This window comes from Callorhinus ursinus, unplaced genomic scaffold (genome assembly GCF_003265705.2).
Source record: "Callorhinus ursinus isolate GAN/ISIS: 27379988/994484 unplaced genomic scaffold, GSC_fseal_2.0 scaffold54, whole genome shotgun sequence".
NCBI lineage: Eukaryota > Metazoa > Chordata > Mammalia > Carnivora > Otariidae > Callorhinus > Callorhinus ursinus.
In genome coordinates, this window is record NW_027397116.1 from 5,300,333 (window position 1) to 5,372,421 (window position 72,089).

The following is a 72,089-nucleotide window of genomic DNA, read 5'->3' on the forward strand; positions in this document are numbered from 1 at the left end:
AATAAGTCAGTCCTTTACTAAATGTGCTTCTTCTCTGAGCCCTGGCCCAGGGGAGCAGTGATGAAGCAGTAGGATGAGGGTGATCTTGGGCCTGGAGGCCTTGAGTCACTGCTAAAGATTTTCTTCCATGTGCTAATGCCCCACAGATCCAGGCAAGATTTAGAAAAGGCTAGAAATACAGAGCTCTCTTCATTGAAGAAAACATCTTTACTTATTTTGCCCTTGGCAGCAAAACAAGTATATTTAACAGCTACATAATTTATTATCAACTTTGAGATTAAGGACACCTGTAAACATCTCTTTTGCTTCTTCTTTGAATTAGCCAAGCGCAAATCAAGGACCTTGCCAAACAAGGCAATGGAAAAAAAAATCTACTGGAAAATAATAAGGTTATGGATGAATCAAATTAAAACCATCCCATTGTCCTCCTAAATGATTTAGAAAATGAAATAAAATAGTTACCTCTGTTTCGAGCCATGACAAGCTCTCAGAAAATTCAGAAGGCAAAATGCCAAAACCTTCATCAGTCACTAGGGGAAGCAGTGAGTGCTGGAGGAAAATTCAGAATCCCTGGGGCCCTGGAGAGAAGCAGAGAATCGTGCACAGGGAGGTGAAGAAGAATGTGACATCTTCTACCCATCCCCCTGACTCCAGGAAGAGCCAAATTCTCAAAAGAAACAGAGTTCCCAACTGTTACTGGCCAAGACACAATCACCCTGGCAATCTCTACCATGGGAAGAGAGCTCTTTCCAAGATCAGGGACAGTGAAGGAGATATTTTTGACGGGGAACTGTAGGCTCATTTTCTCCTGGGTGGCTACCCGCCTTGCGTTGAACTGGACAAACTGATATTTTAATGTTCGGTCTAGTGAAAACATAAAAATAGGTCATGTAAATGTTATTTTTTAATATAGTTTTTTAAATGTTCCCATTTCATAGCTAGGCTCTGTGAGGTTAGACCTCAACATTTCTAAAACTTTGATGATGCGAGGTAAGGACAAAAGGGCTATTCAAAAATTGCCAGGAAAATTTCTCCCCCTTTGGCTGTGAAGGTAGAAACAGGCATCCTCTGTAGGGCAGCCTCTTTAGCTGCTTCAGGGAGCCCTCTTGGTCAATTAAGTTCTCATTATTCTTGGTATTACCACTGGGCTTCGATAAAGTAATCCAGATGCAAGTTTTCCCTCTGACGATGTGTTTTGTTTAATAATGTGCCGTGGGGGGATGGGGTTCTATAGAAAATTCACCCCACAGTCCTAGCTGGAGGTCTGGTATTTCGGTGGAGCACATCTGGGAACCCTAGTCCCCAAAATGGTATTAAGCAGATCTGAGGAGAGGAGCCGAACTGGAAGTCAGTGTTGAGAGAGAGGTGGACAGATGAGAAGTTTGAACAGGCCCAGAGAGCTAGCTGTCTCAAGGATCAAACAAAGTAAGTCAAAGAAAATAGAAGCAATCTCTGACAGCTTTGGATATTTGACATTGTGGTTTCTGTGGACTTTATCCTTTTTAATTGAATTAGATTTTCATCTGAGGCAATTTGTGGAAAAATGGTAATATCTACTCAAATTCAGATGCTGCCATCTCAGAATGATAATTGAAGGCCAATGGAATGTTCAAAGGTAGCACTTGGGAAACCCTTAGGATTTCTTTTGTGTCTAATTGGAATTCCATCTAAAAGCTGTAGCTTCTTTAGAAAGGATTCCTTAAGAAATTGAGAATTCTTTCCATAGGCTCTCATAGATTTCAGGCAACATAGTTTATTATGAATAGTAACAATTTTGTTCTCTTATCCTAATATCTATTTATAACTCACCTAATGGTTATTAACCTAGAATAATACTCAACTTATTTCAAAGCTTTGTAGCAAACAGACTTTCATTAAATCATAAAATTCCCTCCCCAGCTGTCACCTCCATCTGCTGGGGAGAACACAGTTGCAGTTTCAGAACACCCTGAATATTCCTTTAAGACTGTGGATTATCTTTTTGCTTTCAATCTTTGATTGTACACTTCATGAAAACTACTCATATTGCCTGACAAAATTTGGGCCTACTTACTGACTTCGCTCCCAAAGAAAAATGTTAAAATTTCCTCAGATGCTTCTTCCAAAGCCGAATAGTGCCGATGGCAAAGAGTGGCAGATTGGGAATCTGACAGGCCTGCGTTCTAATCTCAGGTCTGCCATTGACCAGGTATGGACCTTGGCGACTCCAGGGACATCTCTGGGCCTCAGTTTCTACATCTGAGAGCAAAGATGACGGTACCAATCTCATAGGCTCATTGAGCAGAACAAATGTGAAAGCTGGTGTCGTCATTACATAGCCAATGCCTGGCACCGAGTCAGTCCTACTGCCCAAGAAATTTGTTTATTAATTCATTTGGGATCCTCCATCAGGATATCCTGCCGGTCAGTACTTTGCATTCAGTGTTTCAGCCATAAAATGCCCACCACGATCTCCTCAGCTTTCTGGTCTCTGAAGGACATAACCACAGATTTTTGGATGTTGTTGGTAGGTCTTGCTTTCCTGTTTGGCCTTCCATGTTTGAGCAGTTCGTGCCTGACCTCTGTTTCCACCCCGAATTCTATGTGGGATCTGGCCGGGGCGGTGAAACAGGAGGACTGGCTCAAGGCACAGAAACAGCAGCTGTGGTTTGATGAAAATCAGGGGAAGGAAAACGCATGCTCCCTCTGCTACCCTTTAGCTGCTTGAGCTTCGGGTTTTCCACTGAAACACAGAAATAGCAACACATACATCTAAGGTTGTTAAGGATAAAATTCACATGAAAGTACAAAATGCTATGAAGATGTAGGTGTTTATTATAACCTACATGCAATACCCTTATTTATGAACCGTAGCAGCACTTTGCTGTTTCTGTTGTATAATAATAATGTAATTTTGTAATAATATGTTCCACATTTAGCTTATTATATGTCAGACTCAGAAATCTGTTTGTCACATGTGCCCACAGTCAATTATTCTCTGTGCTGATGCAGTCCCCTTCATTCCGTCCCCATTCACCACATGTGGACAAATTGGTCTCAATAGTGTAGTGTGCAATTATCTCCCCCCAAACTCCTACCACAACTCACAAGGCAAGACTGGCTACACTGCTTCCTACTTTACTGCCTTTGTTTTTCTTCCCTTGGACCACATCTTCTAGTCCTTGTTTATCATTCCAGTTGCCCAGCACAACAATGTTTTAAGTACTCCTTTCAATTTCTCTAAGTCATTTGTTGCCTCTACGTTAAGAGGAGCCCTATTCTGACTTCTCATGGTTGGAGTCATCACTCGAACAAGGAGTCCTGCTTAACCTCGGAGTCAGTCCAATCCCAGTGCATCTGGTTTTCCTACATTTGCCCTTGTTCATATCCCTTAATTTGCATGCTTCGATGCCTCTTCAGAGGTGGGCATGGTTGACATTCCTCATTAGATTATACATAGGTCACCTGACACCGAGAGAGGTCCATCTCCAAATGTAACTGAACCACTGAGCTGCTCTCCTCCTATCAGAGAGGACAGTAAGTCTTTGTCAGGAAAAATTGTGAAAGGCTTTGAAATGGACCAAAATGATTATGGAGTACCTTTACAACAGAAAACTAGGTATTGCCTAATGTTCTCCCCCAGGTTATAGGATTCTATCAAGTCTGCACTTGTCATTGTCTTTGAGCTATTTTTTAAGGCTGTAAGTTTTAGAATACTGATATTAATGCACATTAAGTTTATTTGTGGAAATACAAGCGAGTTTTATCCTGTGGAGGTGAAACTGATATAACTTTGTCCGGTGTCATAAGCCAATTTTGCATGTACTACACTAATTCATTGCAGCATACCTGATTACCTAAATATGTGTCTGCTCCTCGGATTCTCCCTTGGGCAAGTTTTTAAACACCTTACTAGCTTCCTCATTAATTAACTAGCTACATAAAATCTCCTACACTTGTTCATTTTATGTTTGTATGGAAGTCAGGACTTACCTTTTTTTCACAAGTAAATTATTATTTAATAACTTTATTTAGTCATTGGCCCTATGAGTAATCATAGGACTTCCAACTCTTCCTCAGAGAGTGCACCCTAGACTCATCAAAGTCTCTTTACGTGGCCCTCAAGTTTTGTACTCAGTTGGCTTACCTCTAAAGGAGGCATGAGAAAGCCCCATAGGCGGACCTTCCTTTCCTTCTCTCTTTTTAATTTTTTTTTATTAGAGTGTAGTTGACACACAATTTTACATTAGTCTGAGGTGCACAACATAGTGAGGCAACATCTCTACACATTCTGCTGTGCTTAGCACAATGTAGCTCCCACCTGTCACCACACAACACTATCACAACACCATCGACCATATTCCTTGTGTGGTGCCTTTCATTCTCGTGACTTCTTCCTTCCATAACTGGAAGCCGGTACCTCCCACTCCTCTTCCCCCATTCGGTCTCTCTTCCCACCCCCACCCCCCCAGCAACCCTCAGATTTTTCTCTGTATTTCTAGGTCTGATCATGGTTTTTGTACCTTATACAGCCACAAAAAGGATGAGATCTTGCCTTTGCAACAACACGGATGGACCTAGGTGGTATTATGCTAAGGGAAATAAATCAGACTGAGAAAGACAGATACTGCATGATTTCACTTGTATGTGAAATCTAAAAAAACAACAACAACAACAAAAACAAATGAATAAGCAAACAAACAAGCAGAATCAGTCCTCTGCCTTCCTGAGTCCATCTCCACCGAGCTAAACTCTCAAGTGGTCATCTTTAAGTTTTCATTTTTGTCGGCTCAGAATATCCAGATAAGCACACTTACGGTTTCTCCCAGTCTCTTATTATCAGTATTCATATTTTAGATGGATTAATTGATACATCTAGAAAAGCCCAGAGCATCCGATTTTATGAGAAGGAGTCAGAGACTGGACAAAGATGAGGGCGAGAATTCCAGTGAGAGTAGCAGCTGGGGGAGGAGGAAAACAGAGAGGACTGGCCTGGAGGGTGCACTGGATCCTGGCCACTGGAGATGGACATGGAGGATGGATAGGGAGGACTTCTATTTTCCCCCCTGGCTTTCCAGATCGTATGTAAGACCTGGGTGAGTAGAAACTAAGGGCTGGAACATAATAAGTGCTCAGTAAATATGTGTTAATAAATGAATGAGCAAAAGAATGGAAGCAATGAATTAAAGAAAACAGATCGTGGGACAACAGGGAAGATCAATGTCTTGGGTAATCCAAGGGCTGATGCTAGCCCTTCAGTCTGAGCATTTCTTGGCTCTACCACTTCCTGGCTCTGTAACTTGAACAAGTCATTCTTGTGAGCATTCATGACTTTGCCGGGAGATGGGTGTCCTGGAGAAGTGGAGTGTCATTAGACGCTATGCAATGACTAGATCCTGACGTGGGTGATGGTGGTAGGGGGAGAATCATGAGGGGCTGAGGTGTAAGAAAGAAGTTGGGAGAGCCAGAGTATCATTCATTATGCATGAGTAAAGATTCTTTGGAAGGTTTGCACAGTTGAGCAGCCCAACTGATTGAATTAACAAAGGGTACTTGAACAGGGTAGAAGTTGTTCCTGGAGTAAAAAGTTCTTTTTGAGATAGGCACTCACTATTTCCCACCTATTCTTGCAATCTTAAAAAATGTTTCTGCCCGTACTTGGCTGAGGCTTTAATCAGTCTGAATACTTTCACCTGACATCCCCCACCTTTTATAGTATTGGCATCAAATTAGTTAAATTAATAAGTATAATTTCATCACTTACAACTCTCCTACATGTATGCCATGATTTAATTGAATGGAGCTTCTTACTGTTCTCAAACCTGCCTTGCATTTTCCCCACTCCCTTGCTTTTATTCAGGTTGTGCCTTTGCCTAGAATGTCTTCTCACACTTTCTGACCTTTTCAATTATAGAACCTCTGTATGTATAGAACCAATGTATAGAACATATACATACTCTTCAGCTGTAATGCAAACCTTTTCTATAAAGTCTGCCATTAGATCAGTCCCCAAAATACACCATCGTCCACCTTTCCATTTCTGGATCTGATACAGCTTATGATGTTTATCTCCATGTATTACTTTTTGCCATTATGTACTTAGGGATCCTCCTCTCTCAAATACATGCTAGGTATTTGGCGGCCAGGACTCTCTTACCTCTCTATTCCTTAAAGTGCTGAGACCATTTTCTTCTGCATAGGAGACTTTCAATAAAACTATCTTGAATTAATGAATGAATACATGAACAAATGGACATATCCATACCATTGGCTGTTGTCATTATCTCCACCAGATGTTGAGGAGCAAATTTAGACTTACTAGAATTTCACAGATTGAAACAAACTTCAAAGTCCCTCTCTGAGGAAATTTATGCTCAAGATCCAGACTCACTTGGTCCTGGGAGTTTAGCCATCTAGAGCTTCTTTAACTTTTCCATTTTTCTTTGTTTTACTGCTGCTAGTAAACATGCAAATCTTCAAAGACCTTGCATAGGGTCTTCAACAGATGTGCTGTTGAAAGGAGCATGCTCCCCATTATTGACCTTTACCAGCAAGGCTGCCGTACAGAGAATGTTCCAAATACATTGCACGCTCTGGTAACACCAGCCCCACATGTTCTGCACTGATGGATGCTGGTTTATAAAGTGCTATAAGGAATTTTGGAGGGATAATATTAGAACGTTAAGGGCGAATTTTGTTTTTCAGGCTACATGATGAATTAATGGGCTTATTTATTGGGAAGGTTATTTCTTTTCAATAAGGTTACTTTAACGGATATGGTTATTTGAAATAAAGACAATAAGCTCTTTACAGCTCCCTCTCAAAATAAAGCTTCCTTGCTGGGTTCCTTTTAGGCATAGTTGTACTAGATCTTAGAGAAATAGTTATGTCCCCTGGACTTCCAGGAACTGTGTCCTACCATGCTAACACCAGGCTGATAGAGTGGAGAAACCCTCTCCTAATTGCCTCCCATCAGGGCTCCCACTCACAACTGGACCACACCTTCCATTTCATTAGACCCTCTTTTCTCACTGGCCTACAGTTGAAATCATCTACACCGCAAGGGAACCATTTGCTGGTATGTTTATTTGGTCTGCTTGGAATGGTAGCCAGAGCCACACTACCTCATTAGCGGCTACATTTGTCAGAGCTGCCACCTTAGGAGAATACAACTCACAAAGAAGTTTGGAAATGCAGGTGACATCAATGGCTGCCAAAGCCCACTTAGAAAAGCCATCAACCTTCTTCTGCAGGAGTCTGACCTCCACGGCAGCCTCTCTTGGCTACCTTCTCCCTTCCTTGTTCCAACCGGGCAAATGTGTTAGCCCTCTGGTTTTTCGGGGGCCCAGGCCATGCAAGAAATACCCAAGGAGTGGGCTGCTGCAAGCTGTCTTCCTGATTTAGAAGACTCAGGGGGGAAACAAAAGCTACCTATAAAGGCCTTTTAATTTTTAACATAAGCTTCAGTTTGAGTTGTAAAATGTATCTCGTTGGTCATCTCGGTCTGAAGTGCTTTCCATTCCCTAAATCCATCAGCGTGTAAGCGCCACAGCCGCCGAGCCTCTGGCACCTGCAGGGCACCCTCAAGACAGACACTGAGCATGGACGGTTTCATAGGCAAGGACCCTAATGGCAAAAATCTCAAGATTTGTTTTTCAAATAAATGCATGTGAAGTGAAAACAAAACAAACAAATAAAACAACCTTCCAATGTCAATGAGCCAGAGACCATTTCAATGGTGAAAAAGGAGCCTTATGAGAAATTATCATCCAGTCTCTGATTTAGAAATGTAAAGAGAAACAAATTGGCCCAGAAAAAACAAGAGAGAGGACACTCTTTAATGAGTGTCATACCTGTGTTCCAATCAAGGCCTCATTGAAGCCGAAATGTTTGTTTCTAATGAAGAAGCATTTCTTAATTTAGAGGCTAATCCTCAGAGATTGCTTTGGAGGCCAGAACATTTCTTGGGTTTAGGTGGCGTGTCTGCTCACGTTGCTGTCAGTCTCGGAGGGTTCGTAAGATCAAGGGAGGCTAGGACTGGATTAGAGCAGAGCTGAACTCTGAACAACATTCTGCGGTGACATTGCTCCAAGGTCCTCAATCTCTACTTCATGCTGCAGTTGTCACTTGGGTTGGCAGTGGGATCACGGGTTGATGGAGGAACAGAGCAGGTGCTGAGATCTGGTCTCTGTAGAGACGGGCGTCCCGCCATGGCTGTCAGCACACAGGAGGGAGCAAGGAGGAGCACCCTCCCCTGGGCAGGGCATAGCGTGTCAGGACACCCACCCCACACAGCCTTCCCTGGCAGCACACAGGATCCTCAGGGTAGTTTCCAATCATTTCTGACTAAAAGGTCACTATGCTCTTTTCCTTCTACTCGACCCAAATACAAATGGCTGCTTCTCTCACATCCAAAGGCCCATGAGGAGAAGCTTTGTGGGGGGAAAAAATCAATATTATTCAGAGTTTTTTTTCCATTTAAACAATTTTATATATAAAAAGTCAGGAGACATTGTGGAGTCAAATAAAAAACTTAGCTGAATGTCAGTGACACAACAGGATACTTCAAAGACTTTTCCATCTTACTCAGTAGACTTTAGACCTGGATGCAAATCTAGGTTTCGCAGCTGGCTAAGTTCCAGCTTTGTATTGCTAGATGTCAAATAAGCACATATCAGCATTTCTAAACTCGTCACTGCATTCTTAGTACCGATCTATATTTATATCTTTAATAAGTGAAAGATGGAGTAAACCACATGCCATGAAAATGCATTATTAAGTCCTTTTTAGTTGGAGGCCATGCAGCAAGGTGGAGAAAGGCAGTGATAAATCACAAGGAAATGGGGAGGATGGTCTCTGCTCTGCCCCAGCAGCCAGGTCACCACGAGCAAGTCTTTTAAGCCCCTTTGGCCTCAGTTTTTTCATCTATAAAATGGGTTTACTGCCCTGTTTACCTCAGAGGTCAAAAAAGAGAAGATCTAGTTAAAAACACATTTTACATCCTATGTGGAATTCTATAATTCTATAATAACGTATGGGTATGCATCGTTCATACCCAGAATCCCTCAGAAGAAAAAAAATGGTTTGGTGGAATATTGGTTTCATAATGGATCCTGATGATTTCTATAGCAGAAGAATAGACACAGAACCGTTCATTGGTGAACTCTTCAGACACATTTGTAGACATCCAATCTCTAGGTGATAAGCTTTTAGTGAGGTTATCATAGTGATTTGCCTAAAGGCAAAATCCCCCTCTCCTGGGAAGTCCTCTTTTTTCCTTCCAATCGGCCTCAGCCCCACAAAGGATCCCCTCTGGGCTGGCCATCCCTCAAGAGGCCATCCCTCAAGAGGCACAGGTGAGGTGCTTCCTCAATGTCCCCCTTATACACCCTGCTACAGGCACAGTGATTGGCATTCCTGTGGACTAGCTTGTGGAAGCCTAAAGTCAAATCTAAGAGTCCTTGAAGGATTCTATTTTGTCATGGAAATGCAAACAAAAATTTTTCCTTTTGACTCCATATATATCATGATTTTTTAAAACAAAACTTTCCAAATTTCAAAGTAATTTTTGAGCAATATTGACTTTTTTCAACAAAACGAATCACATTTATGCTGTAACTACCTCCTCCTTTGCCCCCTCCCCATACTCCTCATAACTCGAGATTATCTTTCTTAAGAATTAATTCCCAAAATTATATCTCCTTGGGGACCTAGCAGTTCAATAAAAATCTTTAAGGCCAAAGTTCTAGAAAGTGGTACAGTTAGAGAAGGGAGCCGCCTGTGTAGCGAAAGCCCTGTCGATGACCCCAAACTTCCTCCAGCCACCTGATCAGGATCCCTAGGCAGCTCGGCTCACATACTCAGTCTTACCACCTTCTTGGGGGGATAAGCAGCTGTCCCTTTTCTCCCGGCTATGAGGAAGTGGGTAACCCAGAACATGGCATTCTGTCTCTGACCTGTGGCCATTCGGTGAGAGGCCTTTCAGTTGCTGGTCCAGCCCTGCTCACAGGTGAGGTTCATCAATGGAACCCCGGCATGGCACAACTAATTCCTCTCTTCCCCAGATGTAGAGTCATCAGATGTGCTATTGGGCCGCAGAGGGCAAGATGGAAAGTCCTAGGGGCTCAATCTTGCCCAGAGCCATAAAAGAAAAGGATAGCCCAGTATCCAGCTGATGAGGGCTCACTTGTAGCGTCCTCACATACAAAAACGACACACGTGCAGAGTGAAGACAGGCCTCCATCTCCCCCTGTGCTATTGCAGACGGTGTGTGCCTGCACAATCCATCTCCGGGGCATGTGTGAGGGAGGTGGGGCAGAGTGGGTAATGGGAAACATAAAATATACAGCTGAAACAGAGAGTTGCAATTGCAAATGGCCCTTAACCAACACCAGGCCTCATCTGCTGTTAGTGTTTGAAGTCTGTAGACAGAGGCCTGTGCCATTCCCCTCCAATTTCTCACGCTGGAGCTCATCAGCAGTGGAATGCAGAGAGATGAAGCCTCTGGCTAGGGTCTGCTGTCAGGAACCAAAACCAGGTCCATGGGGGTGGGGCCACGCATGTCCTGGATGACCCAGCTGTCTTCCAGGGGTGAGAGATTCACAAGGTGATTGGCAGTGATGTCCACTCAGGGAAGGGCTGTGACAGGCCTCTCTATCAGAGAGAGGAAATGCAACTCAGGCTGTGAAGAGGGAAAACAAAGATCTAGAACAGCAGCTTCTCAGAGATGTCCTCAGAGCTCCAGACTTCGGAAGGGAAGGGGAGTTATTTGGGTCCCACTAAGATAAATACATTAACTTGGCATTTGATGGTACATTCTTGGCTTCCCCTGGGGTACTGTCTTGGGAAGGGCTGATTAGTTTGAACGCTGTCTTCTGTGGATCAGGTCACATCCCTTCCTTTGCCTTTCTGCATTATCAGAACATCAGGAGTTCCAATTGTTTTACAACTAAAATCTCAAGTCACTTAAAATTATTGGTAATTAATGTTATAGCTTGGATTAAGCCCTTGAGCTGTACCAGTCTGCCAAACCACGGATGTTCCTCAGTCTCTTCTGCATGAACTCTGAGTGTCTCTGGATATACCTTTTTTTTTAATATTTTTTAAATTTTATTTTATTATGTTAGTCACCATACATCATTAGTTTTTGATGTGGTGATTCACGATTCATTGTTTTTATATAACACCCAGGGCTCCATGCAGTACGTGCCCTCCTTAACACCCATCACCAGTCTAACCCATCCCCCCACCCCACCCCGAAACCCTCAGTTTGTTCCTCAGAGTCCATAGTCTCTCATGGTTCGTCTCCCCCTCCGATTTCCCCCCCTTCATTTTTCCCTTCCTTCTCCTAATGTCCTCCATACTATTCCTTATGTTCCACAAATAAGTGAAACCATATGATAATTGCCTTTCTCTGCTTGACTTATTTCACTTAGCATAATCTCCTCCAGTCCCATCCATGTTGATGTAAAAGTTGGGTATTCATCCTTTCTGATGGCTGAGTAATATTCCATTGTATATATGGACCACATCTTCTTTATCCATTCATCTGTCGAAGGGCATCTCGGTTCTTTCCACATTTTGGCTATTGCGGACATTACTGCTATGAACATTGGGGTGCATGTGGCCCTTCTTTTAACTACATCTGTTGGTACAGCCACTTTGGAAAACAGTGTGGAGGTGCCTCAAAAAATTAAAAAAGAGCTACCCTATGACCCAGCAATTGCACTCCTAGGTATTTACCCCAAAGACACAGATGTACTGGATATACATTTTTTATTCATTTTTCAAGAACTTTCTAGTCCCTAGTGCAATGACAAGACATATTCTATTTTTTTGATGTGTTAATTATAGATTTATAGGTGATTCTTCCATGTCCAGAATCAGGAAAATAAATCACTGGGCAAATCCAGCAAAAATGTATGTCATATTCCAAACTCCTAGCCCTTATTTAACTAACTGAATTACCTAATGAAATCGGGAGACTCAAATTTTCTTTCTTTTTTAAGATTTTATATGTTTATTTGAGAGAGAGAGAGAGCATGAGCAGCAGGTAGCAGCAGAGATAGAGGGAGAAGCAGGATCCCTACTGAGCAGGGAGCACAACTCAGGGCTGGATCCCAGGATCCTTGGGATCATGACCTGAGCCAAAGGCAGACCCTTAACTGGCTGAGCCACCCAGGAGCCCTGAGACTCTAATTTTCATTTACTATTTCCCTCATTCAGTAACTATTTATTGAGACCAACTCTGTGTCGGTTCTGCTCTAGCTAAAGACTAAAGGCCTGCTTAAAGGCATATTTATGGAGAATGGTGTGTTTTTTACAAGCAGAACCTCAGCTCATTTGCTATAAGCAGTTCTCAACAAAGAATTTCAGAATTTATATGTCCTTGCTAACTACTCACCTCCTGAAAAAAAAATCTGTTTAACAATAATCTACTTGTTTTTAGGCACTCCACTTATAACATATATTAAGGATTTCTGGTCCAGACAAGATGGTATAGACTTCTTTCTCTCTGCTCCTTCACACTAAGTACAATCAGAAGCCTTGGAAATCATTCAAGGGCAACCAAAAGAGAACCAGGAAAAGTAGAAAGAAGAAGACAAAATGGTAAGAGACCCCAGCATTGGAGGAACAACACAGTGGCATTGCCTCTTGCAAACTCCCACCCCACAGAAAAAGGTGACCCACACCTCATGTCTCCTGACCCCCAATCTAGCAACAGAAGGTGGCTCAGGTGGATTTATTTCCCCCTTTATTGAATGACAGACCTGCCAACAGCAAAAGGGTCTCACTGACAGCAAGTAGTCAGGGAGGTGCTTCTCTTCTTCACCAGGATGGGACTTTCCACTGACCCAGGGATGTCAGGCAGTCAACCTGGAAGCTCATTGAGGGAGACTTCACCACAACAAGCCCCTGATTTGGGAAACACTGTATTCCCTGCTGGACCTCAGAATTTTCTCCCTACCAAGGGACACTAGGGAGCCAGGGCTACCTACAAAGGGAATTCAGTTACAATAAGTAGCCAGCCTGCCTTTGTCTCCACAGGCCTGAGACTTCCCTCTCATATCTAGAGACATCAGGTAGCCAGGAAGCACCATGAAGAGGGCTCCTCAGCATTACAGATCACCTACACCAGGATGTCTCTTCCTCTCAATGGGCCAGACACCGCTTTCTCTACCTAGACTTAGGCAGCCTGGAAAACTTCTTAAATTTCCTGAGCAGCAACCACTGGGAGTTTCAGCTGACCAGATACACCAAGCAGACCAAATTAGCATGGCAAATTTCTTTTCTTTTTTTTAAAATTTTATTATGTTATGTTAATCACCATACATTACATCATTAGTTTTTGATGTAGTGTTCCATGATTCATTGTTTGCATATTAACACCCAGTGCTCCATTCAATACGTGCCCTCTTTAATAACCATCACCAGGCCAACCCATCCCCCACCCCCCTCCCCTCTAGAACGCTCAGTTTGTTTCTCAGAGTCCATAGTCTCTCATGGTTCATCTCCCCTCTGATTTCCCCCCCTTCATTTTTCCCTTCCTACTATCTTCTTTTTTTTTAACATATAATCTATCATTTGTTTCAGAGGTACAGGTCTGTGATTCAACAGTCTTACACAATTCACAGCGCTCACCATAGCATATACCCTCCCCACTGTCTATCACCCAGCCACCACATCCTTCCCACTCCAGCGACCCTCAGTTTGTTTCCTGAGATTAAGAATTCCTCATATCAATGAGGTCATATGATACATGTCTTTCTCTGATTGACTTATTTCGCTCAGCATAATACCCTCCAGTTCCATCCACTTCGTGGCAAATGGCAAGATTTCATTCCTTTTGATGGCTGCATAATATTCCATTGTGTATATATACCACATCTTCTTTATCCATTCATCTGTCAATGGACATCTTGGCTCTTTCCACAGTTTGGCTATTGTGGACATTGCTGCTATAAACATCGGGGTACACGTACCCCTTTGGATCACTACATTTGTATCTTTGTGGTAAATAACCAGTAATGCAATTGCTGGGTCATATGGTAGCTCTATTTTCAACTTTTTGAGGAACCTCCATACGGTTTTCCAGAGTGGCTGTAAGCATGGCAAATTTCTGAAGATAAACTTGCCATAGGAACCACAGCCCATGAAAGTAGGTCAGGATCTGCACATTTAACCTAAACAGGGGAGTTGCATCCTAAAATAAAAGATTTAAATGGGATCCAGACTTTCCTAACAATAATTAAAAAGTCCAGGATACAATAGAAAATCACCTATTTTAACAAGAACCAGGAAAATCACAATTTGAATGGCAAAACACAATCAAATGATGGCCACACCAGGATGACAGAAATGTTAGAATTATCTAACAAGGATTCAAAAATAGCCATTCTAAAAAGCCTTCAGTATACATTACAAATTCTTCTGAAACAAATGGGAAAAAAAATACAGAAAATCTCATGAAAGAAATAGAAGTTATTTTAAAAGAACTAAATGGAAATTATAGAACTGAAAAACAAAATAACAGAAATTTTAAAAACTTGCTGGTTAGTACAGTTGAGATAACAAAGGACAGAATTGGTGAATTGGAATACAGATCAATAGAACTTACCTAATCTGAGCAATAGAGAGAAAACAGATTGGGAAAAAATGAACAGTGCCCCAGGAACCTATGCAACAATACCAAAAGAACCAAATATCACAGAAGGAGAGGAGAAACAGACTAGGGCAGAAAGAGTATTTGAAGAAACAACATCCCAAATGTGATAAAAGACATGCATCTATTGACTCAAGAATCTAGGCAAACTCAAAATAGGATAAAATCAAAGAAATCCGCCCCAAGACACATCATAATTAAACTTCCAAAAACAAAAGACAAAGAAAATAGTCTTGAGAGCATTCAGAGAGAAATAATGTATTACTTATAGAGAAAAAAGTTCAAATGACAACAAACTTCTCATCTGAAACCATAGAAACTATTCTTGAAGTGGTGAAGGAAAAGAACTGTCAGTCACAAATTCTCTATCCAAGGAAACTATCCTTCTGAAATGAACAAGGAATAAAGCATTCTCAGGGGACAGAAACTAAAAGAATTTGTTACTAGCAGACCTACCCTTAGAGAATGGCTAAAGGAAGTTTAAGAGAAAGAAGGAAATCTTAGAGCAGCCAGAAGGAAGGAAGAACAATAGAAAGAGCAGAAATATGGGTATATACAATAGACAATCCTTTTCATCTTGAGTTTTATGAGGCATATTTGATTGAAAAATTGTAACACCTGATACTCAAGGCAATGATATTTAAAAATAGTAAAGATAAAGGACATAAATGGAATTAAGGCCCACACCTCAGTCGAAGTAGAAAAATGTTGTTTTTCAGTAGGCTGTGACAAGTCACATATGTGTATTGTAATACCCATAGCACTAAAAGAACTAGAGATATAGAAACACAAAAATGCTATAAACAATTAAGATGGAATCCTAGAAAATGTTCGAGTAACCAACAGGAAGGTGAGAAAAGAAAAATAGAAGAATAAGCAATAGAGGAAACAAAAAAGACACAAATAATAAAATGGCAGACTAAAGCTTGAACATATAAATACTTACTCTAAATGTAGAACATATAAATAGGTCAATTAAAAGGCAGAGACTGGCAGCGTGAATTAAGAAAAGACATGTATGCAGCCCCACTATGTGTGGTTTACAAGAAACTGAACCCTTCTCAAATTATCTTATAAGGTTAGTCTCATAAAAATGCTTAAAACAGGTAAAAACAGAAGAAAGAAAGAAAAAGAAAGAAAAAAGAAAAGAAAAGAAAGAAAGCAAATAAGCTATAGATTATCTCTCATGAACTTAAAAGGAAAGGCCTCAACAAAATATTAGCAAATCTAATCCAACAATATATTTTTTAAATTGCACAAGGAATCATAAAATATGTGGTCTTTTTTAAGACTGGCATCTTTTACTTATTGGTAGATTAGTGGTTACCTAGGCTGGGGGTTGGTGGGGGAAAGGAGCAACTGCTAATGTATGCAGGGTTTCCTTTTGGGATGATGAAAAGATTTGAAACTTAGATTGTGGTGATAGTTTCACAATTCTATTAATATATTAAAACCCACTGAACTGTACATTTTAAGTGGATAATTTTTTTGGTATGGAATTATACATTAATATAAATATTTTTTAAAATTATGCACTGTGACCAAATAGGATTTATTCCAGGCATCATGGGCTAGTTTAATATTAAAAAGTCAAACAATGTAACTCACCATATCATCAGACTAAAGAATAAAAGTCATATGATAGTATCAATTGACATAGAAAAGGCATTTTACAAAATCCAATACCCATTCATGATGAAACTGTCAACAAGTTAGGAATAAAAGGAAATTACCTCAACATGGTAATGTTGAGAGCATTACAAAAATCCTACAGCCAACAACATACTTAATGATGAAAGACTGAATGTATTCCCCCTAAGATGGGGAACAAGTCAAGAATGTCTACTCTTTTCACTTTTATTCAACATAATACTGGAAGGGCTAACCACTGCAATAAGGTAAGAAGAGAAAATAAAATACATATTGGAAAGAAATACGTATATACATAAAGTATATATTGGAAAGAAAGAAATAACACTATCTCTATTTACATATGTTATAATTGCCTATGCAGAAAATCTCAGGAGGGACGCCTGGGTGGCACAGTTGGTTAAGCGTCAGCTCAGGTCGTGATCTCAGGGTCATGAAATCAAGCCCCATGTTGGGCTCTGGGCTCAGTGCAGAGTCTGCTTAAGATACTCTCTCCCTCTGCCCTCCCCTACTTTCTCTCTCAAATAAATAAATCAATCTTAGGGAAAAAAAAGAAAAGAAAATCCCAGGAATTTACAGACAAGAACCTCTAGAACTAATAAGTAAGCTCATGAAGGTCACTGGATATAAGAGCAACACACAAAACTTAATTGCATTTCTATATATTAACCATGAACATGCAAAAAACAAAATTAAAAAAAAAAACCACCATTTGCAACTGCTCCAAAGAAAATCAGCTGCTTAAGTATAAACTTAACAAAACATGCACAGGATTTACATGCTGAAAATTGCAAAAGGCTGATGAAAAAAATAAAAAAGGAGTTAAATGAGTGGAAAGACATGCTGTGTTTATGGACTGGAAGCCTCAATATAGTGAAGATATCAATTCTACCTAAGTTGATATAGAGATTTAATATAGATTTAATGTAACTCCTATTAAAATCTCAGAAATTTTATTTGAAAATATAGACAGGCACAGGCCTTAGAATGGCAAAAAGAATCTCGAAAAAGAATAAAGTGTGAGAAGTCACTCTGCCCAATAGTAAGGCCTATTCTATAGCTACAGTAATTAAGGTCATGTGACACTGGCAAAGGAATAGACAGGTAGATCTACAGAACAGAAAGGAGAACCCAGAAACTGACTTATACACATCTGCCCAATTGATTTTGACAAATGTGCAAAAGCAGTGAAATGGAGGAAAGATAAACTTTTCAACAAGTGGTATACATAGTGCTAGAATTATTGGCATCCACAGGTTAAACACACACACACACACACACACACAACTTCAAACCAAACCTCACACCTTATACAAAAATTAACTCAAAATAGTTCACAGACTTCAATGTAAAATGTAAAACTGTAAGCTTTTTGCAGGATCTAAGGCTAAGGCAAAAATTACTTCAACTTGAATTAGACTTGACACCAAATGGATAAACTGGACCTCAAATTCAAAACTTTTGCTCTGTGAAAGACCCTTTTGAGAATAGGAAAAATGCAAATGATAGATTAGGATAAAATATTTGCAAACTACATATCTGCCAAAGGAGTAGTACCTAGAATATATAATGAATTCTCAAAACCTAACAGTCAAAAGCCAAACAAAATGAAAATCAAATTAGGAAGTGGGAGAAAAACATGAACAGACATCTCAGTAGAGAAGATACAGAGATGCGAAATAAGCACAAGAGATAATCTACATCATTATCTATCAAGGATCTGAAGATTAAAACTACAATAAGCTATCATGTCATATGCATTAGAATGACTAAAATAAAAATAAGAACAACAGAAAACACTGTGAGGATGTGGAGACACTAGATAACTCATACATTGCTAGTGGGAAACACCCATTCTTGGCAGTTTCTCATAAAACTAAACATACAATCACCATACATCCAGGCAGTTGTATATTTATGCACCTGTCTCAGAGAAATAAAAACTTATAGTCATACAAAACCTGTACACAAATGTTCACAGCAGCTTTATACAAAGTGGCCTAAAACTATAAACAACCCACATGTCCTTCAATGGATGGATGGCTAAGCAAACCTGGACACCCCCCTGCCATGGGACACTACTCAACAATAAAAAAACATGAACTACTGATACATATAAGAACTTGGATGAGTCTTAGGGGATTATGCTGAGTAAAAAAAGTTAATCCTAAAAGGTGACATATCTTATGTTTCCATTTATATAACATTTGTGGGAAGGGGAAAAAAAAAAGAGAAGTGGAGAACAGTGTAGTGGTGGCTAGGGTAAGTAGAGAGGTGGGAGACTTCTGGCTATAAAAAGTCAACATGAAGGACCCTTGTGGTCATGGAACTATTCTGTATCTTTATTGTGGTGGTTGATACACCAACGTGTGCATGTGATAAAATTGTTTAGAACTAAGAACACACACACACACACACATACACACACACACCACAAATGAACACCAGTAAAATTGTGGAAATTTGAAGAAAGAAGTATAAAAAAACATTCTTAGTTCATGGGCCATACAAAAACATGTATGGGGAAGTTTGTTGGAGGGAAGTGAGATGTTTTGTGTCTCCACTGGAACATAAATAAGGCCACATTACCATGGAAGGATTTAGATAAGACATCAAAACTTCTAGGTAATGATAAAGGATGAAAAGCAACAGTAAAACCACAAAATAAGGACCACCATGGGGAATGGCTCAGAGGAAAAAAACTCCCTGGTATTTGTGCCACTGGTATTGGACTTGAGGAAATGAGGAGTGGTGAGTCACTTTGGGAAGGCTTTTTAGGGGGTGTTAAATAAACAGCCCCTTTGTCCAACCAGAGCATCTAGGCCTTCAAAACATCTCCCCTCACCCCACCCAAGAAAGTCAGGAGTGATGTTTTGTGAGGTCTATGCTCCTTATGACCACCATTAGCTGGGGGAGCACCTTGTAGATCAAAGCTGAAGGGGTGTGGCTCCTTCCTTGTTGTTCTGGGGAGAGGTGTATATAAGGAGGACAGGTCCCCTGGGACGAACATCTGGGAGACTTGTACATGACTATGGTGGTGACCAGGAAACCACAAGAGCCTAGCACAGTGAGGAGACCACGAACTACAGCACCAAAAGCTGGAAGAAGAAGAAGACCACCTCTCCACACAGGTCTGATGACCCTACCCAATCTTCTCCTTTTCTTCCCCATTGGCCACCCTCTTCCAAGACTCTTATCCTGTCTCTGCCTGGCACTAACCCTCCTCTCAGCACAAATGAGAAGGATTTCATCAAGATCCCCTTCCCATCCAGCCCCCATTCTCATTTCCCAACCTCTGGACTCACCCTGCTCCCCTACCAGGTACTGAAGCAGGGTAAACAACCACCCCACATGAGTTTCCAAAAAAAGATTTTTTGTTGTCCATACAGCAACAATTACTTCAAGTAGGGGAAAGAGAATGAAAAGAGTCAACAAATTTCATCCATTGTCACAGAAAAAATGGAAGCTGAGACAAAATCAGTCAGGCCAGACCCAACAGATCCTGCAGAACTACACCATCCTAACACTTGTGCTGCCAGTAATGGTAGAATGAACACCAGAGACCTCAGAACTACCTGCTGCATCTCTAGAAGCCTAGCTCTGGAGAAACGACCAACTGCATAGCAGCAGACTCAGGCCCCAACATGGAACACGGATGGTGACGATTAAAATAACATCAATAAGGTGCAAGAAGCCTCTTAAAAATAACAAAATGTGGCTGCACAGAAACAGATCATGTTGCCCTAGCCCTCGAGATGGTTCCAAAAAAATGAGAGTGAGAATCACATAGAGACTCAACACCTTCGCTGCTAAGTAGTTCCTAGTCCTCCCATATCCACCTGAGAGAATGTGCATGCAGCCAACCAGGGCTGGAAGAGTATCCTCGATAGAACACCATTCCCCACAGATGACAGAACAATTGAGTGATTTCTTTACTTGGTACTTAGCACTCATTTAAATATGAGCAAAATCAGCAGGACACCACAGTGCCCACGTGTGCCTTTAATAAGGTTGAAGGCCAGTCTGGCCAGGGAGAAGGGAAAAAGCAAAGAAGCTCCAGGGAGGCTGTGGCCATTATCAGTATTGGCCTGTGCACTGCTGAGCAGCTCCATTCAATTGGGAGTAACTCATGGCTCCCAAGTTTCACCAGTTCCCTGATGCTCTGGTGAGTCGGCAAGAAGGTTAGAGCCAAGAAGATGGTCAAATACTTCTCTTCAGCCAAGTTCTGCCCAGATCTGTCCAGCTTACCCTCTCCATCAAGTGCTCCTCCCTTACAAATCCCAGAATGGAGCTCTCACTCAAAGTAAAATCTTACCAGAAGCAGAAATACTCATAATTTTTATATATATATGGGTTAGAAAGGTGTTCCTCAAAATTTAACTTTATTCGAAGAATTTTGTTAAACTAGGCACTCTCTCACAGTTTTAAGTTCATGTCCATTTTTATTACGAATTTAAATATTTACAAAGGATATAGTTTCTAGTTTATTGTAAATACTAATATTCTAAAAAATATTCTGAGAACCATGAGTTTACAAATAAGGGCATCCTCTGTTTTCACTAATAATAACGAGAACGAATTTGATGCACATTCTCACTGATCTGAATCTCTGTCTTGTTTGTATATTCTACATGATTTCAAGGGTGGTGGAGAGTTCCATATTCATGTCTCATGGACCTCCATGATGTCTTCACGTAAAGGTTTCATTATATTGAGGTAAGACAATGTTTTATATTTTCTTGAACATTTACTAAATTATGTAGAGGCAATATTTTTATTACTTTTAAAATATTTTTAGAAATATTGGATATTTCAACTAGAAGGAAAAGAGGAAGGAGGGAATGGGGAGTTATTTTTTAATGGGTACAGTGTCTGTTTACAATGAGGGAAAAGATCTGGAACCGGACGATGGTGATGGTTGCACAACACTGTGAATGTACTTAATGCCACTGAACTATATGCTTAAAAATGGTTAAAATGGGGACACCTGGGTGGCTCAGTCATTAAGCATCTGCCTTTGGCTCAGGTCATGATCCTAGGGTCCTGGAATCGAGCCCCACATCGGACTCCCTGCTCGTCAGGAAGCCTGCTTCTCCCTCTCCCCTCCCCCTGCTTATGTTCCTGCTCTGGCTATCTCTCTCTGGTCAAATAAATAAATAAAATCTTTAAAAAATGGTTAAAATGGTAAGTTTTATGTTATGTACCTTTTACCACAATTTAAAAAGGGAAACAACCACAGTGAACTACACACCCACTAAAATGGCTAAAATTTATATAACTAAAAATTGCAAATGTTTTTGAGGATGCGGAGCAACTGAAAGTGTAAGACGGTACAATTGTGGAAAAGAGTTTGAAAATATCTTACAAAGACAAATATACACTTACCCCTTTTTGGTATTTAATGAGGGGAAATGTAAACACGTGTCCACACAAAGATTTTTTTTTAAATTTTATTATGTTATGTTAATCACTATACGTTACATCATTAGTTTTTGATGTAGTGTCACACAAAGATTTTTGAAAGAATGTTTGTAGGGGCACCTGGGTGGCTCAGTAGGTTGGAAGTCCAACTCTTGGTTTCCGCTCAAGTCATGATGTCCCCATCCTGGGATCAAGCCCTGAGGCAAATCCTCTCTCCCTCTCCCTCTGCCCCTACCCCCACTTGCCTGCTCTCTCTCTCTCAAATAAATAATTCTTAAAAAAAATAAAAGAATGTTTATAGCAGTATTATTCATAACAGCCCCAAATGAAAACCACCCAAATGTCCATCAGCTGACAAAAAGATATATACCCTTTCATGGAATGACACATAGCAATAAAAAAAGGTAAAAAATACTGATACATACTACAACATGAGAAATCCTAAAATAATTATGCTGAGTGAAGAAATCCATATTTTAAAAACAATATACATGGTTTGATTCCATTTATATGTAATTCTAAACAAATAAGCAAACAAACTCCAATGATAAAAGGCAGGCAGGAAGTTGCTTGGAGCTGGAAATCGGGGTAGGTCTGGAATGGGACAGAAAGAAACTTGATGATAGGATGGACCTGTTCTATAGATGGATTTTTTTTAAGATTTTATTTATTTATTTGACACAGAGAGAGAGAGCTCAAGCAGGGAGAACAGCAGGCAGAGGGAGAGGGAGAAGCAGGCTTTTCACCAAGCAAGGATCCCAAAGTGGGGCTCAATCTCCAAACCCTGGGATGATGACCTGAGCCAAAGGTAGCTGCTTAACCTACTGAGCCACCCAGGCACCCTTCTATAGATGGATTGTAGTAATAACCACACAACTGTATAAAACTACAAGTTGAAATTCATTTGACTGTATACTTTAAAATAAATAAATAAAGTAATTAAAAAAAAAATCATTCATCTTTCTCCTGGGCCATAGTAAGCTCCCTGGACTCTAACATTCCCTGCTGCCATTCCTACAGAGTCGTGGGGAAGCCAGTGACGATGTTCTGGCTTGCCCTTTGCTCTGCTCAAACTTTCTAGTCTGTATGGTCTTCTCTAACTGCTTATAGTATTTCCATGAGCCTTCACTTCCAAACAAAGATAGTAATAAGAAATATATCTACTTAGTTTTGGCTTTGACTTCTCCTGCAGTCTACTCTTTCATCCCAGACCCCCACTATGACATCTTCAGAAACCCCTAGACCGAGGCCTATCACCCTTCCCACAGCTCACTCTTGACTCCAGATCCATTATGTAATTTCTGTCATCAGACAATGTTTAAGTTATGAGCACATTCCTCAGCCACACTTAACAACAAATGGAAAAGGGCTTTTAATTCCTTTATATTGAGCCTGTCTTGTAAAGAGCAAGTTGGGGGCTAAGGAAAAAGTAAAAAGGCTGGAGGAAGGAACAAAGGAAAGTTCATAATGCAAAATTATATGAAGCAATATATTATCCGCCATAGCATGAGTCCTAATATTTCTTCAGAGGATAGCCATAATAAACAACACGCCCCAAAGAGCTGCAACACCTGCTACTGATTTTTTCTCCCCTCAAATTGGAAATCATGGGTGGAATTCTACAAACAGAAGAGGACTCTGGCTGTTGCTTTTAGACAGCTGGAAAATGTGCTTTCAAGATGCCCATGAACATTCAGATGGTAGCCCGAACACAGAGATGGATGGGGGAGGAAGACCAGGACAGACAGACAAAAACAGCGACAGAGAGAGGGACAGATAGAGGGTGACCTAGAAAGTTGGAGGGACAGAGAGAGAATAAAATCCAGATTCCATCTCTTGTGGCAACCTGAGCTGTTTGTTTAACTTGCTGATTTTCTAACCACTGCTCCCATATTTAGGATTTAATAAAGCTCCAGTAAGCCTTTTCCCCCAAGCACCCTTTGTGCTTAATTGTTAAACTCAGTGCAATTGGAAAAAAATATAATCCATATGTTTCTGCTCATTTACACTTAAATCATCTGAATATGGTGTTTTAACCCCAATTTATCATTCACAGAAACTTTAGAGACTTAAACAAATCTCTGAAGGCCCATCCCAATCCCTCTTCTACCACTTTGTGGTATACTTGGATTCAAGAATTTGAGGGTAAATACAGGGATTTGCAGGAACTTTCAAATGAAGCTCCCCTCCAACTTGCAGTGAACAGTCTTCATCAGATCCCTTTACCAGCTTTTTCTCTGCACTCAAACTCTTACTGTTGGACGCCCCAGGGCTCAGTTGTTGCTCTTTTTTTCTTCCTTAGCTCCACTGTCTGCCTAGGACATCCCCTTCAGTCCAGTGGCTTTAAGTACCATCCATGTTAATATCAAATTTATATCTGTGGTCTTGACCTCTCCCCTGACTTTCCATCTTGCATATCCTAGTTTCTTTTTGATATTTGCCCTTAGAAGTCATATAAACAGCTCAAATTTAACTTTTCAAAGTGATATTTGTGGTTCTATTTTTACAACCTCTTCTGAATCCCTAAGTATTTCAAAATAAAAAGTTTAAAACTTATGCTGCCAAGAATGAAATTCCTGCATGCCTGAAACACATTCTTTCCCCAGCATTATCCATCTCAGTAAAAGGCACACTTTTTACCCTATTGCATTAAAAAAAAAAAAAAAGATTATGCTGGTTTCCTTCCTTCTTCTCACTATCTTCATCCAGCCCTTCAGCAAATTCTGATGGCTCTATCTTGCATTTGTCTACTTCCCCCTATTACCACTGGCACTATCCTAGTCTATGCCATCACTAACTCTTGTCTGGATGTATTCGTTTTCCTACTGATGCTCAACAAACTGCCACAAAATTAGCAGTTTTAAACAATGCAAGTTTATTATCTCAGTTTCTATTGGTCAGAAGTCCAGACATGGTGTGGCTGGATTCTCTCCTCAGGGTCTCACCAGGCTGAAAGTAAGGATCAACCAGAGCTGAGTTTTCATTGGTACCTTATAGTCTTCTCTGAAGCTTGCTCAGGTTATTAGCAGAATTCAGTACCTTAAAGTTGTGGGACTGACATCCCTATTTTCTTGCTGGGTATTAGCTGGAGAATGCTCTCAGACTGGCCTCAGGTCTTAGCTACATGGTCCCTTTATAGGTCTTCCCACACTTCCAAGTTCTCTGATTTCAGGAAGGGCCCAATCCCTAGTAAAGACTCACTCGATTAGGTCAGGCTCACCTGGATGATCTCTCTGATAATTAACTAAAGTTAACAGATTAGTAATATCCCACCATATCCATTTCTAGGAAGGAAATTACACAGGGTATGCCCAATAAGGGGTAGAAGTCTTAGGGGAGCACCTTAGAATTCTGCCTACCACACTGGACAGATATGAAGTTTCCTAATTGGCCTCTCTATACCCATTTCGCCCTTCTATTATTACCCCCCATACAAGATCAAACATGTATTTTATCTACTTTTCCTCCATCACTACTAAACACCTTCTAGTGTTCTCCCATTTCACTTAGAATAAAGTCCAAATACTTGGGAATAAATTTGACCAAGGAGGTAAAAGATTTGTACACTAAGAACTATAAGACATTGATGAACAAAATTGAAGAAGACAAAAATAGAGAGGTAGCCCATGTTTGTCTATCAGAATTAATATTATTAAAATCTCCATAATACCCAAAGTCATCCATAGATTCAGTGCAATCATTATCAAAATTCCCATGGGGTTTTCCCCAGAAATAGAAAAACATTCCTAAAATTTATGTGGAATCACCAAAGATCCCAAATAGCTAAAGCAATCTTGAGAAAGAAGAATAAACCTGGAGGCATGACGTTTCCTGATTTCAAACTATACTATAAAGCTATAGTAACCAAAACAGTATGATACTTGCATAAAAGCAGACACATAAACTAATAGAATAGAATCAAGAGCCCAGAAATAAATCCATGCCTATACATTCAACTAATATTTGACAAGAGAGCCAAGAATACTTAGTGGAGAAAAGATAGTCTCTTTAATAAATGGTGCTGGGAAAACTCGATATTCGCAGGAAAAGAATGAAATTAGACCCCTATTTTCACCACTCACAAAATATTAATTTGAAATGAGGGATTAAAGACTTAAATGTAAGACCTGAAACTGTAAAACTCCTAAAAGAAAACATAGGGAAAAATTCCTTGACAATGGTCTTGGCAATGATTTTTTGGATATGACACCAAAAACACAAGCAAAAACAAACAAATGGACTACATCAAACTAAAGAGCTTCTGCACAGCAAAAGGAACAATCAAAAGAAATGGAAAGGAAAACTATGGAATGAGAGAAAATATTTGTAAACCATATGTTGGATAAGCGACTCATACCTAAAATATATAAAGAGCTCATACAATTCAATAGCAAAAAACAAACAAGCAATCCAATTAAATTATGGCCAGAGGACCTGAATAGGCATTTTCCCAAAGAAGATGGACAAATGGCCCACAGGTATATGAAAAGATGCTCAACATCAAGTCAAAACCACAATGAGATGTTGCCCCCACACTGCGCGAATGGGAGTTCATATCGGCAGAAGCATGATCAAGGCGTTTGGCACTCTGGCTTGCGTCAATCTCCCACACTCTACAAATGATACAGTTTTGCCAAAGGAACGTTATACAAATAAATGAAGCCATGAACACTCCCTCTTTCCTTCCTCACCCTGCCCTCCCGTCTTCTTCTTCACACTTTAGCAAACATTTTGCTTTCTGCCCTGCATCCTTAGATCATTAAACTTTCCCTGGTTTCTTTCCACCCACATGTACTTTCGAGCAATCAGGTCTCCAACATCTGAAGGGCAGAAACTGAAAAACTGGAAATAATTCACTTCTCTCAGAATTTTGTCTTAGGGGGACCCTGATTATATCATAAATTATAAGGCAACTATTTAGTATGTGTATAAAATAAATGTGAAATCATAAAGAGATTGTAGAAAAGTTTCTGTAATAAAAAGAAAACACACCTTTTTAAAGGGCACTTGTTTAAATCTTCATTGCTCCTTCGACCCCTGTTTGTCTATCTTCTGGCAGAAGAGGTAAAGTAAAGGTGCATTCTTTGATTAAGTTTCCCTGTTCATTTTTCTCCCTAAAACTAGGAAGTCAGATAGAACGAGGCTCACAGAAAATGTGGTCCAGGGTTAGCTTCGGATAGGGTGCATGAAATCTTCATGTCTCCTTTGGCAAGCCCCTGCCTTGAGTATACTGGATGTGGAAGATTTACTTGTTTTTATTAAAAAAAAAAAAATCAATTCCTCATGTTCCTTTGAGGAAGTTTTCTGTGTATGTTATCTGGGTATTTAAAAACCCATTCTGTCAAGTTCTGTTGATTCTACTAGTAAATTGTCCCAATTCGGATTTTAAGTCCTCCTGGATTTGTTTTTGTTAGTTGAGTTATCATTTTTACTACCGATACATTCTGGCAGAGATCCCTCCAAAGCATCCTGCTTAGTTAGTGAAGCTGGCTTTTTCTAATGCTGGTGTCTTCTTAAATCAGCTTCTCTCCCATTATGCTCGGAAGCTCCCACCCTATCTCTGGCCATATTTTACTTTATCACTGAAGCAAAAGACATACCTAAATAGAAGTTCATTTGTTACAAATCTTTGTATCCCCAGCTCTTTGCACCCTGTCCCACAAAGACATGAGCCCAGAGAGGCTCTCAATAATGCTTGTCAAATAATGAACAAGTCTGCAAGAAAATGCTTGCTTTCCTCCTTTGTCACCGTGCTGATCAGCAAGCTGCCGTGGCACTTTTGAATGCTAAAAATTCCTTAACATTAATGATGAATGGTTGTTGGTTAAGAAGAATTAGCCAAGTTAGGCAATACACATAGAGGATTTCACATTTGGAAAATTTCTGTCAATTGCAAACACTCTTCCTAGAAAATAATAGATTTTAGGGGTGCCTGGGTGGCTCAGCTGGTTGAGCGTCTGCCTTCAGCTCAGGTCATGATCTCCAGGTCCTGGGATCCAGCCCCGCATCTGGCTCCCGGCTCAATGGGGAGTCTGCTTCTCCCTCACCCTCTGCCTCTCCCCCTGCTCATGCTCTCTCTCTGTATCTTTCTGTCTCAGAGAAATAAATAAAATCTTTTTTAAAAAAGAAACTAATAGATTTTATAAAGGTCCCACTTGCCTAATTTGATTTGCAATAAGAAATTAGAAGAGAGTGGATTTCACTCAGTCATCCAATCACCATTTACTAAATTTCCATTCAATTCAAATTCTGAGTCACTTTAGTTCCTGAGATGGCCCTATAATTTCCTCCTACCCTTCTAGGTTGGGAAGGTTAGGGCAGTGCCAGGGCAGAGGAGTCCACAGATACCGCCTGCATCTGTGTGCATTAGACTTCCTAGCCAGGCTGTAGGGGGCTATTCTATTGTTTCTACATGGCCTGGATTCCAAATAAAGTCTTTCAAGCCTACTAAATAAAGTCTTTTGAAGCTGGACTTAACTGAAGTTGGCTCATATCCTGACAAAGCCCAGTTAAAGCCGGGCCCTGCTTCATTAAAGCATTTTAGCACACAGCACATGCAGGTGATTCAGAGTAAGAAAGGAAAACCCTTGCATGGAATTCTGGGTCCCCCAGGACCTTCTGAACAGGGCAGGGAACTGGGGAGAGGGGTCCCAGCAGTCTCCTGCACATGCTCAATAAGGATTGTCTTTACAGCTTACATGGTTGATACAGAACCCCTAATAATGATTACCAGAGTGAATAAGCAAATAACGATATGGATATCAGATACCTGCTAGTAAATATGATCTTGTTGTTTACAAGATGAAATCACATTGCATCACGCACATTTTCCCATCCAGCTCTAAAATGCTTCTTTCAACAGACGTTTTAATGTATGTACCATTACGTTTTTATTTTTAAAACAATATGTTAAAAGTTTCAAAGGACCACAATAAAGTTCTCTATATCATACCTCTTGTTTATTAAAGGGATCCAATGGTCCATCATCAGATTATGTGAGTCCAATTTGGGTAATAACCAAAATAGGATAATAATAGTAGTACATTTGCTGGACCTTCCACTTGACAACTTTAAACTCCCACGAATGTTTGTCTGGTAATCTTTAACTCATCTTTTGTTTTCCAGTTTAGGCATTTTGTGGTCTTTGTAATTCCATTGCACCTTCTGCTTAACACCATGAATTATATTACCTTACGGGGTTAGAATCAGTGCAATAATTTACTTACATTTCTGCCCCTCTCTTCTACTTCTTATTCCTTGAGGGCAGAGAGTGTGCTCTTTACCAATTTATCTTCAACCCCTAGCAGAGTTTTGGGCAGAAAAATCAATTTGAGTTTAAATGTTTGTTAAATTTGCAAAGCACTTTTAGGCATGTCATGTCATTTCTTAATGTAACAATCCCCATAACAATCCTGTGAGACAGGTATTATTGTCCCCACGTAAGGGTTGAGGAAATTAAGGCTTGGGGAGATTAAATGATTGGGACAAGGGTGTACAGTTAATAAATGTTATAAATTTTACTCTACCCAAGCTCTCCTAAATACCAAAGCCCATATTCTTTTCAGTATGCCACAGTTGCCTGTTGAGATGCTGTTTCTCTCTCAACTGAGGAAATGACCATTATCGTCATTTTTGCAGGTCAAGAAAAGCAGATGCTGAAACTCTGCCAGGTAATTCAGTTCTCTGGCAGCAATGGGAACTAAGAATAGGAAACGAGCATTACTATTCTGCCTCATAGCCAATTCATTTGCATGTAATTAACACCATGTGTCCTTTGATCAAATGAGCCTACAAATAAGATGAACATGGACCAACATGCCAGGCCAAACCCTCCTCACAGTTGGCAGAATTCAGTATCATGCTGGACACAGAAGAAGTACTTATGAGAAATGTTATTTCCTTTTTCTTTTTACCCAACACACTTAGAAAAATACCAGTCGCATGCTTATAACGGCGCTTCATCCCATGATACATGCATTCTGCTCATCTGCTGTCCTCATCCCTAACCAGCTCCACTTCACATTCTTTTCGTCTTGGCCAACTGGGTATAAGGAACCCCATCGTGAATTTTAAAACCACTGAAACTAGCTTCTGAAATCCTTCAGTTGGGGTTTAAGACTGGGGTTTACAAAAAGAGCAGGTCTGGTTTATTCAGTTTCTCCATTGGGGGGATTCCCAAGGGGATACTCAGGGATCCTGAAATACTAAGGGCAGGAGGAGCCTTTTGTTTCTATCTAAACCACCTGAGATCTTTCCAGGTAAGTCTGAGCTCCCTGGGATCCTCCAGAGCTCCAGGACCCACCTGAGTCCAGTCTCACCTCCACTTCTTCAGTCCTTTGGCAGTTCCCGGCACCTGTCTTTTACACCTCAGTGATGTGAAGGTTTGTCCTATTTGACTTACACAATAGTCCAAAGGGCTCAACCCCAATCACTTTTATGATGGTTGGCAAGAAACAAAAAAGCCAGATGATTTCACTAAAATTCCATGTTAAAGCAAAAAAATGGTCCCACATGCATGTCTCTTTGGCTCCCATTTTGGAAACTAGACATTGACTCACCTCTAATTCTAAAGAATCTGCTTGGCTTTGGGATCAGAAAATTGCCAATAAAACTTGAGATGTGGTTTTCAAAGTATAAGAGCCCTGAGTTATTGGTTAACATTTTACAGTAAGAATGTAATGAAAATTGGCAAAGATTAGCCAGAATCTGGTAATAAAAAAGCAAAAGAGCCAAGGAAAAATAAAATGCCCAGACTTAAGAAAGAATAAGAGGTCATCCTGACCATGATGCTATGTTTGACCAAAGACAACTAGAAAACAGACTTTGAAGGAATCCTGGAATCCACTAGAAGTTTAAAAATTCCAAAAAGAGAAAGATTTGACAATTGACCAAGAATGTGAATGATGGACAAAGATGGAAGAAAGTCAACAGTTTCTGGGAACTTTGCACCAAAACAGCTCAACAGTAATGGAAGTCAGAATCAAATTACAATACCTTGAAAAGGATAAGTATATTTTATTGTGCCTGGTATATAGGGACTTCTTATCTTTCCACCTTGGCTCATTTAGTGAAGTGATTGGCCAATGCCCTGTACAGAAAAGATAAAATGCCCTCACTGAGCTTCTGTTACACAGAGGCTGTTCATTATGATCACTGGTCCTATATGGTCCTTAATTCCAAAAATAGAACTGGGAATACTTTCATTACAAAAAGATAAAGAATACATGTTGAATACTAAAGGATTCGTCAGATTTGTCTTAGAATTTGGTAAACCCTCAACAAATGTTAACTGAAGAAATGAAGAATCAAATGAGGGTGGAAGGGTAAGAAATCCTGATCCCACTAATAAGAGACAGTTCTTCTCTAGTTGAAGCGGAAGAATTTAACTAGCTATTACTTGAATGCTGATAATCACTAAGCTTCATACCTTATTTTAGTACTGCCTGTGTAACTTTTTCTTATCTTCACATACAAACATTTGTTTCACATGCTAGACAGCAAATATTTTGAATCCGCTCAATACAATATTCACCAAGCACCTCCTTTGTGTCAGACACTGTGCTAGTTCCCAGTGATACCAAAAATTTTATCACTATACTCATTACATTTTAGAGAGTGACAGAATATCACCATCATAGAGGCAAGTTCTATAACAGCAGTGGGAACACAATGCAAACCAAAAGAGAACCGAGTCCCTCATTTTATTCAATAATTCCATGCCTAGCATGGAAGTCAATACATTTTTCATAAATAAATGAATAGATTAAATGGGTAAGTGTTGAATTTAAACAAAGCACACAGTTACAGAAATATATCTAGGACAGTCTTTCTTGGGGAATTCTGGGACTCCCATTGGACAGGAGATCAATTTGGAGGCCTCTCGTCCCATACTAGTTCATAAGCAATATTTCAAGATAAGAGGAATCTGTTCTCTCCCAAGACCCGAAAGTGGCAAGGTCCTGAAGATTTATCAGACACTTGCCTCTCCAGTAAAGAAATCAAAGCTGAGTCTATCCTGGAGACTTCTCTGCCCTTTAGAACTCTTTCGGTGGCACAAGGAGAACAGTATTTGTTTCCCAGAAGCTCTAACAGATAAATGACGGGGCTTGTGTGCAAGTCCTTGGTGAAAACCACCCAGTGGGAACACCAGGAAAGTAAAGTGTCCCACAGAAATAAATACGGAGTTCTGGAGTCTGACTCAGGCACATATACCACTTTCAGCATCTCTTAATTGGGGAATGGAGGGCAGGGGTCAGATCAGTAACTCTTCACATTTCCAGTACCTCCTGATGAAGGTTAGCAGATATCCTGGGAGTAGAGTCAAACTCACACTCTCTTCATTTTCTGAAATTGTAAAATCAATGTCACATCAATACAACAATATGAGACTATCAGTGCATAAAGTCACTGATTATCCAAAAATCAATCCTATCCCTGGAACTATATTATGACCCAGGCAACTAAGCTGGCTCTAAGCCATTGTCCTGGACCACTCCCTTCTTGTGCTCAACCTCTTGTCCCACATGACCTATTCTTCTATCCACTCCCCATCTTTGATACATCCTCTAGCCTCCTTGACTTGGACACTGTCACATTCCTCTTTGGCTCTGTGACCTTCTGTTCCCCGCTCCAATTTTATCCTTTCTTGTTCCTACAGTTGGGTAACCTTTCCTTCCTCCACTCTTGCCCAAACTCTGCCTCGCCCCAAAACCTGGAGAAGGGGTCTGGAGCACCAGGAACCACATAAATGCTTCCATAGCAATCTATTGGTGGAACTCAGGACCCCAGACCCTCAGAAGTAGTCATGGTCCAGCAGAGCAGCACATACTCTGAGACAAAGGATCTGGGTTCAAGTGCTGGCTGAATAAGTAGCTCTGTGACCTTGGGCAAACTCAATTTCTTTGAGATACAGTGTCTTTGTGTATAAAATAGTAATGATGTAATAATACCATTAGTCCAAAAGACCTCTCTAAGGCACAAAAGAGTAAGACGTATGAATATGCCTATCAGCATTATTCACTCTTTGGTACTCTGACCAGCTTGAAATAGAGCTTATGAACACAAAAATCTGGCCTTGGAAGAGAAAAGCAGGTAGTAGGATGCCCCTCTGCTGATATTTGGTGGATTAAAGTGAACAAGCTGGGCAGAAGAACCACACTACATTGAAATATTACTTCTATGGGGCACATTAAAAGAAATTTTATTAGAAAGAATAAGACAGGAGAAGAGGGGCACCTGGGTGGCTCAGTCGGTTCAGTGTCCAACTCTTGATTTTTGCTCAGGTCCTGACCTCATGGTGGTGAGATTGAGCCCCACCTCAGGCCCTGTGCTCAGTGGAGAGTCTGCTTGAGATTCTCTCTCTCCCTCTGCCCCTCCTCCCACTCGTGTGCACTCTCTCTCTCTTTCAAATAAATAAATCTTTTTTAAAAAATCTTTTTTTAAAAAAGATTTTTTAAAAAGAAAGGAGAAGAACTAAGTAAAAGATTTGTATCAACCTCCAGAGGAAGGAGCAGAGTTGCAAACCATGATTAGCACAACTGCAGACTCATCTATGGGGCTGGAAAGTCATCGCCTGCCCCTTGATCTCTTTACACCCATCCACATATACAGAGTGGAGACACCAGCACTGAGATACCAAAGGACAAGAGCTCTGTGATGGCAGGAAAGTGAGCTCTGAACATCAGGAGGGACCTGTGTAGCCCAGAGCTGAAGGTGCATGGGTGGGTTCACCAGGGCCAGCTTTCAAGCTACCACCTGTGCTCATCACATCTGTCTGTGTCCAGGACTCTGAATCATCCATTTTGAGAAATCTAGCTTCACCATCAATTTGGGAAAAGCATTAACGTGGTGATGTTGCCTTGATGAAAATACACTGGCAGGTTTGAACGATTTTTTCTAAATTTGCCTCTATTAAATTCACATGTGCAGCAAAGCAGTTGGTGCCTCATATCAGTTACAACATATGGATTTTGGAAAGTGAGAGCATGGCGAAAAGGGGGGGAGGGTTGTAATTGTAAATGTGCTTCATAAGCAGTCCTAAATCATCAGGGAGAATTATTTCCCCATTGGGAATGTGTACATGGGTGCACACACGCGCACACACATGCATACACACACACACACACACACGCACCTTAAAACATACAAATTTTCTTTGCTCCCCCATCCCTTAAAAAAAATGCATCTCTGGCCTCTCTCTTCAGAAGGAATATATCAAAGCAATATTTTTTTCCCAACTGCCTACTTGGTTCAAAGTCACAAAGTAGTCAGTGGGGACAGTGAGGGAACCTAAGCACAAAATGAAATATTCTATTTCATTTTATAGTATTCTATTTTCCCGACAGTTACATACCAACGACACTAAAGCTCACATGGTTAAAAAAAAACCACCCACTAATTCACTTTGGACTTTTGTTTATGACTTTTCCCCAGACCTTGTCCCCCAGAAAACCATTCTGGGTAACCGGCATTATTTTCATCAAGGCTGGAAACATCTATTTATCTCACAGTAAAGAAGATAGCCGAATTTGATATTTGACAACAAGAATAATAATTGTCTCTACCCAAAAGACCAAATGGTTTCCATGTTATCAGTCCCTTGAATAAGAATTAAATTTGTTGAGGAAACTCCAAATGACCTGGGTGGAATCATATCCATATAGCTGTAAAGTGAGACACACACACACAAAAACTCTGAATTTGGTTATTATTAGTAGTCGTAAACTTCTTAGGCCTTTACTCTCAGACAAAAAAGAAAATACATTATCCTCTGGGTCAGAACTCCTTCTCAGTGTGTATCTCTGTAAATGTAATGCTTTTACATAATCATAAAATATCAGTATTATTTATAATAAAAGCACCTATCACTTTGAATGTTTAGAATTATGCACAATACCATGGCTGTCATTTTACATACATTATCTCTCTGAATCTTCACACTTACTCCATAAAGTGGAAGCAATTTTCAACATCTTACAAGTGAGAGAAATGAGGCTCAGTTAAGCAACACTCTTTTGCTCATACAACTAGCAAATAGAGATAAAATATGAATCCACAATGTCCAACTTCAAAGCCTATGCTCTTAAATACTACAAAATTCCACCCATAAATACATTCATTAATGACTTGTGCTTGATCATATGTAGCACATAAACAATAGTCAACACTTGGAAAAGTGAAAAGGCCCAAGCTGTAGTTGCAGCCAGGGTTGCATGAGCCTCTTATCTCCATGGTTACCTGGTGGCAGCCAGTCACCCCCCAGAAAAGAATGTCTCTTACTTCTAGTGTCTGAGCCTGAAACCCTGGGAAGGATATTGGTCAGGGGAGCAAAAGGCGGTGACTCCAATAGTTCAAGAACATTCTGGAACCATGCACTTCATGTTGACTTAGGTTTTTCTTCTGGAAGGGCCTCTCCTGGTTTGGGGTGACTCTCTCTGAGTAATGGGCTCACACACTAGTATGCTTGTTCCAGATACCAGAACAACCACTGTGTGCTCCCATGTATTGACCCCAACGAGTCGGTTACCCAAGGAATAAAAACTTTGACTTCACTGACATTCCTCCCAAGAGACTGGATGCTTTGATGTTGACTGAAATTGCAGGCATTTCATAATGGACAAAGGCAAAAGAGTGATGAATGAAGATGGAAGCTAAACACAAATATTTAAATATCCAGAGCCTGTATTTATAACAAAGATGGTATCAGCACGTGGTTTGTGTGTATATTTTGGGGGTGGGGAGGAAGTCAATGCATTTCCTTAGTAGGACAAGATTTGAATAGTACCATCATTATTCTGTGACCTGAGGCAACAAGTATTCATTGGAGAAATATTAAGACACAAGCAAGGGAGAGGCTGAAGAAAGAAATGGATATAACCAGTTGGTGCCAACCCCCAATTCCCCAGCTTGTTGATGGAAAAATCAGTCAAATGACTCTCTGTTGACCTAGTATTTGAGAGGGAGGTATTAGGTGGCAGTTATTCCTGAAAAGAGGTCACTATTAAAGACGACGAAAGGCAGCTGGTTGAGTCATTAACTACTGTGGTTTCAAAGCCTTGGTATTAATATAAAGCCTGGTGCTTCTTTCAAATGTAACCCAGAGTTCTAGAAAAGACAAAACAGTCTCTGTAGACATAAGAAGGTCCTGGCTGAAGAGACACATAGTCACAAATAAAAGGGATAGCATTTACCTATTACAACTGTCAGCCAAGAAGCTCATAGAATATGTTTCCAAATCATTTTCCTTGAGCACTTCAGAGCAGTTGATAGCAGGCATGTCTGATTATTACTCTGTGGCAGAGAGGAAAACTTGAAAACCGTAACTCTAAAATAACTGTCTCTGGACTCCTTGGTGACTAAAGGATGCTTCTGGAAATGGATACGATATGACACACTAGGGCCTATGGCATCTATGAGAAGCAATCTTGATTTTGAATATAAGAGAACTTAAAGGAAAATGTGTTCTTTTGCAGAACATGCAGTAAGCTTTGAACTCATTTTATATGTTGTATAGCCCCCAAGAGATAGCTCCAGTGAAGGAACTGAATAGGACAGGCTTGTCACTTTGATACGGCCCCCCAGTTCTCCAGCACTGACCACATCAAGTACCAGCAGATCTTAGCTTTTTCCCAGACTCCTGAGAATCAGGAATGTCATAGGGGAAAAGAACATCAAGGTGAGTAAATAAGAAGGAAAGGAACTAGTGGATTCTGGGTCTGGAAAGGACACTCGTGTTTATGAGGAGAAAGAGACCAAGAGAAGGGAGCCATTTGTCCCTATAGTTAGTGACAGGAGCAATGGCCTTGTTTGCTGATGTCCCTGATCCCCTAGGCAAAACAGTTTCCAACTTCCCCTCTGTTGGTTGTTTCTGAAGCTCTTCTAGAGAAGACCATCCATGAAGTGACCCAGAATACATCCTGCCTGGGTGGTAGGACAATTACTCTCTCCACACCCCCTCAGGTCTCAGCCTGTGAACAAACAATTTTTCATTTCTCTGTCCACCCAGCCCCAAACCACCAGATTGGATTTTGGCAACAAGTGGAGCAGTTCCCCTTGCCTGGCCTGAGAGCTCCGGGGCTTCCCGAACACCCCTCCAGGCCCCCTGGGAGGGAAGTGGCCACTGGAAGCGGTGCAGAAGGCCCATCTCCCGGGAGCGCCTGCGGACTCAGGGTTTATAACTTGTTTTCTCTGTTTGTTTTTTTATTGTTGTTGTTTTAAAAAGTCCTAACTCTTAGGCCAGTGGCTCACTGATGTATCCTTGCTGAGCAGCGCTTGCCAAAAAACAGTCCCTGTGGCCAGAAAGGGAGGGGCTGCCCAAAGTGGAATGTTGGAGGTTTTTAACATTTTATCTCTTCCCTCTCTGCTGTCATCTCCATCTAACCACAAGAATTCAGCAGCTTTGATCCTCTAATGTTATCTTTCTCCATCTTCCGCACTCTTTCTCGAAGGAGCCCTCAGTTTCCCAGACTGCACAAACTGGGTTTTCAGTCCCCTTCTGCTCCACACAAACACCCTGAAGTTGAGACCCGGTTCAAAAGATTTCTACGCCCAATCACCACAGCTTAGGAGGCAATGGTGATTCCAACAAGAATCTGAGCTGCCGAACACATACGCTCTGAGCTGCCGAACACATACGCGCTGAGCTCCCTAACTCATGCGCAGGGGCGCGTGTGAACGCACAGGGGCGAGCGCGCGCGCACGCACACACCCCGTTTTCCACCAAAGGGCTCTTTGCTGTGCAGGTCAGTGGTCCACACTGTGACAGTTTCTGCATCCCTACGTGGAGACATTGTGAAATATCCGCATTTCCCCAGGCAAGAACTATTTCCAGGAAGATAAAAGAAAAGCCCTTGTACCCCCACTCAGTCACCTGCTTCCCTACCTGGCCTTAGGTTTGGCCGCCTTTTTTTTTACCACGCTAGTTCAGTTTCCCCTAGGAAGGATGCCCAACGGGCTACTTGACTAGCTTCCTCGGGCAAAAGGGGTATCTTAGAAATAAGGCTATAGAGGCTCCGGGTCCTCACAGCCTCCTCCCTTCTACTAAAGCGGTATTTCCTCTGATGGAAAAAAAAATGCTTTTTTTTCCTTTCTTCTTTATTTTTTAAATATTTGCTAGAAGCCTGTAGCTCACAATTCTGATCATGTATTAAAGAAAACCTCCCCCATCCCAGGAAAGCTCATCCTCAAATCTTAGATGTTTGCTCAAACACTTGACATCAACTTCCTCTTGGAATGTACTCTATCTCAAAGAGAAGGAAAAAAATAAACCAAACAGTGTGTTGCTTATAAGTTGGTAGGAAAAGGCCTTCACGTGATAAGCCTGGATTTCTATTTTAAGGCTTTATTTTTCCAAATAAATCCATATAAACAAGGGTTTTGGAACCTAAACTAGTCACCGAAAAACTACCCTTCATGTGCTGGCTGAAGCCAAGGCTGGGTGGGATTCTGGTAAGACAAACTTTAAATTAAGTGAAAACAAAACAAAACAAAATGTTCTCTCTATATACCCTCATTCTGGAGTCTTCCCCTATAGCTGACAGAGGAGGTTGGAGGAGCAAGAATAGAGGGTGTCCAAGGTCTTCTTTTCTTTATGGATGTTGGATCTGCATGAAACAGTGTGTTTGTGTGGGGTGCTGTCCCTCAAGACAAAGGGGTGATGGGAAAGGACAAAATGTGGGTTTCCACAAAGCCGCCAGTAGGGCATCCTATCAAAATATGTTTATAGAATGGGAAAATATTCATGCTCATATATCTTTTAGTTCTGCCCTTCCTGTTAAAAAGTTCCATCCTTTCTCTTCCATCCTGAGGGAAGAACTGGGGATTGGATGGCTTTCTCCTGGCTGCACCGTGCCATGCTAGGGAAGGGCTGGGGCAGGGATAAGCAACAACATTGCGATTTTTCTACCATCTTGAATGTTTTTTTCCTGGTTAGGCATTTGTTTGGTTGCTGCAGATTCTTCACGGATTTCTAGAACTCCCACGAAACTATTGTAGCCTGTATGTTGCTGTTTACTTGATGTATCCATGGGGGAGCAAGGGCTTAGAGCTTCCTAGTCTACCATCTTGCTGACATCACTCCCACACCCATTTTTTTTTTTTAACTACACCATATTGCTTCCCACCTGAAGATAAGTCACACACAAAACAGAGACACCTAAGCTATCGAGTGATTAAAGTAGAAAATCATGAGGCAGTACAGATTAAGGATAGAGGGAAATGATTAAACTGAGAACAGTAAGTGTAAACCTCATGGAAGAAGGAGGAATTGACTGACCTTTACACACTCACGTGCATGCACAAGCACACACATGCAGAAATGCACAGCACGGGGCAGATTTTCCTTGCTGAGGATCTTCCCTAAAGAAAGAAACCCTGGGTCTCCAGATCCTCTAAAATAATGCTGCAACCTTTTTACTGAGTCCAAAGATGAGGAATGTAATTGGTTTCATCATAATAAAGGGTGGGACCAATTTGTTGTTTTGTTTTGTTTTTGTTTTTTGTACACTGACAATCGGAATCAAGAAGTAAGTAAGTAAGGGTCTTTAGTACACTGTAGGAGAAGCATACTTTAAGAAAACCCGTCCCTCACCATTCAAGAAGCTGTATGGCTACAGTATTAGTGCTGAGCATATTTCTCAAGCATGAACAAATTGCCTGGACTAAGGTTGAGCTGACATTTGCAGTCTGACATGGTGCTGTGGTTGGGGTTTAATAGCCAGTTTGAAAGGCTTGTGTTTTACTTCATATTGTTTTTAATTGTTCCATTTTCCAGATGTTTATTCCTAGATCATTTCCCACAAAAGTAGGGGGACTCCTTTTAAAACCTGGATGGCTCAGATCCCTTTGGGCCAAAGGTTTTAGACTAAACTAAATAAAACCGGGAGGGAAAAGGTGCTTGCAATGTGTTTGAAGATTCTCAAGAAATCCTCTCTGCAAAAACAACAAAGGCGGGACCAGGAAACAAAGTATTAATTTCATGTTCCCCCATTAGCTTACCACCTGTTCTTTCTGATCGTTACTCAGCAAGGAGAGGGGAAAAGGCTAATCTGTAGCACATTTATATCAACAAACTTGCACAAAACTCTCCCTAATTATCCCCTTGAACCTGTGTCCTCTCAATGGAAGGCAGTTTCCCGACCTGGCTGGGAGCCAACTGCAGCAAGATGGTCTCCATAAGCCCAGCTAACGACAGCCCACTTTCACACCGGGAGCTCCATAATTGCTCAGAGCAGTTTACAGATCCATTATTTTATGGCCATATTTCAGAAGGAGGGGTCGGAGGTTGGCAGAGTAGGATTCCTGCTAGTGCAATGTAGTGGACCAGCTTCACTTTGGAGCCCAGATCATTTCCTGGTAAAAACTTCATAAGCCTCCATCCCAATATAGCTGCTTTCCTGACAAAAAATCTATCAGGGAACCATCGGAATGGGGAGATAGTGTGGGGAATAAAAGGAGCACTGGACAGAGAGTCGGAACCCCTTTTACCACCTCTTACCAACCATACAAAACATAAGCAAGCCCCAAAATCACAGAGCTCAGAAGCCCGTTTACTTCCAGACTTGGACTTCTATTAGATACCATCCTCCTGCGTTAGGGACTTACTGAGTACATGTGAAAAAAAAAAAAAAATTTGTGTGTGAAACCCATTATGGGCCAGAGACCGAACTCAATACCCAGACTACAACTTTAGATAAAACAGATAAAGTCCTTGCCCCTCAAAAAGCATACAATCTCGGGGCTCCTGGGTGGCTCAGTTGGTTAAGCATCTGCCTTCGGGTCAGGTCATGATCTCAGGGTCCTGGGATCGAGTCCCACATCGGGTTCCCTGCTCAGTGGGGAGTCTGCTTCTCCCTCTACCTCTGTGCTCTCTCTTTGTCAAATAAATAAATAAAATCTTTTTTAAAAAAAAACACAATCTCATAATAGACAGTAAATAAATATATACATGGCACAATGTCAAGCATAATTAGTGATGTGAAAAAATAAAGACGAGGAAGGAGAGACTATAGAAAGAGAAGGGGGTGCTGTTTTATGTATTGCTCTGAGGGGCATCGCCCAGCACTGATATCTGAAGGACTGAGTGTCTGCTGGGTAACTCCTCAGTACAGCCAAAGGATTGGTGTGGATGGGGCAGAGTGATCAAAGACAGTGGTGGGAGGTAAGAGAAGAAAGGGACACTACTATAATGTGTAGGGTCTTCTAGGATATGTTCAGAACTTTTGATTTGCCCTGAGATGGGGTCCCTGAATGATCTTGAACAGGAGAATCCCACAATCTCATCTTAGATGTGAAGTTTTACTCTGGCTACTCTGCAGGCATAGATCACAAAGGCAAGAGTGGAAGACAAGAAGGTCTGGTTCTCCTAGGAGTCTTAATGAGATGTGATAGGGCTTGGACTATGGCCGTAACCTTAGAGGCAGTTAAAAAGCACATGAAACAAATAAACAATGCCTAAAGCTACCAGAAATCGCTTAATATACCATGCAGCCTGGCTTTCTCTAATACTTTCTCCTTTTCTTAGGTTCAGAAACATTCAGTCCACCACGAAAAGTTTGTCATTTGACCATCTCTTAGCAAATGCATGCTTTGTGTTTTCCTCCTAGCTTTTTTTTTTTTTTAAGATTTTATTTATTTGAGAGAGAGAGAAAGAGAGTATACATGGGGGGGGTGGCAGTGGCAGAGGGAGAGAGAGAAGCAGGCTCCCTGCTGAGCACGGAGCCTGATGCGGGGCTCGATCCCAGAACCCTGGGATCATGACCTGAGGCAAAGACAGATGCTTAACCAACTGAGCCACCCAGGCATCCCTCCTCCTAGCTTTAATAGAGTCATTGATTGAATTATCACACTTTCATGGCCCCTGGTCCCTGCGGTGATGGCCATTTACCTCTCTGGTTTCTCCCCAGGTGCTACTGAGCCACTCAGAGGAGGATGGCCAGACAATATGGTGGTTACAAGTCTCAAAGCTAGAGTCCAAGAGCTGGGTTCAAGTCCCAGCTCTGACATTACTGGGTCATCCTAGAAAAGTTACTCAATCTCTGTGTCTCAATTTCTTCATCTATAAATTGGAGATTATAATAGTACCTCCTCCTGGGCTTTTGTTGTGAGGATTGCATAAAATCATGTAAGTAATAGTCTTAGAAGAGTCTCCAGAACATAGTAAGTCTCTATTATACTATTAGACCAATAAAGTTAATGATTTCCCCCCATAAAAAGTACATCCAATCTTAGCGAGGCACAAAGGAACAAACCCAGTAAGTAATCCTTCTGGATATAGCCTTACAGTTTAGGGAATATAACACACCAACATCTTGATTTCCCCTGGTACCCATTAGAAATCCATCCCTCACTAATAAATATGGGCTAGCTTTTCTCAAAGTAAGCTTAACATTCTGTAGGATGTTTGTAAGAGTTTGGGCAAAAGATATTTTTTGAGAAAATAAATGTGGGACACTGAGAGTTAAACAAGTTTCTTTTCCATGAGATTTTTCCGAGTCTTTAATACTATAATATATATTGTAACTACCCAAGGGACACACGCATATGTAGCATTTTCTAAATTTGTAGGACCGTGGAAACTATTTTTTCCTTGTTTTAATAATACCAGACTAATACTTTTGGAACACACCTAGTAAAATGATAATACCAAGTACATCAAACATTTTATTTTCATCCTGTGTCACTTTGAGGGTATAATTAATTCTAAACACCAGTGTGCTTACTCTGCTAAAAACAAAACAAAACAAACATAAATGAGATAACGTATAAAAGCACTTAGTAATTATAAAGTATACTTATTGTTTTTATTAATTCCCTCAAATTTTAATGGACATCTCCTAATTCTCTTCCCTTAATAGAAGTTATTTGTGTCAACTCTATCCAAATACTTTACCCCCCATCATATTCTGTCTTCCCCAATGGGCATATCTGGTCTTTTAATTTTGTGCCCGAAATAACACTTTCCTAAATCCTTCCCATCCCTGTACTAATGATAGTTGTCTTGCTCGAGACTTTCTCCAGGTTTTTCCTCTCTGTCCTAAAGCAATGGTCATCACAGTGCCCCTTTGGTATGCCCCATCCAGACTCACCAATGTTTTGACTGATACCAGCTCCGTTCAGCATACTGTGCCCTTCTCGAGTAGATAATTTGTGGGACCTTTGACTGAAGTCCCATAATGTGCTTATTTCCTTAAGGATGAGTCAATTTCCTTAGGTAACTTAACCCATCTCAACTTGTGTCCAGAGAAGAGATAGAGGACATGTAGGTTGAGGGAATGGTTGTCCCAATGGTTGAGGCAAACACTAATGCTCTTAAGTCACTGTAACTTTGTCACCCATTTCCTAGAGATACCAACCCTCTGAGAACAATCCAGGTAAGAATAAGATGTGATAGTCTCAGCCCTTAAGGTATGCACACTCCCATTGAAAAATAAGCACCTACTAAGGTTACTAATACAAGGTAACAGCAGTGGTGTGAAATTGGTAAGACCCAGTATCAGTGGATGAAATTTGATGGAATCCAAAATACCAGGATGGTGTAAAAGGTCCTCTGGGACAGAGTCTGCACCTTCTTCTCTGGCCTCATTTCTGCCATTCCTTTGTTATTACTTGTTGTGTTCCAGGCTGCTGAGAGGTGGGAAGAGGGGGCAAAATAAGTGGGAGACAATATCTTTGTCTCAAAGAGTTTGTGCTTGAGTAGCAAGGATCGGTCTAAAAAAAGAGATCCCCAAAATTTCAGTTTGCACGTTGGTCTGAAAAACAAATCAAAATTTTGGACTATCAGCTCTATGGTTCCAAAATGCAGCCAGATAAGAGAAGTAAACGTGATATTTATTTTAATCTAAAGTCTCTTCTCCTTAGGTCAGTGTGGGTAATGCTGATCACTGCTTGTGTCTCTCAGGAAATGGACTCAGTTTCAAACATGTTATTTGCCTCTGGTGAACCCAAATCTCAAGTCAAACCAAAAACAGACCTCTCCTTGTAGCATACTGGTGATAACTTGATAATTTTTCTGGCTATTGGCTAGTCAAGTTAGATTTCAAGTCAAGTTAACCTAGTTTTAACTGAGCGCTCTCAAGAGTAACACCGAGCAAAATGACAGCAAACTGTCTTTTTTTTCTAAACCACATCAGACACTTGAATGCCAAAATCACAAGCTTAAGTATACCATTGAGCATAGGAGAGTCTGCAAAATCCATCAAGATCCCAAAGGTCTTCCAAGATATTTTCTCTCCTTCCTGACATGTGTAGCCAATGTTTCTACAAGGAGTTTGTGGTAGTGCAAAGGGTGTCACTTTTCCTTACAGCCCATCTTTTTCCTTCAGTTTCATTCCACACTGATTCTGGTGAAATCATAGTAATTTTACTGGGAAAATGCTTCAATGTTTTAAGGATCCGTTTGGGGCTCTATCATGGGAAACACCACCTTAAGGAATTGGGAGGTGAAATATTATTTTCAATGATGATGTATTCAACTTTCTTCAAAAGTCAGATTGCTTAGTCAAAATAAATGTTTCCAACAAACATGTATTTAGTTCTTGGTATTTCAAAATATCCACCCATGAAAAGATCTCTTTTGTCTCTCCCAGCGATGTTGGGATTATAGTTACTGTAGTAAAGCTCCAGGAGTTATGTACTGTACATAATAAAACTGATAGTTTATTAAGTTCAATAATAAAACTATGTGCAAAACGAAGGCTAACATATTAGGAAGGTAAACCGTGCTGACCCAGACTATACCTTTATAGATTTTTAGCATCTGTAGGTCATTATGTAGAATTTTACTATCTCCAGTTCAATATAGTCTTCTGATTAAAAACCTACTTACTACTTATCTGGTTATTTTTTTATTAGCTTACAGTCAGCGTGTGTCACAAAATGTAATTTTGTCAGACACCTTGTCTTGGAGCAGATGGGAAAAATGCTTTGAAAAAATGAACAGTTATCCATTAAAAAATATAAAAAAAAGAAAGCTGAGAAGCCAAGGGGAATCATGATCCTCTGAGAACTTTGCCTCTAAAAGAACTCGATCCCTAGAGTGGGGGATCTGCCCTCTGCAGCATGAACAAGCCCTTCAACTGTGTTCCAGTGGGGCTAAGAAGAGAGATGAGGCTGGTGCCCAGCAATGGCAGAGCCCAAGACATGAACGTTGCATGCTGGAACCTGGTCGGCTGTGCCCCAGTGTCTCCACACCTGTCCTTCTTGGCAGTGTTCCCTGCTGCACACTCAGGAATAAAATGAGGGAGACTCTGGGGTCCGGTGGAAAAGTCACCAAACTACAACTGGACCTGTGCATAATAGAGAAATGAGGGTTTATGTCAAGGTAGCTTTCAAGGGCAAGAGCAAAGAGGCTGGTCAGTTCAAAGGCCTTCTGCAACAGGTCTGGAGATTTTTACATGATGTGGATAAGAAGGCAGGAGGTCTCCATAGGCAACAGTGGAAGCAGCTGGAGTGAAATGAACCTCTCGTCTCTTCTATTTTCAGTGCTCTTTTAAAAGAAACATTTAACTGAACAGGACCCCCAAAGGATAATAAGTGCTTATCTCCCAAATTCTGGGAGTGTTGGCAGCATACTAGGTTGGCGCAATAGCAAGATAGTGTTACCAAATCTTTCCATGAATAATGCTGGAATTTTTAGTGTTTTGAGATGAGTTGTTTCCAAGTAGCTGTTACATTAATACACTTAAAAAAAAAAAGAACAAGAACCGCTTTTCATTTATCAGTTGTACCTAAAACATTGTTTTGAGGTCGTACAACTATATAAGTCTTTTGAAAGGTGAGCAAATATTGAGCCAAGTTCTTTATCCACTTCAACTGAAATATTTTAGACTACGGGTGAATAAGTGAGTCATGAGTCCTGTAGAACCTTGAGAGACACTACATTTCTGCTCTTCCTGAAGAAAAGGGAGAGACTTCATAGATACAGAAATAATTTAAATTCATTTGTATAGTACTCATATTAGAGTCCCCCAAAGAAACAAAATCAATAGTAGAAATATGTATATATTTATGTTTATATTCATATTCACATATAGACAGAAAGAGAGATGAGAGAGGGGGACAGAGAAAGAGATTTCTTTGGAGGAAGTGGCTGATACAATTATGGAAGCTAAGAAGTCCCATGATCTGCCCTCTGCAAGCTAGAGACCAGGAAAGCCAGTGGTATAATACAGAGTCCAAAGGCTTGAGAACCAGGGGAGCAGATAGCATAAATCTCAGTCCACCAATGTCCCAGCTCAAATACGCAGGCAAGAAGAGAAAGCAGTGAATTCCTCCTTCCTCTGCCTTTTTGTTCTATTCAGGCCTTCAATAGATTGAATGACGCTCATCCACATAGGAAAACAAAATCTAATTTCTGATTCTAATTCAGGTTTAGATTTTTTTTTAATTTTTTTATTAAATGGGGCTATTATAAATTTATTTTTATTTTTTGTATTTCTTTTTTTTTTTTACAGATTTAGATTTTAATCTAAAATCTGATTCAAATGCTAATCTTACCCAGAAACACCCTAGCAGACACACCCAGTGGAGTTTAATCTAGACACCCTCTGACCTGGTCAGGTTGACACCTAAAATTCATTGCCACAGGTTTTAAATCACATTTACATTTATTATCAAACACTCACATCACCCTTTAAAGCTGAATATTTGTCTCATTTTATGGTTCAAAGCTGAGGTTCAGGTGAGTTACATATGTATACACATGATTATTTTTATCAAATCATAGCATTTTTAAGCTAAGGAACTCTAGAGATTATCCACTTCAATGCCCTGCATTTACATATAGAAAATCTAAGCCTCTGCCCATCCCCCCCCACCACCACCACAGTTTAAAGGTTTATGGTTGGATGGTCCGTGGTCCTGCAGTGACCCAGCGACTGATTCAGAATTGGAGTCTAGACACCTGGACACACTATCCAGGGGCCCTTCCCACGGCCGGACGACACTGATGAGCAAGTGTTGGCCCCAACATGCTCCCTTCGTCCTGGGCTGAGGAGTAGCACGGGCTTGATCGGGAGACATCAGACAAGATGGCAGTGGTCAGTGAACCATTCCAAATTTCCTATCTACCACCCGGTCAGAAATAGCCCGATCCCGCAGACACAAAAACCACACTACCAGGTTCCTGACTGTAAGGTTGTGCAGGTCCAGTTCCCTGAGAAGGTGACTCAAAGTTGCAAGCGATTATGCAGGAGGGGCTCTGGGGATTGATACACCTGCAGGAGAAGGGAAGGCAGCAGGACTGGGCAAAAGGAGAAATCAGACTGCAACCCATCCTACAGGGGTCCTGCTGGAGCTGTGGTGGTCCCGGGTTGGGGTGAAGGGGTACAGGCCTCTGTACCCCAACACTGTCTGTCTAGTCACTGGATGTAAGCTGCCAGTGGGCACAGATCTCCTTAGCTGACGTCAGTGTTCAGGGAGGGCTGGTGACTGAAGGTTGTCAGCCAGCAGTACTCCCAGTCCCTGAGGAGCACCCCTGCCTCCTGAAGGCAGCGGGGGTTGATGCACCACAGGGTCCACTACAAGGGGAGGCACAAAAGCCCTGAGCAGGAGCCACTGCCCTGGCCCCAGATTACCTTTCATGAGCCTGACTTCAGATGCTGAGAAGCCTTGAAAACTTTCTTTGCTCGGGCACCCAGGTGACTTCGGGGGTTAAGCATCCGACTCTTGATTTAGGTTCAGGTTGCGATCTCAGGGTCGAGAAATGGAGCCCTGTGTGGTGCTCTGTGCTCAGCATGGAGTTTGAGATTCTCTCTTTCCTCTGCCTCTGCCCCTCCCCCACTCTCTCTAAAATAAATAAATACATGTTTAAAAAAACGAAAACTTTCTTTGCTGATTACATGACATGGTACATAGTAAGTACTGAGACATGTTACTTCCACATTGTAAACTCTCATTAAAATATTACTATTTTTTATTATTATTATTATTACTAAATATTTTCTTACAACTGCATGTCGAGTCAAAGGAGGCACATGGAACTCACTGACAGCCTGTTCTCTCAATCCCAGTTCCCCATACCTGTAAGTGGGAGTGTACATGGGTATGACCATGGAGATAGTGGTGTGGTCACTGTGTTTTTATTGTGTGGGGAAACGCAGATTAGTAGAGATAAATTAATTCATTCTATGCAGCCATAGCCAAATATGTGCCAGGAAAAGCACACATGCCAACATTTATTACAAATTCCCAAATCCCCTTTATTACCAGGAAAACATTTCTGACTAAGCGTCAGGAAACACTTAGCATGGGAGGCCATGCACTGGGGTTTAAAAACCTGTACTGTACATGGGTTATTTCTGACCATCTACCATCCACTCCCTATTTTTCTGGTACTGGGGCCCAGACTTTCCCCCCCCCCAGAAAAAACCTTCCTGCCATTCCTTAACATCCAGTCCACCCCAGAGACCGTCCCTTCCCCCCGGCTAAGGGCAAGGCAAGAGCTCCAAGCCAGGCTAGACCATGTCAGCCCCCTTCTCTTTAGGGGATTTAATCTAGAGATGAGTGAGACAAAGGCAGAAAAGACTTCAAGCTGATTCATCTTATTGGTGGTTTCCCAAATAAACATTCCATTAGTTCCTACGCTCTCAGTATTTGGTTCCTGACCTTTCCAAAGCCTGATTCTCATTGCTTCTGTAAGGGACCCTGTACCCTTCCAGTGAATTCTTTTTCTTTCTTAAGTTAAACAACGTTAATATGTATTGCATGCACCCAGGACATCCAAGGCCCTAACTGATAAGAGGACTAGATTTTTTTTTTCTAGGATCAAAATAGAGCGATTTATTCAAGAAACTGAGTATGATCTGTTGATTTTCTTTTGAAACGAATGAACTAACCAAATTATTTTTTTTTTTTTTAGGATTTTATTTGACAGAGAAAGAAAGAGAGAGCGAGAGAGAGCACAAGCAGGAGGAGCGGCACAGGGAGAAGCAGGCTCCCAGTGAGCAGGAGCCCAATGACCCTGGGACCATAACATGAGCCGAAGGCAGATACTTAACCAACTGAGCCACCCAGGTGCCCCTAACCAAGTTCTTTTCTAATGCCCTAACCTTGGAAAATATACTTTCTTTCAATGAAGTAAAGGAACATAAAACCTTAGCTTATGCTTAGTTTCTTCATCTGGAAGATTTTCCAAGTAAAGTTGAAGTGAGAGCCTGAGAAAACAGGATACCACCACAAAACCCTTGAATGAAGACATGATTTGATTTAACTATAGTATATATTTTACTTTATACAAGTCAGAGATTTTTTTCTTTCCCCATGTATAGAAAAAATTTATAGATCAACTGAAATTTCATTAAAAAGGCCAACACTGTCTACCAATAGTGCAACATTTAGTGAATGAATCTGTAAATGTATCTAAATTGGTCTCTTGGGCCGAAATTCTGGTCTAGATTTAACTATTAGAGAGGGCATCTTTTTCCAAAATGTCCTTTGCTTAGGTGCGTGTTTGTATCCCGCTACAAATTATTTAGTATATCAAGAAACACATTATCTCAAGCAAGATATGATGTAGAGGGAAGTTCCAACAACAAAATGACATTTCCAAACCCCTAACTTGCACTAAAATTCAATTCAGTAATACTTTATTGAACATCTACTGTGTGCAATTTGCTAAACTAGCTCCTTTAGGTGGTTTCTGAAGTGAATAAGACAACATCCTACCTTAAAAAGTTTGCAAGATGGGTCTCAAAAGTCAGGATTATAAGAAAATAAGACAGGTAAATCAGCATGGGCTTCCTGAAAGAAAGAGCATGTGAGCTAGGACTTGACAGAAAAGTGGGACATCAGCAGATAGAGAAAAAGAATTGGAGGTTCCAGAAATAGGGAATAGCATAAGGAATTACATGGTGATAGAAAAAAAAAATCCACTTCTCTGGATTATCTGGTATATGCAAGAAAGTAATAATAAATTAAAGTGCAAGGGCTGATGGGTATATTCCTGAAGAGGGTCATTAATGACTCAATGATGCTCTTCAATGCATTTCTTCTTTGAGTAACACAAGGGCTTAAGCTGTCCACAAGATTTCACTAGAACAATTGATTCCAGTTGCTCTAGAGGTAGAAGTTAGACAAGGGGAAGGGCCTATCTCTCTGTCATCACATACAAAAATTGATTTGAGATATGTCATAGGCTTAAATATAAAAGTTAAAACTCATAAAGCCTCTAGAACAAGAAAACATAGGTGTTTCTATATGACCTTGGGGGAGGCAATGATTTTTTAGACAAGACACAAAAAGACTAACCATAAAAACACTGAGCATTTCAACTTTATTACAATTAAAAACTGCTAATCAAAGGCACCATTAAAAATAATAAAGCAAAAATGAAAAGATTTGGAGAAAATATTTGCAATACCTATCTCTAAAAACTGACATTTATCCAGATAATATAAATAATCCTATGATGAGATAACATAAAGACAAACAACAATAAAACATGACTTAAAATCCTTGTCTGATATAGCACAAAAGAAGTTGTAGGAATGGCAAATTGGTATATGAAAAGTTACTTTTAGTCATTGGAGAAATGCAAGTCAAATTCATAAAGAAATGATACTACATGCCTATCAGAGTGGCTTTGATTAGAAAGACTGACAATATCAAAAGTCGGGAAGGGTGTGTAGGACCTGGAACTTTTATCTATGGCTGGTGGGGTGTAGAATGTATGACCACTTTGGAAAATAACATGGCAGCCTTGTATAGGGTCAAATACACATCAACCTTGTGACTTGGCAATCACACTCCTAAATGTTTATCCAATGCAAATGAAAACATAGGCTCATAAAAAGATATATACAAAAATGTTCATAGCATCTGTATTCATAACAGCCTCAAACCAGAACAGGTTCCTCAAACTGGAACCCAACAGAGAATGTGTAAACAAACTGTGGTGTATACATTGAAAAGCTCCTTGGTAATAAAAAAGAATGAGCTGCTACAATAATGAGCAAACCACCAACAGTAGAGGGGAAAGAACAGAACTGATGGGCACATAGTGGGAAGAAGAGGCACATTCGGTATCTCGATATCCTCAAAATAACCAAGATGGGATTGGGGTGGCAGAGGGAAGAAAGAGAAGAACACAAACTGGATAAATAAAATACAGAATAATATGGTAGAAGTTCTATGACTGGCACACAATGAAGTAGGTTGAGCGCATGCCATTTCTTAACCAGATATTATAGTCATTTGTATGAACTTGGACATGTCACTTAATTTCCCTTTGTAAAATAAAGAATTTGAACAATAACTGAATTTTTTCCAGTTAGCTTTGGACCTGATGCAGGATAAATTCTTACTTAAAGGAGACAAAAATCTCAATGTAGATAAATAATAACCATAGTTTACATTGCAATCTTCATCCTTTTAAGGGTCAAATTGCCCTTTTTTTTTAATAAGTGTAAACTCTGAAGCCCTTGGCTTATCTGAGATTCCAAATCTTATAGTGAAAGATTTGGCTTGAAAGTGCTTTCAACCAAAATGAGAGATCCTCACATTAACACTCCTTTAAGAACCAGATAAATAAATCCTCCATTTCCTTCAGCTCATTCAGTTTCTGGATTTGCACATAGCGTTCCTCCCTTACCCTCTTTCCTACTGTTTGGCTCATTAACAGATTCATTTGATACTTTCCCTGGGAATTTGCCACCTTCCTTGGGTGACTTGGGGCAAACAGCTTCTAAGAGTCCTGCCTTCCTTCTGGATGGTACTGGATGGTGTTAGTGAGAAGCGCAGTTCCCTTGAGGACCCTGATAGGTCCCTAATTAGTGGTAACGGAAAGACTTCAAGCACTCCCAGATGGTATCAGGAAGTCAAATGAGCACTTCTAGCTGCTTACCTTTCAAGGCAAACAAGGGGAAAGAAATGCATCTTTAAAGGCAATTCAAAGAAGAAAGCATACAAGTATTTGCTAAGAGCACTATGAATTTTTATTGGCTGTTTCTTTTTCGGTTATTTCTTTATTACAAAGAAAATGCATCCATGTCAGGGAATCACAGTGCAGTGCTACATGAAGAGATCAAACATTTAATTTCCTTTTTATTTGTCTTTCTGGGAAAGCATGACTCAATCTTTCATGCACGTTTTCCTACAGAAAAAGATTTACAATTGGAGCTGCTAAGGGAGTCCCCGGGGATTGTTGTTCTCAGAGAGAAGTCCAGAGGCACTGCTAACTACCGGTGTAAGTCTCCTCCTCTGGTTGGTCAACAACCTGGCCTCCAGGAGTATTAATCTTGTAAATACTATTCTATCCCATTTACTTAGCATATCCCATTGAGTTAGAAACTAACACCACCTAATCAGTACCCCATTGATAGGGAAGGCGGCCATCCCATTCACTCTGGAAAGAGTCTTGGTGGGGACCCACTAGGGCCAGGGGGTCCAGAAAGTCTTTCCTCCCAGCAAAAGTAATCTCTTAACCAGAAAGACTGAAGTATCAATGTCTTCAACAATAGCAGGATATCTTACACTCAGCTATGAGTAAAATATTTAACTTAACAATTAACAATACATGTAGGTGCTTGGTACTTGTTTTTTTGTGTTTTTTTTTTTAGCTTCTTTTAAGCACTATATTTACAGACTTCAAAAAGTCAAATTATATTACAAACTTTATAACAAAATGTCTACTTCAGGGCCTCAGACCATTCCGCGGCCAGCAAATTAAGTAAATAACATATAGACACTGTTGAGGGAGTGGGTGTGGGGGGGGGGCGGGGCGGGGGATCTGTTCCTAAAATGCCAGTTTGTGGAGTAAGGGGCTAAAAGGTCAAGGGCAGGCAGCTTACAGTACTTCTATATACTCAGCCACAACCACAGGGTCTGTTCAACTTTCAGATTCAGATCCAAAGGGAGTTGTGGGTAATTTTTCTTCTTTCTTGTTTTTGCAGTCAAGGAACAGCTTAAGAAAAGCCAGAAGACATACTGCCATTGAGATAATCACACCAGCCTGTTAGGTAGCAAGAACAACGTGCACGGCACCGAGGTGGTTTCCAGACCCGAGCCCGGCTGTGTGGCTCCACCCCACAGCACACCCCGAACTTGTCAGCCATGGCTGCCTGGCTCCTTGGCCTCACGCCCATGTGGCAAGCACATCTTGAGGCTAATGAACGATGCAGGCTACACCCAGGTTCTGACTGAATCATACATTGAGGAGCACCTGAACACACTGAAAAAGGTTGGGTTTTTTTCTTTCTTTCTGCAGGCCACATGGGGCTTTATTTCTCATTGCGTATTACCTCATTGAACAAACACTGTTCCACGTGGGAAGAACAGTCAAAAATTTTGCCAAATACACTTTCATTTGAGGAGATATTAGTGTCAGAAGCAAAACAACATCTCTTTCCTTGGAAGCCTTTGTCTCCATTGCACATTCCACTTTATCACCCATTTCCCTATTTTTATAGGCCCACAAAGCACTGAAGGTGCAATGATAAATAGATCCCTGTCCAAACGCATTCCTTTCCATTCACATCTTCCTTCCATATACCTCCAAGGGTGTCTTTCTTCCAGCTGATTAATTTTGTGATTTTTAGCACTATGGTGCAGTAGAAAGCTGCTTAAACCAATGATGGATTTGTCTACCCTCCAGCTCACACTGACCATAGTTATCAAGGCAATGAGAAGAAATCTGAACATGACAGCAATTCTCAAAACCCACCTAGGATGCTTACACGCGTCTGGCTGATTCTGCATCCAATAGGAGGTATTTCCATCAAACCATGAAAAACTAGTGGGAAAATTCTTCCTGAGAGGTGTGGATATGTTCAGGCACTGATTCTGTTCTACATGAAATAAAACTGACCAATTACACCTCGAAGATATTTCACAGTTACCTCAAATCTCTGAACCCTATGGTCCCCTTGGAAACATATGGACCAACGCTCAGGAGGAATGAAAAGAACAGGACTTCCTGTCCCTTTGTGACTGTCCTAACACCAGTCATGATTTTAGTTTTCCATGTCGTGTAGTTAAGCTCGTGAGGTTTCATGCACAGAGTTGCTTTCAGTAGAAGGAATCACTGTGTCATGAAGATAGTATCATTCACATCTGGGCATTACCTCTACTTCCCTCTTTGGTGTTCAAATTGCTTTCACTTAAAATTCCTCATTTGCTTCTGATAACAGGGCCAGAAGAGGTTATTATACCCATTTCATTGATGAGAGAGGAGGACAGAATGTTCAAGTGACCTGCCTTAAAGTTATGCATCTTCCCACGAGCACCACGTGGGACTCCAGCCTGTGAAATCGGAGTCCAGATCCAAGCATCCTTAAGCTGCACCAGTGGTTCCATTAAGGTTTATCAAGCAGGATAAGTGGCAGGCACCCTACTGGATGTTCCCAATAAAGCAGTTCTCAAGTTTTCACAACCCAGAATGGACTAGTGACCCCTTCCTGAAGACCTCAGAGTGCTTTTTATTATAACTCTTAGCATATTCTACTCATCTAGTTATTTTCATGTCTTTCTTCCAAATCAGACACGTGTCTTCTTCAACTTTATGTCTTCAGCATCCAGCCCCGTGCCTGGAACCGAGGAGATATAAGATATGTGGAATAAGTGAACAACGACACTAACAAAATGGACTCAAATATAAATAGTGCTAAGATAGAGGCATGAGCAAAGTATTATGGGATCAGAAAGGGGCAAGTGATTCAATCAGCCTGGAAACTCCAGAAGACTCCACAAGGAAGGTGTCCTTTGAGCCAGGATTTCATCCAATGGAGAGGGAGGGGAAGGGCATTCTAGATGTGGAAACTTCACGAACACATCCGTCTTACCCAGCATGGCCCTGCGTCGCCTGACTCAGAAGCAGTGCAGGGCGGCCAGAGGGATAGCTCCCTGAAGAGGAGGCACAGAAGATCAGGACAGAAATGTAATTACCATAAAGAAATTATTTCATTCAACAAGTGAAATTTTAATTTGCTTAATCAAAATAATCTAAACAGATTGACTACTTTGAACAACTTGAACTGTTTTAATTCAAATTGATGATCATTAATTAATTCATTAGAGTAAGAAAATTTGTCTCAAACTGTGGTTCCAAAGAATATCGTTTGAAGCCAGTTATTTAATAAGGCCAGGGGAGGAGAGAAGATCCACAGGCTGAAGGTTGAAAATGAGGAGGCAGAAGCGGGCGGCCCCGTGGGCACCGTCGCCCCGCCTCCCCGGCCCGGAGCTCCGCCCGGTCACTGCCCGGGAGGAGTGCGCCCTGCGCTCGCAGGACCGCCACACCTGGCGCGCATTCCCGGGCCTGCAGCCGCACCTCGGGGACGGGGACCGGCCGGCGTCTGAGCTGCAGCACCTTTAGGGATCCCCGAGGCCCTCTCAATCAATAATCCCCGGGGTTTTTTATGAGGGTTGGATTATGAGGATTTGGAAACGAGACGATTAAGCAGTACTTCAAAGAGGAGCCCCAGCCCGCACCTGCAGCATTTATGAAGATCTATTAATAGAAAGCACACGATTTAGCAGTAATCCCTAATTCATAGAAAATCGATGATTTATGCCTTTGGGCCCAAGAGGCACTGAGGACTTTGGTTCATGGGCTGCCTAGAGGCAGGGAGTGCTGGCCCCACATCTGGTCAAGACTTACATGGGTCACCGGGGGTTTGTGTGGGACCCTTTCGGTCCTACCAGTAAATGGAAAACAATCTTGCCGGCCCGCAGTCAGTCCCTGCAGTACCTAATCTCTTTTCTTCTATCCAAGGATGTCAACTGCTTTGGTGCAGGTTCTAGGCGAACAGCCTAGGTCCTGGTGATAGTAGGTACCATGCCAATTTGCTGGGAACTCAAAGCCAGACCAAGGGTCTGTCCCTAACCAAGCTCCTCCCTTCTTCCTCCTCCTCACCTGGACCTCCCTTTTGTCATCTGGATAATGGTGGCAGTAAATGATCATCAGGATACCTTGTGGGTGGCTTGGGAATTCTAGAATCCGTCTGGGTCCTATTTGATCCTAAAGGTTTATGCATGTGAATTTCTCATGAAAAGAGCCATGGAACAGATCCATTAATTAATGTCTTAGTTCACCTCAGAGAGCCAAAAGCCAGCTGCCTTCTGGGGATACTTTTGCTGAATATAACAACAAGACAAAAGCATGTTTCAGTCACAGAGGGAAGGATTCCGGTTATGTAACACTGAAAAGAAAATTCCACAAATAGTAAGGATAGTAAAATAATCTTTTGTCAGTCTTTAAGAAAGGAACATTCAGTAGAAGATGAGAGACCCAAAGATGTATTTCATTGATAATCTATTCAACTGTTTATGAATGAACAAGTGTCTGTGGACATTTCTATTATTTAAAGGCTTCATATTCTTTTTCATCGTTGTTGTTCCTGGCTCACATACAAATATATTCTTTACCTGTTACTATTTATGTTAAATCCTTTAATTAAGTTGCCATGCATATCTTACTTAGTTTCAGCCCCCAGGTAACACCTCTGCTTTGTGAACAGAAATCTGATACACAGAACCAAAACTTCAAAGCACTGTAATTAACCTTACTGCAAAGAAGTCTACTCCATCCCAGAGTTCACCACAGGGCTCCTTTCTGTGGACCGACATTAGTCTATACAGCACTAACATGGAACAGGAGGGAAGACGGGGTGAAGGGGGTGCCCGGAGAACTCCCACCCCATGGTGAAGAGCAGCCAGCAATGGGAACAGTGACCCCAGGAGAGAATGCCCTTCATAGAAAAGAAGTCAGATTCAACTGTATCATTTCCCTACACAGTGAATTTTTTTCTTTATCATAAATACATTATGTGTAGATTTTTTTTTTTTTTTTAGAAAAGGAGCAAACACGTAAGTCTAAAGAAGAAAGTATAAATTGCCGTTCATTCCACTGTCTTGAAATAACCATTGCAAATATTTCGGTGTATTTTTTCCATTATTTTTGTTCTATGCTTATCTCTTCCAGAGACAGATGATACGGATGTAGGTACAAAAGCTTTTTGTTGTTAAACAAAGTGGAAGTCACACCCTGTGTTATTTTATGTTGTTCTATTTCTTTTGATACCACTTCATGGGGACTTTCTTGCACTATTAGATATTATTTTAAAACATAAATTTTCATGACTCTAAAACTCAGACTGCATGTTAATTTATGTAAGCATTTGCCCCTTTAACTGAAAGTGTGTTATGAACTTCTCACCACGTTAAATAGCACAGGCGCAAACACTAGCTCAGAGAAGCAGTGAGATGTAGTGTTAAGACCACACACTCCAGAGCCGGCTTGAACCCCACTACTAGCTGTGTGTCTTTGGGCAAATGACACCGCTTCTCTGCATCTCGGTGTTCTCACCTGTAGAACAGGGCTATTATAGCACCCACCCAAGACGCTATTCTTGGGTATTAATAAGTGAATATATGTAATGTACTTAGAATCTTAAGATAACACCTGATACATCACAAGAACTATGCAATTGTTGGTTGTTGTTATTATAATGAGGCAAGCTTGCTCAGCTTTTCTCTGGTTGTCCGGGACTCACCCCAGGGCTGCACTCATGCTGGTGTTTTAGAGTATTCATTCTTGCTCACCCTCCACACTGGCTGCAGCCGTGGGTCCTGGAGAGGTGACAGTCGTGGGGCTTAGCTACCTAAACTCCCTCCCTGTCATCCTTTCGGTTTAGTGGCTTTGCAATCCAAAATAACATCCCTGAAGACACAAATCATTTCTGTCTTCCTTTCCTCTCCCCACCCTCTGGCTCCCACATCCACACCCTCACCCCTTCCGGCACAGGCCGTGCCCTTCACACCAGACATGAACATAAATCCTCAACGCCACGTAGATCAAGAGGAAAGGGGGCAACTCTGGGTCCACAAGACCTGTCTTTGGAGTAATTTCTAACCATAATGTTAAGGGTTTTTGCTTCTTTTTCTGTGTTTCTTTTATTCTCAAGACTGTGACTTATGCTTTCGGCTGCACTCTATTTGGAGGACACCTTTCCTCCTTTTGTTGAAGGGATCACAGAGAGAAGAGGGAAAAATGGACTATCTGTGTGTATCGACAGGAAAGGAAGAGTTCTCTCTCTCTCACCGCCCCCCTCCTTCTAAGAGCTACAGTTTGGCAAACACCTCACCTCAGAATTTCTGACATTCATGAGGTAGCAGGGAGTGGAGAACTGCCTGCTGAGAGACAAACTTCAGGAAGATTGCTCAGAGCATCTTGCTCAGCAGAACTGATAAGATGAAACCAACCATAACCCAGTAAACAAACCACATGGGAAAGACCAGAAATATTTTATGATTTTGCTCCAAGAAATGTTCACTTTGGTGTTCTGTGCATTGGATGAACTGAATTATGTGGAGAGGACTATGTCAGAAAGCAAACCAAGGGGCTGTTTTCCTGTTTAAAAATCTGCAGGCTGGGGTTAGCTTTTATAATCTTGTGGAATAAAACTTACAGGAAAGGAGCCTCCTAAAATAGTACTTGTTGAGATCATTCTTTCCTGATTGTTCTCTCTCTCTCTCTTCTCTTTCCTTCCTTTGCCTTCCACTGAGTTCCCTACACCTCTCCGTAGGCCTAAGGCTAAATTTCCAGCTGGCCCTCATCCAGGCAGATATTTTTACAGGGTAATTCCACATGCTGCATGCTCTTTTCTGTCTAAATGAATCATCAAGCCTTTTCCAACTTTCTGTTTATTTGCTTGCTGATAAGGGAGGCCATGTTCTTTCTCAAAGAGAATGTGCCAATATCTGTGGGGCGGCAGAGGGACTTGTGTTCAAGTACGGTTTCTGCCCACTGTCAACGATGTGGTAAGGGCAAGCCACCAAGCTTTGACTTACTCATCTGTAAAATGGGAATCCTGCCAGTCTGGCCTACAGCCTACGATTATTGTAAGGATGAAAAGGGATAATGTTTGAAAAAAAATAAAATAAAATAAAATAAAATAAAATAAAATAAAATAAAATAAAATAAAAGAGATAATGTTTGTATAAAGAGCTTCATAAATTAAAAAGGGCTCTCTCACATAACATACCAACTGTTCCCAAACCCAGCTAAGTGTTCTGGGGTAAATCAGTCCTAAGGAAGAATTTAAATCACACTTCATTCCGAGCCAGATGACATGCCTGAGTCACTTGCCCAGGCGCAGTCTTAATTGGCTGGCTCTCTGGGTTAGGCTTTTCCCTTTTGCTCTTAAAATGTTTGTTTTTGTCTCTTTTCACAGGATTCTTCCCTTGCTTCTAACCAAACTTTTAAAAAGTCATCAGAAACTAGTTAGGTCTATATTAGCTCTAAATGTCAAATTTGCTGGTCTGTTGACATCAGAAGACAATACATCTGCATACCCAGAAAGAAAAGCTAGAAAAAAAAGGGGGCTAGCTGTGGGAGGCTAATTTTCAGAGAGGCTTGTAAGTTCTCCTCTTGCCTGGGACAGTAATTGGATGCCTTGTGGCCGTAAAAATTAGCAATAACAGCCCTGGCCACTTGTCAAGGTACTATCAGGGGAGTATAAAAACTCTGTGGGGTGATAAGCTGATGAAAAACAGGAGATGCCCAACTACCCACCCTTGAGCATTCACTTCTACACCTCCTTCCCACCTGACACCCCCACATCCAACCCTAGTAAATTATGAACTCACTTGGTGAATGATTAAAGTTAAATCCAGAAACAGAAGGCTTGCTTGGTGGAGTGGAAGCAATGGAGGTAGTTGAGTATGTTTTCCTAGGGCCAACAGCTCTCCAGACTGGATCTCATCATCTTCCCTCCCTTTTAATTTGCAGGGAAGGAGAGACATACCAGAACTTAACCTTTGGCCCATCTCTGAAGAATGCTACCTGATTATATAGGTGGCACATCCTCGGGAACGGGAACTTTTAGACTGCTAGGTTTATTTACTTGAGGAATAGATCCACTACAGAGTAAAACCACCAACCAAAGAAAATGTAACTCCTAAAACAGAATAATTGGGATGGACACACCAATAATGTAAAACAAACACAATAAAAGATGCCAAGAGACAAAGATATGGATAACACCAATCAAGAACAAGAGATCCCAACAAGAACCAAGTAGAATTACTAAATATAAACATATATACTAGCTGAGATAAGGAATCCAATAGATGCAATAAATTACAGAATGGGTAAAGCTTTGAAATTAATTAGACACTGGGTAAGCAGAAGGCACTAAGAAAAGAATCGTTTCTTTTATACAAAATACACAAGAAAAGCTAAAAGATGTGGAAGGTATAAGTAGAAGTATCGGTGTGCAGATAATGAGGGTGCCACAATAAAAGAAATGAATACATAAGGAAGACATTTAAAAAATCATGATAAACCTTTCAGTTTAACAAAAGATGAGCTTTTCATTAACAACAGATGAAATAGTTTAGATTTAAAAGGTTCATAGTATGCCTAAATGCATTATAATGAAACCTAAGAAAAATCAAAGACAAAGAAATTATTTAAAATGCTTCCAAAAGTAAGAAAAAAATAACTTACACAGGAAAAAAAATCAAATTTATATCAACTTAGTTGGCAGCAACTCACATGCAAGAAGTAGAAGAATGTTTTCTGAGGAAAATAACTTAAGATCTTAAATTTCATATTAAAAGGTATTGTCACTAAAATATGAGGATGTAACAAAAAATATTCTCAAGCATATGGGCTTCAGATTTTTCCAGATTAATCCCCACTTTGAAGGGAAATTACTGAAGAAAATACATAAATAAAAATAAAGGGATAAATAGATCAGAAGCACCTATAAGATGCTTAGAATTAAAATTGATCAAATAGTTCTTCTAAGTAGAAAAATTTATAAAGAGAGAGAGAAAGAGAAAGAACATTATACCTGTAACAATCAGAACTATTATTTTAGACAAATTGATATAATGGAGTAGGGATGGGTGAAGAGCTCTCTGAGGTAGAAAAGACATGCCAACAGACTTGCATTATTAGCTTTAGATACAGATATTGATGTACTTAAGGAATCTATGGCAAAAACAGACATGGGAATGGATCTTGAGTTAAGAACAACCACTTTTTTTTTAAAAAAAAGGAAAGAATATGTAACTTTTAGTCAAAAAGAATAAAACTTAATAGATCTAATGGAAACAAGAAATAAATTTTTAAAGAAATAAAAGGAAAGCACAATAAATGGAAAATATGAACTTAGATGGCAGAGATATGTTTTGCCTTAATAATAACCATAAGGGATATGGTTATATTGGTTAAAATCAAGCATGATCTAACCATGTGTGGCTAAAAGAGACACAGTTTAAACAAAAGTATATCAAAATAGAGAAAATGAAAAAATGGAAAATATGTACTAGTCACAAATAAACCAAAAAAAGTGGAGTGACAGTCTTCATATTTGAACAAATAAAATGTAAGACAATAACATTATAAGGAATAAAGATGAATGTCATACTCAGAAAAGAAACAATAGAGCAGGATGATACAACTAATATCAATCTATGTGTTCCAGTGATACAACTAATATCAATCTACGTGCTCCAAATCACATGGTGTAAACATGTCAGTAGTAACAACTGTCTGAATTGAAACTGGAGACTTGAGCATATACCCCTGAGAAATTGATGATTCAAACAGATAAAAATAAGATAAAATAAGAATAAGATAAAAATAAGATGATACACAGCAGACCTGAGAAATGCAAGTAATAACTTTGAACTATTATTACTCCTTTATATATATATATATAAATATTCAAATCACAATGTACAATATATATAATGTATGTTACATATATAACTTTGCTTACAATAAGCAGAGACTATACATTCTTATAGCACACATGGGATATTTAACAAAAATGTGCCGTGTTATAAAACATAAAAGAATACTCAATATTATACCAAAGAGAAGAATCATACAGACTCTATTTTAAGACCATAATACAATAAAATAAAGGATAACATTTAAAACAACCTGTATGTCCAGCAAGTATATATCATATTATTGAATAATCCTTTCAGATGAAAATCTTAAACTATTTCATTCAGAACAAACTAGGCTATGCTGAGATAATGAGCAAGTGCCAAATCTCAGTGGCCCAAAACAACAAAGGTTTGATTTTTGCTAATGTTAGAACATACCCATCATAGGTTGGCAAAAGTTCCTTCTCCAAATCATCCTCACCCAGGGATCCAGATTGAGAGAAATTTAATCTTTGGGTCTCCTCAATTGCTATGGCAGAGTAAAGAAATCATGATGACAGAACCTCATTCTTAACATATCTGCCCAGAAATGATGTCAATTCTGCTCACAGTTCACATGCTCAAAGCAAATCACATGGTTATATGTAACATCAAAGGATTTGGAGAAATGCAGTTCTACCATAAACTCAGAAGGAAGAGATCCAGAAATATGTGATGGAAAGCACTAATAATTACCATAGTATAGAAATTACAAACACTTAGAATTAATCAACATTAGAAACAAAATAAAATGTGTGAAATGCTGATAAAGCTTTAGAAGATAGGTTTATAGCTGTATACACAATTATCAAGAATTTTTTTAAAAAATTGAAAATGTATTAACTAGACATTCAACCCAAATAAACAAAAAAGGACTTAAGAAAGACAAAGATAAATGTTAATTAAAATGAGCCAGTGAAAGAATGGAAAAAAGACAATAGATTACTAAAAGTAAGCTGGTTCTTTGAAAGAATTAATAAAATGAAACTATGGAAGCTAATCGGAAAAAAAGAAAAGATGCAAAAAAAGGAGAAAAAAATGGAAATAGAGACCCAATATTATTAAAATTACATTAAAAAGTATTATGTATACATGTTAATAAAATGTCTAGAAAAAATACGACTTTGCAAAGTTGAGGAAAGAAAAATGGAAAACACAGTCTAATATGCATGAAGGAAAATTAAAGGCCTCTTCTCCAAAACACCCTGAAACTCAGATATCTCTACAGATGGGTTCCAACAAATTCTTGAATTGAATGGCTTATTCTTGTCTTACCATAATATTTTTCCAGAAATTGGAAATAAAAGCAAAAATTGTGCAACTCATTTTAAGAAGTTAGTATTGGTTCTAACAATAAGGCAAATCAGAAAAAAAGGACAATCTCATAGCCACATTTCTGTTTAAACATAGCTATAAAAAATCTTAAAGTATTGGGGCACCTGGGTGGCTCAGTCAGTTAAACATCTGACTCTTGATCTCAGCTCAGGTCTTGATCTTGGGGTCGTGAGTTCAAGCCCTGCATTACGCTCCATGCTGGGTGTGGAGCCTACTTAAAACAAAACAAAACCTTAAAGTATTAACTAAGTAAATCCAACAGTATATTTTTTTAATTACCTCAAGATTAAGTAAAATTTATCTCACAGAGAAAAGAATGGTTTAACAACAAGAAAATCAAACCAATGAATGCAATTTGCCATATTAAAAACCAAGGAGAAAATTCATGTAGTTATGTCAACTGGTTTGGGAAAAGTACTGAATAAACGTCAACATATATTTATGACTTAAAAAAAAGTTAATACATTTGGGACAGAAAGAAACATCCTTAAATGTTAAAAGCTTATGTAACAGAAATACAGCAAAAATTTTCTTTTATAACAGAAATTTTAGACACAGTGATCAGTAGCAAGAGTAGAATGCACCAAATGTCATTGCTACTATTATCGGACATCTGTAACTCATTAGATATCTACTGCTCTTACTGGCAAACTGTATGATAAAACACAAAAGAAATGAGAGGGGGAAGGATAGAAGGAGAGAAATGTAATAGTCATTACTTGCAAAAGAGTTCATTTCATGGGTGAGCCACCTTTGCAGTGGCCCAGGGCTCTGAGTGCAGAAGGGCACCATGCCTGGTTATTGTTCCACTCATAGAATTCTTAATAATCTTGTTTTTGAACTTTTGTAAATGAAATCGAATAGGACAATGGAACGTGCATGGGATCAGAGTGAAAGAGGCAGTTCACTCTTCTTGCCACTCCATTTGCACACATGTTGTTTCACGAGCACAGAATTCTTGTGGGCCCAGGATGCAGAGGGGTTCAACAGCACTCACAGCAAGTAGAAGGTAAGTATGTTACATCCATGACTGAGTAAGTGGTGAACTGACGTGCTTTCAGTTCGTGCTTTCCATTCAAACCAGAGCCTACATCAAATGCAGAACGAAGGCAGTGGCCTTCGCAGAAACATGAATGGCTAAGGAAACCTATCATATCCTCTCTTCCTAAGGTTCCTTCCCTGTGTTAACCGACGATTTCTGCTGAAAATAATGACACAGAAAGAAAAGGGAAAGATAGGGCAGCCCGTACGTAGTTCCTTTTCTGTTGATGATGGTAAAATTCATTTAAAACAATTATTTTCAATTTAAAAATTTAGTTTACTTTGTTGAGAACAACATTCAAGAGCAAAAATAAAATGTCATTACAAAGCAAGAGAGAGACTGCTGGAAAAAAATTCAAAATTAGTAGCTTTGGGCAGCCATTTTTCCCCCGCTTTTTAAAGAAGGGACCCTGAATTTGCATTCTTTTTCAAGATTTTATTTATTTATTTATTTATTTATTTATTTATTTATTTATTTGAGAGAGCACGAGAGAGAGGGAGAGCATGAGCCGGGGAGAGGGGCAGAGGGCGAGACATGGGGCTCGATCCCAAGACCCTGAGATCATGACCTGAGCCGAAGGCAGATGCTTAACCAACTGAGCCACCCAGGCGCCCTGAATTTGCATTTCATGGTGGGCTCTGCAAATTATATAGTAGGCCTTATGTGCAGATGATATGATCATTTACATAGAATTTTTTAAAAAGGAAATAACCAAATTCTTAGAAGTCATAAAAGGATTTGGAATACAAGATCAGGGTTTTTTTTAATTAATATGATTTCTTCAAACAATAATCAATTAGAAATATAAAATACTTCTATTTTATAAAAAAATGTAAGATAATACTTATAAAAACCAATAAAGTATCCAAGATCTAACTTAATCTAAAGTACACAAGATCTCTAGAGAAAATTTCAGCTCCCCAATAAAGGATTTAAAAGAAAATCCAATTAGATAGTCCAAGTTCTGAGGTGAATGAAAAAATATTACAAAGGTACCAACGCTCCCCCTAATTCATCTACAAATTTAGCACAGTCCTCATTACAATCCCTACTGGATTTTTTTTCTTACTGGATTTTTTTAAAGGTACTTGAGAAACTTACTCTAAAATAGGAATAAATAAATTAGATAAAAGTGAGAACTAGACAAAGTAATAAAAACAAAAACAAAATAAAACAAAACAGACAAACTACTGATCAGTGGAACTGAACAGAAAGCCCAGAGCAAGATCCACACAGAGCCTAATATGTGAGAAGGATGGTTCCATTGGAACAGTAAGGGAAGAATAGGCTCCTTTTAGTAGATGATTTGGGGGAAAATGACTCACTTTATAAAGGAAAAAAGGCATTAAAGCCCTATTTACCATTTTTACACATTTGTATACTCTAGAAAGATTTATTTATTTTTTTAAAAGATTTTATATATTTATTTGACAGAGAGAGCACAAGTAGGCAGAGAGGCAGGCAGAGGGAGAGGGAGAAGTCGACTCCCTGCTGAGCAGGGAGCCCAACGCGGGGCTCGATCCCAGGACCCTGGGATCATGACCTGAGCCAAAGGCAGCCGCTTAACCAACTGAGCCACCCAGGCACCCCTACTCTAGAAAGATTTAAACCTTAAATCGAAAGGAAAAACAGTTATATTCAGAGATGATACAGGAATACAGCATGCTTCATGGGTGTCTGACGTGCATGGGGGCCAACACTCAGAAGAGCCTAGCACTTGACTGAATGCTTAACTGCTACCATCTTGAAATTCTTAATTTTACAAAGGGTCCCCGACTCATTTTGCACTGGTCTGGCAGTTTATGTGACCTAGAAACAGGGAAGGACTTCCTACAAAAAGCCTAATTTAGAAGGCAAACGTTGATTTTTGCCGGATAAAGAACAGCATGAATAAAGTAATGAGACATCATCACAGACTGGGAGAAGTTCTTTGTGAGGTCCCAAACTGGTGACATTAATACCTAAATGGTACAAGGTAGACAGCTATCTTAATTCTTTCCAAACTTTCAGCTTAGTTTTCATAGAAACAATAATTTTGTTTTATATTATTGTTTGTAATTGGTTTACATTCTATTTTAATGACTTATTTTCAATAAAAAGTACAACTGACATAAGCAAGCATGTGGATGAACACAATAAACCTCTTGGGAAGCATTGCACTCCATTGGTCAGAACAGCAGGGAGAGGGCATTGTGCCAAGCAACCCACTACCTAGAAGCTCAGAGCAGCTCAGTCTTCACGAGTTAGGTTTTACAGAAAGACTAGAGTGTCAGTTAATCCCATGAGTCAGTTAAGTGGAAGTCATTTAAATAACTGCTTCGATTATAGGTGAAAAAAATTCTTACATTTCTAAATGCTTGAGCTGGTTCCCAAATTTTCCCTTTGGAGACTTTGATTTGTCATTAATTTTAAGAGTGTGTTGACTTCCAGTATGGTTACATTAGACCCTAGGATCAATGGTCACTGTCAATTTCATGGCTTTCATAGAGCATAAGGGTCTACAGAAACATCTGGTGATGCATTTAAAGTGTTTTCCTGCAATAATACACGCACTTAAAGCCAACTATTAATTTATTCACTGAGTATCATTCCTGTCCTATGAGCTATGCTCCATAGGAATGTGTTTAACAAATCACAATTATGCAAAAAAAAAATGAGCATTGCCTAAAAATAACTTTCCTTCCTTCTCAGAAGGGAGGATTTTTAGCAATGTCATTAAAAAAAAAAAAAAACAGGTAATTACTTTGGTTAAAAAGTATGCACAAGTCTCATTTAGAAGTTATGCTTGAAAGAAGAATGTTTTATGGAAACACTGGCTAACTCCAGACTTTTTCTCCTATCAGCAGGTTGTCTCCTGACAAATGTCATTTTGGGGGTCTCTCACATATTATCCTGTTCTTACTGCCAGTGGGAAAGCTTCTGAAGTTCCACTATGTCATTGGATGTTTGCAGGGTTGCCTGCTAAATAGGCCTTATCAAACTAAAGATGATCTCTTTCTACCCTTACTAGAAATTTTTATTGGGGCACCTGGGTAGTGCGTCCAACTCTTGATGTGGGCTCAGGCCATGATCTCAGCGTCCTGAGATGGAGCCCCAGTTGGGCTCTGAGATCAGCAGGGGGTCTGTCCCTCCCCCCACTCACATGTGTGTGCTCTCTCTCTCAAATAAATAAATCTTTTTAAAAAAGAAATTTTTATTAGGTAGGTGTTGGGGTCACTATTGAGACTGTCATGCAGTTTTGAGTCTTTTAACCTGCAACTGTAGAACATTGCATTAATAGATTTCCTATGTTGAACTATTCTTGCACGATGGGTTGCTTTTTTTGCAAGCCGCCAGCTTTTACTTGCATGTATTTATGAGGTTTATCTATAGCTTTTTGATCCTCTCCTTCTCCAGTTAGAGTGTCAGAATTACGCCAGCCTTGAAAGGGGGTTGGAAAATATTCCATATTTTTTAATGCTCTGAAATGGTTTAAATAACAGAGAAATGAGATGTTTCTGGAAGCTTAATAGAACGTGCCAGGAAAACCACTTCAAACTTTTCTATAAAGATTGGTCAGTCTTTAATAATTACTTCAACTTCTCTTATGATTATTGTTCTTTTCAGGTTTTATACATCTCCTGAAGTAGTATGACTTCATATTTTTCTAGAATGTCATCAGTTTCATCTACATTCTGAATTCAATGATATAAAAGTAATAAGTATATTCTCTACTTTTGAATTCGCTTTGTATCTGGTTATTTTCCTTTTGTGGATTTATAAGGTAATTTGCATTTTTTAACTTTAAGTAACTAAATACTCGGGGCGCCTGGATGGCTCAGTCTTTAAGCGTCTGCCCTCTGCTCAGGTCATGATTTCAGGGTCCTGGGATAGAGGCCCACATGGGGCTCCCTGCTCAGCAGGAAGCCTGCTTCTCCCTCTCCCACTCCCCCTGCTTGTGTTCCCTCTCTCGCAGTCTCTCTCTGTCAAATAAATAAATAAAATCTAAAAAAATTTTTTTTTAAATTAATAAATACTCATCTTCTTATTGGCCTTTTAAAAAAAAAGCTTTTTAATGTGAAGTTGTGTTATTTGTGTTAATTTCATAGTTTTATATTTCATCAATTTCTGCTTTATCTTTAGTAATGCCTTTCATTTACTTTTTATAGGTTTTTTTATATTTTTAATCGAATGCTTAATTATTTTATTTTCATTCTTTCTTGTTTTCTAAAAAAATTCATTTAAAATAATACATAGTCATTTGAGTACTGTTTTACATTTGAGTGTTGTCATATTTTAATGCGGTAATTTCATTTTCATATATTTCTAAATTGTCTGTGATTCTAATATGAACTCATCATAAGCCCTAGTTTTATTTAGCAGAGTGTTTATTAATTCTAAGTGGATACAATATTTGGTTTCTTTCTTTCAATATCTAGTTTTATCGTGTGATAGAGAATACGAACCTCTTTCTTTGTATTTACAGAACTTATTACATGGCCAGTTCTTTAAAAAAAATTCTATTCAGGGAAAAATGTATTTTCCTGTTTTTGGTTAGTAAGTTATACACATGTATATTTGTATCTTTTAGCTATGACTATTTAAGAATTTCTGAGAGACCGAGTTAAAGCAACTCACCATCACTGTATTTCTGGATTTTTCCTTGTATTTCCAGCAGTTTTTTCTTTATCTGTTTTGATGCTATTTGGGAGGACTGCTCTCGACTCAGAGCTTCCGCACCGGCGTATGCATTGCGTACAGAGCCTGCATGATGCTGTTTACTCTGGCAGGGAACAGGTTCTCCCCCACCCCACCCCCACCAGTCACATGACTTGCTTACATGTGACTCCCGTCACTTCCTCAGAAAGGTATTCCTGACCACACTTGCCTGAGCAGAAACCTGTCACTCTCAGTCTCTTTACTTCCGTGTGTGTATTCATAGCCTTAATCACTACCAATTATATGTATACTTCCATAATTTGTTTTATCTTCTTTCGGTAGAATGTAAGCTCGTTAAAGGCAGCAAACGTACCTGTCCAGAGCAGGGTTACATTCCCAGTGCTTTGACAATGGCTGGCACATTGTAGATGCTCAAGAAATACATACAGGTATTCATTAATAAATAAGTGAGTGGATCTTCCCAGAAGATTTCTGTTTAACTCATTTAATAATTTTTATTTGAGTTTTATAGTGTCTGCTATTAATAGTTTTAACCTTTTAATCCATATTCAAGATTTTGGTAACATTTTTGTTTCAGGTAGATTTCTCAGGAGCAGGCTGCATCTGGTTTATTGCATCTTTACTCCCTTCAGGACACCGTGTTTTAACATGGAAGTGTGACCCGTTCGCCTTTACTGTGATTGCTGATATGTTTGGACTTACTGCAGTCATCTGAAGTTGTCTGTTACTATTTCTCCCACATTTGTAGTCTTAATTAATAGCTGACATATAGGACTATCTTACAATGCACTGATTCATATTCCAAGTACTTTTTGGTTTTCATCTCATTTAATGTTCAAAATAACCCCATGACTCGGGTTGCAAGTAAAGAAACTGAGGCTTAGGAATGTTCTGTAACTTGTCCAAGATCCCACAACTGCTAAACTGCCAAACCAGGACTTAGACATTAGTGATCTGTCTCTGGAGGCCAGGATCTTAAACTCCAGGTTATGCTGCTTGTCTTATCTGAATTTTCTTTGTTTTTCTCCGTCTTTCTCACAAATTATTTGAACATCTCATTATCTAATGATAATGTGTAAATTCTAATTAACCATATTTCAACATATTTTCGAACAAAATGGATAATTATTTGGCATCTATAAACCCATTCCTCCCGAAAACTACAAGACGATCAGCAGGCTTCCATTACTGCTCTTATGCTTAAAGGTTTATCGACATAGAATTTTTATTCTAGGTTGACTTGTTGTTATTAACTTTATTTTTCATTATGTTTCTTCAAGTTTTTGGCCAATAATTTCTGCTTCATATTCTGGAAAGTTTCTTCCACTTACTTTCTATATAACTAATATATTCTTCATCCATGTCCATTCTATTACTTGGCTCCTTTCATTTAATTTTGGGGAACTGATCGCAAGACCATTAATGTTTTAACTTCCTGATTTTTCTTTTTTGTCTTCTCTGTCATAGCAATCTGTTCTCAGTTTGAATGAAATAGGCTCTTAAATTTTCCTAAAGTTACTTGGTAGAATTTTTTTTTCTGATTAATTCTCCTTTTCTTGTGTACTATTTCTATTTTTCCAATGTTAGTTGTTTCTTTATTGTGTCTTTCTTATATGAAATAGATTGTTCTCAGATAATTCTTACTGTACATTCAGATTTTCAACTACGTGATTAGTACTGTGGCTACTATGACTTTCTTAGCCTTGTGGAAGTCTGTTTCACCAACCGGTACAGGGGAGGATGATTTTAGCTTTTGTGCGCATGGTTAGGGATGCTAATAGGCAGGTTTCCCTTTAGGTGCATGAACAAGGAGCAGGAAATCCCCAATTACCAAAATGAAAAACACTTTCCTTGAGGAGCATTATGTTTTATGGAGTGTTTCACTTCTGAATATAATCGAGTTTACTTTTGTCGCCCTCTGCATCTTTTTGGATTTCTAAATTTAACGAAAGCTCCGCTCCACTTTTTTCTTGAGTCCCCCCAACATGTCTCCCCAGATGATACATGCTATTAATCTTCATGAGAATAACTTTTATCAAGTGTTTTCCCTAGAACATATGTTAAGTGCTTTATTTGAATTATCTCCTGTTAGTCTCAAGACCATTCTATGAAGTTGGTACTTTTATTACCCATGTTTTACAGATAATGGGACCAAGGCTAAGGGTGATAATGAAACCCGTGATGGTTAAATATCTTGTCCAAGGTTACATACCTAGTAAAGGATGGAGCCAGGATGTGGATCCAGACAGGCTGGCTTAAACACAGGTCCATACTGCCTCTCTCTGATATGTTGCCACTTTTCTCTAATGTAGTATGGGATATGGAATCCTCTTTAACCCTTGATAGGGTCACAGAGCTTGAAGGGAAATTCCAGAAAAAAAACAAAGTCTGGATGAGACAAAGGGATGGATTATAGGAAGGTGTGCCTTATGCACTGAGGCATGGAATTCTTATATCTCAGAAGGCAGACTTCTCATAATGGCTTACCCAGGCCACACTTGGGAGATTTAAGGGTCTGTGATAGCTCAGTTTCAGGCTGTAGTTGTTATGATTTATAGCCAGGATTCAGCCCTGCACCTAGCAGTCATGTACCATGCCTTTCAGATGCTAGTGCTCAATAGATTGCCCCCTGTCATTTCAGCCCTGGTTCAACAGGAAACACAAGCCACCCTTGAGATGACAGACCTATCTTCTAGCCATTGACTGGATGTTCGACTTCTTGGCCCAGCAGAACCTGAGCTTTCTATTTTTAGTTTGATGCGACTGAAGACATGCTGGGTAAGACTTGTTTAAGGCCCCCTGCCAGACTCGGCTTACCACACAAACCAGCCAAAGAAGCAACACAGCAGGCCAATTAACCAGCAGCTGTCTGTGAAGTGAATAAACGAGGTGAGTGGACAGCAAGGGGCTGTCTTTTCCACAGACAGTAAGCAGAACACAAGGATTAACTTTCCTGGTCAGACCGCTGCTGGGAAACCTGCCATCTATTCTATCTGTATGGTGAGACTCCTTGATTTTCATCAGAAGAACTAAACCAAACTACCTTTTGGCAGAAGCAAAGGGATCTCACCTCAATGGCCACAGAGAAAAATCTGTTTTCCAAGTTATCAAAAATAACGCTAACATGAACCTGTTGTCAAAACTCTGGTTGTGAGAATTGATTTTTATCAAAAGATGTCTGAAGTTGTATAATATTATGGAACAAAATGTTTTAAGAGCATGAACTCCAGGATTTATGTGCTTGGGCTGGTAGTTCCTCAGGTCCCTTCTTCCTAGCTCTGTGGTTTTGGAAAGATTGCCTGATCTCTCTGGTCTTAGTTTCCTAGTTGGTAAATGGGAATAACAGTACCCACATAATGGACTTGCTCTGAGAATTAAATCAGATAATCCATGTAAAGTGCTTTGAATAGTCCTGGCATAGAAGAAGAGTTGAATGGATGTTGATTATTGTAATTAAATATTCTCAATTTTAGCTGAGCTGTAGAACCAAAGAGTTAGTATTATCACAGTTTTTACAAATGCTCAAACCAAAGAAGAGGAAGTACCAGGATCAAGTTCACACATTTTGTGTTGAACTGAACCAGAATTCAATCCTCAGCTGTTTGATTATAAAGTCTTAGAATTTTCTGTGAGCTTCACTGAAATGTTCTCCTCGTAGAACAGCTTTTACTGACTTGTTCTTTGGCA

The 72,089-nt window shown here is 40.0% G+C and overlaps 1 long non-coding RNA gene across 3 annotated transcripts in view; it reads right to left on the reverse strand.

Moving 5' to 3' along the window:
• Nucleotides 1–70,650: 70,650 nt before the first annotated feature.
• The window catches only part of LOC141371042 (uncharacterized), a 68,276-nt gene continuing 66,837 nt past the window's right edge, over nt 70,651–72,089 (reverse strand). For all 3 annotated transcript variants that reach the window (XR_012375649.1, XR_012375648.1, XR_012375647.1), the window contains exon 4: nt 70,651–70,758. This is a non-coding gene — a long non-coding RNA (uncharacterized lncRNA). The remainder of the gene's footprint in view (nt 70,759–72,089) is intronic.